The sequence below is a fragment of the Oncorhynchus kisutch genome, linkage group LG7 (genome assembly GCF_002021735.2).
Source record: "Oncorhynchus kisutch isolate 150728-3 linkage group LG7, Okis_V2, whole genome shotgun sequence".
NCBI classification, from domain to species: domain Eukaryota; kingdom Metazoa; phylum Chordata; class Actinopteri; order Salmoniformes; family Salmonidae; genus Oncorhynchus; species Oncorhynchus kisutch.
The window spans coordinates 27047286-27097768 of NC_034180.2; the positions used below are offsets into that span (position 1 = coordinate 27047286).

The 50483-nt window shown below is 41.5% G+C and overlaps 2 protein-coding genes, 1 long non-coding RNA gene and 2 pseudogenes across 3 annotated transcripts; all 5 read left to right on the top strand.

Moving 5' to 3' along the window:
• The first annotated feature begins 18864 nt into the window (after positions 1-18864).
• On the top strand, positions 18865-22096 carry LOC116374637 (uncharacterized). Its single transcript, XR_004210530.1, has 4 exons — positions 18865-19161; positions 20479-20661; positions 20853-20977; positions 21090-22096. It is a non-coding gene; the product is annotated as an uncharacterized LOC116374637 (long non-coding RNA).
• Positions 22097-23797: 1701 nt separating this feature from the next.
• LOC109893693 (B2 bradykinin receptor-like) lies at positions 23798-25771 on the top strand (annotated as a pseudogene).
• Positions 25772-27530: 1759 nt separating this feature from the next.
• On the top strand, positions 27531-29313 carry LOC109893692 (B2 bradykinin receptor-like). The gene has a single exon (XM_020486908.2). It carries the CDS (start codon positions 28122-28124, stop codon positions 29157-29159), a length of 1038 nt encoding a protein of 345 aa, XP_020342497.1. The 5' UTR covers positions 27531-28121; the 3' UTR covers positions 29160-29313.
• Positions 29314-33774: 4461 nt separating this feature from the next.
• LOC109893691 (B2 bradykinin receptor-like) lies at positions 33775-35441 on the top strand (annotated as a pseudogene).
• Positions 35442-47198: 11757 nt separating this feature from the next.
• Positions 47199-48158, top strand: LOC109893695 (psychosine receptor-like). The gene has a single exon (XM_020486911.1). The coding sequence runs from the start codon at positions 47199-47201 to the stop codon at positions 48156-48158; it is 960 nt and encodes a 319-aa protein (XP_020342500.1).
• Positions 48159-50483: the final 2325 nt, after the last annotated feature.

The window sequence follows — 50483 nt, forward strand, 5'->3', positions numbered from 1 at the left end:
ACTATGATCAGCGTCTTAAGAGGATTTCCAATCAACTCACTGCAGTTGCTGGCATAGAATGTGAGAGTTTGATTTTCAGGTTTCCATCAACTTTTGTGATGATCTAATTTTTGAAAGGAAAGGGCTGAGAAAAGTGGAGGAAATGGTTGACAGACCAGGAAGTCTTGCATGACACCAGTGGAATATTACATTTTTTGGATTATGGTTTGAAGCCTACTGTGGGCCCACCACATGTAGGACCTGTCATATGAGACAGGAGCAATGTTCCCTCTAAGCTGCACGAGTACACAGGGGACTGCCACCCAGAAGAAATATCAGCTTGCAGAAAAGCACAAGGTTGAACTTCACTCAACTTTCCAGAGTTTTCCCCTTTATTTATTAACACTATCAACGTATCGCTCTGCTGTGGGAATTGTGCTCGAATCAACGCAATATTAGCCCGTTTCAATGTAACTTACCGAAACACTATGCAAGACTTAGTATGCAAAACTCACTGTGCAAGAGATTTTCGTATAGGCAACTGCATTGGAGTAGGATTCTATTGCATTGACATGCAAGACTTGGTGCGCCATCAAATCAGAGCTGCAATAGGACTATATGCAAATAAACATTGCCATATATGGATCTGTGCCATTCACTTTGAACTGGACAGCATGAGAGGTTTGAGTAGATGTGCTTGTTTTGAGATCAAAGCGAGAACTGCATGTAGCCACCTGTGCAAATTTGTTCATTTTCTTTAGTAGTGAGTTATTAACCCAGTTATAGCTCATTTATTGTCAACAATGGGGGAGTGGTTGTTTTCTACAATAGCACAAAATGTGTGCATTTCTAGCCATCTTTGAAAAGCAAGTCAGGTGAAGAGTTTTTTTTCATGTCTTAAAAAGGACGTTTCCATGTTAAAATGTTAGGGATGCATTTTCTCCATTGTTTTTGATGGTAGGTCACTCTGGTAGGCCTACATTATGATCAAATAGCCACAGTAGCCTGCTTGGCCACTGTGAAAACTTAAACCGGGTACTCAGTGTTCATAGTAAACGAGCACCGGAAGTTGCACAGATTTTCCGATGTTCAAGTTTGCACGCAGCAGACCTGAAATTAGCTCAGTGCCAGAAAAAAATGGAGGAAGCATTGGCCAGGAGGAAGGGAAATAAGGTCCCACTGGGCACACCACGTCATTTCAATGTGGAAAATTGGGTCATTATTTGGTTGATATGTTGATCAATGCGATTCAATCAATCAAGCGTATTTATACAGCCCTTTACACATCAGCTGATGTCACAAAGTGCTGTACAGAAACCCAGCCTAAAACCCCAAACAGCAAGCAATGCAGAGTCCAAGCAAGGAGTAAAATCATTGATGTGTAATAATGTGATTGTGTATGTGATTGACTCTACATACAGTAATGAGAGAAAATTGATAACGGCACATGAGACGTGGCTTCAGTTAATGTAAGGAGAACGTTGACAATGGTAGTGGAGTGGAGTAGTCATCACCTCTTAAATCAGGGAACAGGAGGGGAGTTAGCTGAAAATACAAATACCAGATACATTCCATTACAGCTGTGCCATCGTAGGTTTGGACAACAAGTTTCTCTATGAAGTTAAACTCAGACATCTCAAAATTCATAAAGTCAAACACAGACTACGCATCTCGCCCACTTGACACATCAAAGTAGCCCAAGAAACATTCCTGAATAAAGCCATGATCATTCACATACCTGACGATAACTGACAACTGCAAGAAGACTAGTGGCACCATAGGTCCCAGAGCGGTGGGGCAATTGTTACACCATGGGCCCTGGAGATATTTCTTATATGTTAACCTAACTAGGAAAACACTGGATCCTATAAGGTATGACAGTGATTAATCAGTTATAAAAAGGATTTATAAGGGCTATGATGGGACCAGTGTTTCCTAATCAGGTCACATGGTTTTAAAAAACTCCTGAAAAAAACTCCTGGCCCTGGGGGTGGAATGAAAACCCTGTCAAACTGCAGCTACCTTACATTTGTTCATATACATTATATTTAGACTATATTAGGAGGGGGATTTCCTCTTACCAGACACAGACAACAACTGATAGGCAATATAACTCACAGGGCTAACTAAGCTTGCTTTATGCATGTTTGCATCATGCAGGCCTATGCAACTGTAGGCCTTGTAAAAATGTCATCACTATTATGTTGATTGATTAATTCCAGTTAATCATATTGGATCATTCCAGTTAATCATACTGGACGTATAGGCAGCCTAGCCAGCCCAATTGTGAATATAAACTAAATTGGATCACATTCACATTTTCTCCTGACACACAAATGGACTATAAATACATAACGTTACCAATTAGTTTATCCTGACCAGATAGACCCGGCGCATAGGCTGTATGCAGCTACTCTTATTAATAGCCTACAGTTGATCAGACTGAAAAATAGTAGTTTTCATCCCATACAGCATGTCAGATTTCTAATGTTTAGGTGTAGGCTAGGCTGCTGCAACATTTATGTCATGAGTTTTTGCTTGCGTCTGTCCGGAGTGATTGTGTGTTATCATCTTTGCTAAATAAATACCGGAGGAAGGTGGAAAGTCTATTTGAGCGCACACAAAAAAAAATGCGCTGCGTCAACCTCTCTCTTTAATCCAACTTTTATTGGATGATGCAATGGAAGCTATCAAATCATTCGGAATTGTTTTCAACATCCCAGAAAAGACAGTTGAAAGTTCCATATGTTCAGCAAGTAAAGCACAATTACCTCTGCAAGCTCCTTGTAGTTGCCCTTGTTGGCAGTGCTTTTCCTCTCGTCATGTCCTCTAAAAGCAAATTATTGCATGCCCAAAAACGCCGTGGTGTTGATAAACAGCTTGGTAGCAGTTTGAAAACGCAGACCGTCGTTATGATCGGTGCAGCTTTTTCCCAGAAACTTGAATCTGATGTGGGCATTTATAAGCTCCCTACATTTGTTTTGCAGTTTAGCTGAATGATCGATGTTCTTCAGGTCACTGTACCCACCTTTCGACCAAGGTGCAGACTTTCCAAAAAGCAATACAGGCGGCTTGGTTAACCAACTATACTTTTGATACCAGTTGGTATTGAACGCCCTCACGTTTTCATCCTTCCTCATTAAGCTGATATCGGGCAGAGGTCGACCCTAGCTTTTAATTTGCACATTTTCCATGTACCCTAGAGAATGAAAGGGCTTCTTCAACAAAAAGTATTGGGTGACACAATAGGTCATCCATCTATATAAATGGCATCTGACATTTTTATTTGTTTTAAACCCACCCATAAATCATTGTTTTCTTAGAGACCACTAACAGACAATCAGTGGTTACGTTAATTGATGGCTATATTTGCACTAAGTGCTGCAGCAGCATTGAGCCGGAGAAATACCAAGATCACTTTGCTTTGGGTCAATATCAAACCTATTTGGTCTTAGTCTGCTTGGTGCCCATGCATGGATAAAGAACAGCGCAAATTCCATGTGGAAAAGCACTTATGGCTCTATTCCAACCGCATCATAGAAGTTCAGCTGTACAGCCTGATTGAAATTTAAAGGCAATGTTCCCGCTTTAGCGGAGACTGCGTTCACGGTAAACGCTGCATGTCGGCTCAATCGGAAATCACTTTTACATTTCTATTGCGGAATCTGTAATACTTAAACATTACAGAATTAACTGAGCCCTTATTATTAGATTAATGGGAAGGGTTATGACAATTGAATTCTGCTGCTCTATCGATCGCTCCATACAGAGAAGCAACGTTAGTGGGCATGGGGTTTGGGAAATGAGTCCTGAGCTAACACAAGGAATTGTTTTATGATGGTCATACCAAAGATCATTTAACTATTTGATTTAGAATTTTAGGGCCCCTTTAGGTATCAAAAAAATACACAGTACCAGTAAAAAATTTGGACACGCCTACTCATTCAAGGGTTTCTCTTTATTTGGACTATTTTCTACATTATAGAATAATAGTGAAGATATCAAAACTATGAAATAACACATACGGAATCATTTAGCAAGCAAAAAGAGTTAAACAAATATATATTATATATTCTTCAAAGTAGCCACCCTTTGCCTTGATGACAGCTTGGCACTCTCTCAACTAGCTTCATGAGGTAGTCACCTGGAATGCATTTCTATTAACAGGTGTGCCTTGTAAAAAGTTGATTTGTGAAAAAAAATCCTTATTGAGCCAATCAGTTGTGTGGTGACAAGGTATCGGTGGTATAAAGAAGGTAACCGTATTTGGTAAAAGGCCAAGTCCAAGCCTTAGAAAGTTGGTTGCAATTTCAGTTTAATCCACCTGAGAAGACAGAACAAATAATACAAGAAATATTGTGGTTAAACTCAAATATACTAATTGATAAAAAAAATGTTTGATTACATTTTTAAAAAAGGTATAATTTTAGTTAATGATATCATAAATAGGACTGGTGGAGTTGTCACACATGCAGCTAACACGGACATATGGAAATGTCTGCTCTACCCAAAATGACAACCAACAGCAGTATTACCACAAAAATGGAAGAGGCAAGTAGAAGGGGAAAAAAGTGAGGAACTTGTCTGTCGGCCCTGCATCAAAGAACATATACCAATTTCATTTAAGGACCAAAAAATTGACAGCTGTGCCATAAAAATAGCAAAATAGTTGGGAAGAGATTTTTGATGTACACATTCCATGGCACATGGTTTATGAATTGACACGCAAAACAACGCTGGATTCAAAACATCACATTTTTCCATTTAAATTACTATACAAAATCCTTGCAACCAATAGAATGTTATATATATATGGGGGATACAATCTTCCCAGCTCTGCAGATTTTGCTGTGAGGAGGCAGAGTCATTAGATCGTTTATTTTGGTATTGTCCATATGTAGCTCGTTTTTGGTCAAAGGTCCAGGAATGGCTGAAGAATTGCAACATTTGCCTAGAACTAACGCTACAGATAGCAATACTGGGTGATTTGAAAAGCCATAGTCAATCAATCAATAATATAATAATTATTTTAGCAAAAATGTATCTTTAATTTATAATCTGTAGAAGCTATGAGAATAGAAAGGTTCAGTACTTTCGTGAAACATCACAGCACAGTTGAAAAATATATGGCAAATAGAAATCTAAAATGGATGGTGTTAAGAGATAGATGGGAGGGTTTAAATGGAGCTGAAGGGTGGGACTAATAACAAGATAACCAATGTAAAACATATGGGGTTTGTAAGATGTATGTAGGTTCAGAAATGTTGTGAAATGGCACAAGTTACAAATATAAATCAAACTGGATGGACATAAGAAATAGAGGATGGACTAAAAACAAACAAAATATAACTATTGTAAAATAGATTGTGTCTGTAAAATGTGTAAAATATGTATAAACTGAAGGTAGAAGCCTGTGGCATTGTTTATTGGTTTATTCCATTGGGGGTAGGTGGTAGGGATTGCGGGGAATAATAAAGGTATATTCTAAAAAAGTATGTATGTATGTATGTATGTATGTATGTATGTATGTATGTGGGGCAAAAAAGTATTTAGTCAGCCACCAATTGTGCAAGTTCTCCCACTTAAAAAGATGAGAGAGGCCTGTAATTTTCATCATAGGTACACTTCAACTATGACAGACAAAATGAGAACAAAAATCCAGAAAATCACATTGTAGGATTTTTTATGAATTTATTTGCAAATTATGGTGGAAAATAAGTATTTTCAGCTGGCCACTTACACAGTGTGTTCGTTTACGCTCATTCTTCAACATAAAGGCGTGAAACTACGTCTAAAGGCTGTAGACGCCTTAGGGAAGACGTAGAAAAAGGAATCTGGTTGATATCCCTTTCAATGGGCAATAGGGATGCATAGAAAGACAGGGGTTTCAAAATAAGGGTAACTTCCTGATTTAATTTTTCTCAGGATTTCGCCTGCAATATCAGTTCTGTTATACTCACAGACAATATTTTTACAGTTTTGGAAACTTTAGAGTGTTTTCTATCCTAAGCTGTCAATCATATGCATATTCTAGCATCTGGTCCTGAGAAATAGGCAGTTTACTTTGGGAACGTTATTTTCCAAAAATAAAAATAGTGCCCCCTAGTTTCAAGAGGTTAAGAGGAGACTATGTGAATCAGGCCTTCATGGTCGAATTGCAGCAAAGAAACCACTATTAAAGGACACCAATAAAAAGAAGACTTGCTTGGGCCAAGAAACACGAGCAATGGACATTAGACCGGTGGAAATCTGTCCTTTGGTCTGATGAGTAGGTGAATGATTGATTTCCGCATGTGCGGTTCCCACAGTGAAGCATGGAGGAGGTGTGATGGTGCTTTGAAGGTGACACTGTCAGTGATTTATTTAGAATTCAAGGCACACTTAACCAGCATGGCTACCACAGCATTCTGCAGTCATACGCCATCACATGTGGTTTGCACTTAGTCGGACAATCATTTGTTTTCAACAGGACAATGACTCAACACACCTCCAGGCTGTGTAAGGGCTATTTGACTAAGAAGGAGAGTGATGAAGTGCTGCATCAGATGACCTGGCCTCCACAATCACCCGACCTCACCCAATTGAAATGGTTTGTGATGAGTTGGACTGCAGAGCGAAGGAAAATCAGGCAACAAGTGCTCAGCGTATGTGGGAACTCCTTCAAGACTGCTGAAAAAGCATTGAAGGTGAAGCTGGTTGAGAGAATGTCAAGAGTGGGCAAAGCTGCCATCAAGGCAAAGGCTTGAAAGAATATATTGAAGAATCTACAATCTAAAATATATTTAGATTTGTTTAGCATTTTTATGGTTATTACATGATTCCATATGTGTTATTTTACAGTTTTGATGTCTTCACTATTGTCTTCATTATTCTTCAATGTAGAAAATAGTAAAAAAGAAAAGAAAAACCCTTGAATAAGTAATGTAGGTGCATCAAACATTTGACTGGTACTATATACACATATATACATTTATATGCACACAAAAAATATATATGGGAGATTGGAAATGATGCAGACCATTACATTGATGGAAGCCACAAACCATCTGCAATATTAAAGCTCATCTACACCCTAGAGTAAATTTTTATTAGAATTTATCCGCTCACTTTACCATCTTTGCTTTGCATAGACGCAAGAAAAAATTTACTTGCTTTCTAATTTGACGCACATGACGCCGTTGGCGGTTTTGACTCTCACGGCCGTCTGTTTTCTCTCTTTCAATACCGTGCATTCTAATTCCAGTGTGAACACTCATTCACGCGCATAAAAAAAGCATTGTTTGATTTCGGCTTTAAATTGTCGGCATAAACTATATATCGTCTCCAACGTTTATTGACAACATAAATACATTTGCACAATGAGCACTTATTTTCTCTCAAATACATCGTTACAGTTGTTGGTTAGCTAGCTAGCATATTTTAGCCACATGAAATACGTCAAAACACCTCAAAACAAGACAAGCTATCAAGAACGAGATGAAACTAGCAAAAACAAATCACTTACGATTCCCCACATAGCAGTTTCTGGTCATTGTTTGTATCTATCTGGGCATCCAGAATTTCAACAATTTATGGACGATCTAGGGGGGGGGGGTTATTTAGTTGAACCTGCTAGCTAGCTAAATGTTTGCTAGTGTTAATAAAGGCTTTATGAAGCCTTTATAAGCTGCACATCATTTAAAGCTCGACCGAAGTGGTCAACAAGACAAACCAGATAATTTCAAGTGTTTTCATATGTCACACTCACGTGATCTTGTTTGAATATAAGATGTAAAACAGAATGGGAGAAAATGCAGACAGATGCAGTGACATCACTTCCATTATGGACTCCTTCCTCCTTTAAGAGAGTGAGTTGGTGCCGACCACAGGGTAGAGGAACACTGTGGGGAAACATCTTGACTGGACTGACCAGACGCACGGCACTTCTGGATTTACACATAGTCTAGAGGACTCTCGCTCCAGCCGACAAGGTTTGTAAGATTAAGTACTGTAAATCTATATGTCAAACATAGGCTAGTGTTTTTCCCTAGTGTTAGAACATTCATAAATATTGATGAACTGCTTATATAAATCACAATAAATTGTTAGTTCATATTATATTTAGGGTAAACATCATTGAATTGCTGCCTCCTCTTATTTTAGAGCACATCTTACAAAAGAGAAGATGACTGTGTGAATGTTTATTTTGCCAGAATTTTCTTTTACTTTTGTCTGTTTTGTCATAGGTCACTGCTGATGAGGATACTGGTATGTGAAACAATGATAACAGGATCATGTATAAACCTATTAGCTTCTTGTATCATAATGCTTAGGAGAATTATTGAACAATCTTTTATCTCCCAAATGTTTCCATAACAAGATATATTGATAATCAAATCCAATTGTATTGTCACATGCCCCAAATACAACAGGTGTAGACTTTACCATGAAATGCTTCCCCATCAATGCAGTTCAAAAGTAAGAAAAGATTAGCAAATACATTTTTTAAAAGGAAATAGTAACACAATAAAATAACAATAATGATGCTATATACAAGGAGTACCTGTACCGAGTGAATGTTCAGGGGTACAAAATAGTTGAGGAAATTGAGGTAATATGTACATGTAGGTCGGGGTAAGAGTGACAAGACAATTAGGATAGATAATAAACAGAGTAGCAGCAGCGTATGTGAAGCGTGTGAAAGTGTGTGTGTGTGGCGTCAACATGCATGTGTGTTTTGTATGTGTGAGCATATGTTGTGTGTGTGTCAGTGTGCTACAGTGAATTCAGAAAGTATTCATACCCCTTGACCTATTCTACATTTCGTTGTGTTATTGCCTGAATTTAAAATTGATTACACAGATCACCCATCTACTGTACACACCAATACCTCATAATGACAAAGCGAAAACATATTTTTTGACATTTTTGCAAATGTATTAAATTAAACACAGAAATATCGAATTTAGATAAATATTCACACCCGTGAGTGCACCTTTGTCTTCTTGGTAAACACCTCCAGTTTAGATTTGGCCTTGTGTTTTAGGTTATTGTCCTGCTGAAAGGTGAATTCATCTCCCAGTGTGTAGGTGGAAAGCAGACTGAACCAGGATTTTCTCTAGGATTTTTCCTGTGCTTAGCTCCATTCCCCGATTACAGGCATACACATAACATGATGCAGCCACCAATTAGGTTGGTATTGTGGATTAACTACAATGTTGTTGATCCATCCTCAGTTTTCTCCTTTCACAGCCATTAAACTCTAACTGTTTTAAAGTCGCCATTGGCCTCATGGTGAAATCCCTGATCATTCCTTCCTCTCCGGCAACTGAGTTAAGAAGGACATCTGTATTTTTGTGGTGATTGGGTGTATTGATACATAGTTATTGACTTGACATTTCAGCTTTTAATTTGTATTAATTTGTAAAATGTAAAAATATAAAAAAACATTACATTATAGGGTATTGTGTGTAGGTCAGTGACTAAACATCTCAATTGAATCCCTTTTAAATTCAAGCTGGGTGTGAATTCTTTCTGAAGGAATTGTGTGAGTGTGTGTGGGTAGAGAGAGTCCAGTGACTGTGCACAGAGCCAGTGCAAAAAAAAGGGGGTCAATGCAAATAGTCTGGGTAGCCTTTTGATTAACACTTCAGCAGTCTTATGGTTTGGAGGTAGAAGCTGTTCAGGAGCCTTTTGGTCCCAGATTTGGAGCTCTGGTACCGCTTGCCGTGCGGTAGCAGAGAGAACAGTCTATGATGGCTGGAATCTTTGACAATTGTTAGGGCCTTCCTCTGTAAGGGATGGACATTTTCCAACCATTATGTCAAAATTATTTTGAATATAATAATAACATTTATCAATCTGACTCCATTATTATGCGAATAAATACAACAGGCCGTGCGTCTCCGGAGGTATCTAGTCAAGGTAGCGAGCCTTACATCAACTGGCAGTATGACTATAATGAACATGTGCCTAAATTGCACCGTTATGCAATTATTAAGAGACTAGATACAAATACCTAATCCTGGCGACCAATGTTCTAGCAATCATTTATTGAGGCAAGCAGATCAGGGATGTCAAGGTAGTTCCCAAGCATGTGCTATGTGTACAGTGTATATAACAACTTCCAATAGACCTACTAAATTATAAGTATATAGTCAATCAAATAATGACCCTGTAAAATGAGGAATGCATTTACCCAGTTCAACTAATATAGTTAGTCACAAAAGAAGTAACACTCAAACAATTACAGTGTACATGAGATACATTACAGAATAACACAAAGTAAATGACTGTCACCAATAGGCTTAGACTTAACGCGGTTACACGTTTTTAATGTTCAGAATAATCGCTAAGAGAAAAAACTGTGTGTGTGATACACACAGGAGCTTGGTAAGACGTTTTCAAAGTATTAAGAAATTCACTGTCCTTTTAACCAAATTCAATACATCCTGACAAAATAAACAGGCTTTTGAGCGGTTATTCAAATGACATAGGGTAGACTTTTCACTGCAGTTTATAGTCTAGACTAGAGTTTTGTACTCACTTGAAAACAATAACATTCTTCATTACATTATGTTGTTGTAGCCTAGGTAGGATGATTTCTTGTCCCTAAAAAACTTAAACAATAGGGTAGCTTTGGAGTGCACATAGTCTAGGCTACCTATGATTTTCTTTCGCTGTGTAAATTGACTGGATATATTCACTGCAGTATTAAGCCTAACATTGAGCTTATTAATTATGGGCATAATATGCATAAGCTTCTAACTTAGGCTATAGGCTACATCCAGGGTCGGTCCTTGCCGTTCTGCCGCCCTAGGTGAGGCCAAAAAATACAGCCCCTGCTAAATTAGAATAGTCCCAGTAATCAAACTGAAAAAGTTAGGTTCAATTTAGGTTAGGAATGAAAGGTGACAATGCCTATTTTCCGTACTGTACTTTTAAAATACATATTTTCCACAACGTTGAAAAGGCTTCTTTCCGGATTTTGAAAAATACTTATTTTCGGGAAGTTGAAATCAGGTTTCAATTACTCAGCTTCATTGTAACCTAAATTAGCAGGTGTATCCCATCTAGTAATATGATTGCAGTCGAGATGATCATATGATTAACAGAACTGGTTGCACAGGGTGTTTACCCGGTCATTCGGTTCTGAATGAAAGTTCAAAATACTTATTTTCCGGTTGTGAAAATATGTATTTTCCATAAATTGAAAATATGTATTTTCCGGATGTTGAATCAGGCACATTTTTGGTTCTGAATCCAAGTTGAAAAAACATAATTTATAGGTGTTTATGTTTGGGCCAAATCAAGGGTGACCCAGACCCAACAAAATCGGAACCAAACATAGACGTCTATATTTGTAACCTAAAAAAATCACATTTTAGCTGCACTACCTGAGCCACTTGTGTGGGTTGTAAGACTCCGTCTCATGCTACCACTAGAGTGAAAGCACCGCCAGCATTCAAAAGTGACCAAAACATCAGCCAGGAAGCATAGGAACTGAGAAGTGGTCTGTGGTCACCACCTGCAGAACCACTCTTTTATTGGGGGTGTCTTGCTAAATGCCTATAATTTCCACCTGTTGTCTATTCCATTTGCACAACAGCATGTGAAATTTATTGTCAATCAGTGTTGCTTCCCAAGTGGACAGTTTGATTTCACAGAAGTGAGATTGACTTGGAGTTACATTGTGTTGTTTAAGTGTTCCCTTTATTTTTTTGAGCAGTGTATATACAGTGGGGCAAAAAAGTATTTAGTCAGCCACCAATTGTGCAAGTTCTCCCACTTAAAAAAGACAGACAAAATGAGAAGAAAAGAAATCCTGAAAATCACATTGTAGGATTTTTTATGAATTTATTTGCAAATTATTGTGGAAAATAAGTATTTGGTCACCTACAAACAAGGAAGATTTCTGGCTGTCACAGACCTGTAACATATTCTTTAAGAGGCTCCTCTGTCCTCCACTCGTTACCTGTATTAATGGCACCTATTTGAACTTGTTATCAGTGTAAAAGACACCTGTCCACAACCTCAAACAGTCATACTCCAAACTACACTATGGCCAAGACCAAAGAGCTGTCAAAGGACACCAGAAACAAAATTGTAGACCTGCAACAGGCTGGGAAGACTGAATCTGCAATAGGTAAGCAGCTTGGTTTGAAGAAATCAACTGTGGGAGCAATTATTAGGAAATGGAAGACATACAAGACTACTGATAATCTCCCTCGATCTGGGGCTCCACGCAAGATCTCACCCCGTGGGGTCAAAAGGATCATAAGAACGGTGAGCAAAAATCCCAGAACCACACGGGGGGACCTAGTGAATGACCTGCAGAGAGCTGGGACCAAAGTAACAAAGCCTACCATCAGCAAGGGCATTGAAGATGAAACGTGGCTGGGTCTTTCAGCATGACAATGATCCCAAACACACCGCCCAGGCAACGAAGGAGTGGCTTCGTAAGAAGCATTTCAAGGTCCTGGAGTGGCCTAGCTAATCTCCAGATCTCAACCCCATAGACAATCTTTGGAGGGAGTTGAAAGTCTGTGTTGCCCAGCAACAGCCCCAAAACATCACTGCTCTAGAGGAGATCTGCATGGAGGAATGGGCCAAAATACCAGCAACAGTGTGTGAAAACCTTGTGAAGACTTAAAGAAAACGTTTGACCTCTGTCATTGCCGACAAAGTGTATATAACAAAGTATTGAGATAAACTTTTGTTATTGACCAAATACTTATTTTCCACCATAATTTGCAAATAAATTCATTAAAAATCCTACAATCTGATTTTCTGGAGGAAAAAAAATCTAATTTTGTCTGTCATAGTTTAAGTGTACCTATGATGAAAATTACAGGCTTCAATTGGTGGCTGACTACATCCTTTTTTTGCCCCACTGTACATACAGTTGAAGTCGGAAGTTTACATACACCTTAGCCAAATACATTTTTTAAACTCAGTTTTTCACAATTCCTGACATTTAATCCTAGTAAAAATTCCCTGTCTTAGGTCAGATAGGATTACCACTTGATTTTAAGAATGTGAAATGTCAGAATAATAGCAGAGAGAATGATTTCTCTCAGCTTTTATTTATTTCATCACATTCCAAGTGGGTCAGAAGTTTACATACACTCAAATAGTATTTGGTTGTATTGCCTTTAAATTGTTTAACTTGGGTCAAACGTTTCAGGTAGCCTTCCACAAGCTTCCCACAACAAATTGGGTGAGTTTTGGCCCATTCCTCCTGACAGAGCTGTTGTAACTGAGTCAGGTTTGCAGGCCTCCTTGCTCGCACACGCTTTTTCAGTTCTGCCCACAAATCTTCTATAGGATTGAGGTCAGGGCTTTGTGTTGGCCACTCCAATACCTTGACTTTGTTGTCCTTAAGCCATTTTGCCACAACTTTGGAAGTATGCTTGGGGTCATTGTCCATTTGGAAGACCCATTTGCGACCAAGCTTTACTTCCTGACTGATGTCTTGAGATGTTGCTTCAATATATTCACATCATTTTCCTACCTCATAATGCCATCAATTTTGAGAAGTGCACCAGTCCCTCCTGCAGCAAAGCACCCCCACAACATGATGCTGCCACACCCGTGCTTCACGGTTGGGATGGTGTTCTTCGGCTTGCAAGCGTCCCCCTCTTTCCTACAAACAGTTATATTTTTGTTTCATCAGACCAGAGGACAATTCTCAAAAAAGTATGATCTTTGTCCCCATGTGCAGTTGCAAACCGTAGTCTGACTTTTTTATGGTGGTTTTGGAACGGTGGCTTCTTCCTTGATGAGCAGCCTTTCAGGTTAAGTCGATATATGACTCGTTTTACTCTGGATATAGATACTTCTGTACCTGTTTCCTCCAGCATCTTCACAAGGTCCTTTGCTGTTGTTCTGGGATTGATTTGCACTTTCCGCACCAAAGTACGTTCATCTCTAGGAGACAGAACGCGTCTCTGTCCTGAGTGGTGTGACGGCTGCGTGGTCCCATGGTGTTTATACTTGCGTACTATTGTTTGTACACATGAACGTAGTACCTTCAGGCATTTGCAAATTGCTCCCAAGGATGAACCAGACTTGTTGAGGTCTACAAAAATGTTTCTGATCTCTTGGCTGATTTCTTTTGATTTTCCCATGAGGTCAAGCAAAGAGGCGCTGAGTTTGAAGGTAGGCTTTTAAATACATCCACAGGTACATCTACAATTGACTCAAATTATGTCAATTAGCCTATCAGAGGCTTCTAAAGCCATGACATAATTTTCTGGAATTTTCCAAGCTGTTTAAAGGCACAGTCAACATAGTGTATGTGAACTTCTGACCCACTGGAATTGTGGGTCAGAGTGGAGTGAACTAATAAACACTTAGGCTTCTATCTTCAGCTCATACATCTTATTCACATTTTACAGACACAATCTATTTTAATATAGTTATATTTATATTTGTTTTTAGTCCATCCTCAATTTCTGATGTCCATCCAGTTTGAGTTCTGTTTGTAACTGCGCTAATTCACAACATTTCTGAACCTATATACATTTTACAGACCCTGTATGTTTTACATTGGTTATCTTGTTATTAGTCACACCCTTCAGCTCCATTCAACCCCTCCCATCTATCTCTTAACACCATCCATTTTGGATTTCTATTTGCCATATATATTTGCCATATATTTTTCAATTGTGCTGTGATGCTTCACAAAAGTACTGAACCTTTCTATTCTCATCGTTTATACAGATTGTAAATTCAAAATGTACATTTTTGCTAAAATAATTATTCTATTATTGATTGATTGATTGACTATGGCTTTTCAAATCACTCAGTATTGCTATGTTGCAATTTTTCAGCCATGCCTGGATCTGTGACCAAAAACGAGCTACATATGGACAATACCAAAATAAATGATTTAATGACTCTGCCACCTCACAGCAAAATCTGCAGAGCTGGGAAGATTGTATCCCCATATATATAACATTCTATTGGTTGCAAGAATTTTGTATAGTAATTTAAATAGAACAATTTGAAGTTTAGAATCCGGCGTTGTTTTGCGTGTCAATTCATAAACCATGTGCCATGGAATAAGTTCATCGAAAATCTCTTCCCAACTATTTTGCAATTTATATGGCACAGCTGTCAGTTTTTTGGTCCTTAAATTTAATTGGTATATGTTTTTATTTATCACACTTTTCTTTAACCATTTGTTCTTTTAATGCTCTTTAACCCGGATGTTCTAGCCGTGTCTGAATCCTGGCTTAGGAAGACCACCAAAAATTCTGAAATCTCCATCCCTAACAACAACTTTTTCAGACAAAATAGAATGGCCAAAGGGGCGGTGTTGCAATCTACTGCAAAGATAGCCTGCAGAGTTCTGTCCTACTATCCAGGTCTGTACCCAAACAATTTGAACTTCTACTTTTAAAAATCCACCTCTCTAAAAACAAGTCTCTCACTGTTGCCGCCTGCTATAGACCACCCTCTGCCCCCCAGCTGTGCTCTGGACACCATATGTGAACTGATTGCCCCCCATCTATCTTCAGAGCTCGTGCTGCTAGGCGACCTAAACTGGAACATGCTTAACACCCCAGCCATCCTACAATCTAAGCTTGATGCCCTCAATCTCACACAAATTATCAATGAACCTACCAGGTACCACACCAAAGCCGTAAACACGGGCACCCTCATAGATATCATCCTAACCAACTTGCCCTCTAAATACACCTCTGCTCAACCAAAATCTCAGCGATCACTGCCTCATTGCCTGCATCCGTAATGGGTCAGTGGTCAAACGACCTCCAGTTATCACTGTCAAACGCTCCCTGAAACACTTCAGCGAGCAGGCCTTTCTAATCGACCTGGCCGGGGTATCCTGGAAGGATATTGATCTCATCCCGTCAGTAGAGGATGCCTGGTTATTTTTTTTAAATGCCTTCCTCACCATCTTAAATAAGCATGCCCCATTCAAGAAATTTAGAACCAGGAACAGATATAGCCCTTGGTTCTCTCCAGACCTGACTGCCCTTACACCAACACAAAAACATCCTATGGCGTTCTGCATTAGCATCGAACCGCCCCCGTGATATGCAACTTTGCAGGGGAGCTAGAAACCATTATACACAGGCAGTTAGAAAAGCCACGGCTAGCTTTTTCAAGCAGAAATTTACTTCCTGCAACACAAACTCAAAAAAGTTCTGGGACACTGTGAAGTCCATGGAGAATAAGAACACCTCCTCCCAGCTGCCCACTGCACTGAGGATAGGAAACAATGTCACCACCGATAAATCCACTATAATTGATAATTTCAATAAGCATTTTTCTACGGCTGGCCATGCTTTCCACCTGGCTACCCCTACCCCGGTCAACAGCACTGCACCCCCCACAGCAACTCGCCCAAGCCTTCCCCATTTCTCCTTCTCCCAAATCCAGTCAGCTGATGTTCTGAAAGAGCTGCAAAATCTGGACCCCTACAAATCAGCCGGGCGAGACAATCTGGACCCTTTCTAAAATAATCTGTTGCAACCCCTATTACTAGCCTGTTCAACCTATCTTTCGTGTCATCTGAGATTCACAAAGATTGGAAAGCAGCTGCAGTCATCCCCTGTTCAAAGGGGGGGGACACTCTTGACCCAAACTGCTACAGACCTATATCTATCCTACCCTGCCTTTCTAAGGTCTTCGAAAGCCAAACAGATTACCGACCATTTTGAATCCTACCATACCTTCTCCGCTATGCAATCTGGTTTCAGAGCTGGTCATGGGTGTACCTCAGCCACGCTCAAGGTCCTAAACGATATCTTAACCGCCATCGATAAGAAACAATACTGTGCAGCCATATTCGTTGACCTGGCCAAGGATTTCGACTCTGTCAATCACCACATCCTCATCGGCAGACTCAATAGCCTTGGTTTCTCAAATGATTGCCTGGTTCACCAACTACTTCTCTGATCTATTTCAGTGTGTCAAATCGGAGGGCCTGTTGTCCGGGCCTCTGGCAGTCTCTATAGGGGTGGCACAGGGTTCAATTCTTGGACCGACTCTTCTCTGTATACATCAATGATGTCGTTCTTGCTGCTGGTGAGTCTCTGATCCACCTCTACGCAGACGACACCATTCTGTATACTTCTGGCCCTTCTTTGGACACTGTGTTAACAACCCTCCAGACGAGCTTCAATGCTATACAACTCTCCTTCCATGGCCTTCAATTGCTCTTAAATACAAGTAAAACTAAATGCATGTTCTTCAACCGATCGCTGCCTGCACCTGCCTGTCCGTCCAACATCACTATGGATGGTTCTGACTTAGAATATGTGGACAACTACAAATACCTAGGTGTCTGGTTAGACTGTAAACTCTCACATAAAACATCTCCAATCCAAAGTTAAATCTAGAATTGGCTTCCTATTTCACAACAAAGCATCCTTCACTCATGCTGCCAAACATACCCTTGTAAAACTGGCCATCCTACCGATCCTCGACTTCAGCGATGTCATTTACAAAATAGCCTCCAATACCCTACTCAATCAATTGGATGCAGTCTATCAGTGTAATCTGTTTTGTCACCAAAGCCCCATATACTACCCACCACTGCGACCTTTACGCTCTTGTTGGCTGGCCCTCGCTTCATACTCGTCGCCAAACACACTGGCTCAAGGTCATCTACAAGACCCTACTAGGTAAAGTCCCCCCTTATCTCAGCTCGCTAGTCACCATAGCAGCACCCACCTGTAGCACGCGCTCCAGCAGGTATATCTCTCTGGTCACCCCAAAACCAATTCTTCCTTTGGCCGCCTCTCCTTCCAGTTCTCTGCTGCCAATGACTGTAACAAACTACAAAAATCTCTGAAACTGGAAACACTTACCTCCCTCACTAGCTTTAAACAGCAGCTGTCAGAGAAGCTCACAGATGACTGCACCTGTACATAACCCATCTATAATTTAGCCCAAACAACTACCTCTCCCTCTACTGTATTTATTTATTTTGCTCCTTTGCACCCCATTATTTCTCTCTACTTTGCACATTCTTCCATTCGTGTTTTACTTGCTATATTGTATTTACTTCGCCACCATGGCCTTTTTTTGCCTTTACCTCCCTTATCTCACATCATTTGCTCACATTGTATATAGACTTATTTTTCTATTGTATTATTGATTGTATATTTGTTTACTCCATGTGTAACTCTGTGTTGTTGTATGTGTCGAACTGCTTGGCTTTATCTTGGCCAGGTCGCAATTGTAAATGAGAACTTGTTCTCAACTTGCCTACCTGGTTAAATAAAGATGCGGGGCCGACATACAAGTTCCTTACTTTTCCCCCTTCTACTTGCCTCTTCCATTTTTGTGGTAATGCTGCAATTATTTGGTTGTAATTTTGGGTAGAGCAGACATTTGCATATGTCTGTGTTAGCTGCATGTGTGACATAACTTCACCAGTCTTGTTAATGTTATCATTCACTAAAATTATATCTTTTTTTTAAATGTCTTAAAAAAATATTTTTTTTATTTTTTAAATCAATTAGTATATTTAACCACAACATTTGCTGTATTATTTGTTCTGTCTTTTCAGGTGGATTAAACTGAAATGTTAACAAATTTTCTAAGGTTTGTTTAAAAAATAACAATATTTTGGAGATTATTTCCTTTTCAAACAACTGAAAGTGAGCAGGTGTAATCTGAATAAAGGATAAAAGGCCATTCCTACCAATTTACTAGAGAACCAGTTTGGATTTAAGTATAACTTTTGTATGACTGATGCCTTTAGTGAGAGGTCTAATGCTTTAATATTTAATCATTTCTGCCCTCCGAATTCATAGTCGTTATATAAATAGGACCTTTAAATTTTGTTTGGCTTGCCGTTCCAAATAAAATTGAATATTTTTTGTTCATATAATTTAAAAAGCAGGTCATTAGGTGTAGGAAAAACAATAACCAAATAGGTAAACTGTGATGTGACTAATCAAAATTATATGTGCCAAGTTCCATGTGTAAATAGCCCCTCCGCTTCCCTTCATTGAATGGGGCGCAGTTGTTTCATAATTCCCAATGCGTTCAAAAGAAAGCAGTCTGAAAAGCCCTATAAGGATTGACCATGACTCCACAGCCAAAGTTCTATGGTTTTCATTCTTTGCCGAAGGACCGGAGAATCCGGAATGGCTTGTAGGAGTTCGTCGGTCCCAATGTTTGCACCAGTAAGGCTAGCTTGGTGTGCAACGACCGGGGGTGGTGAGTATAACCAGAGATACTGGAATATAATGACCTCTGGTATAACTTACCTAATAACATTAGAAAACGTTATTGCTGGTTATGTAGGTAGACATCTTTTGATAAAGCAAGGCAGGCTAGCTAACGTTTTAGATAACTTTAGCATTACAATTTAGGTCATAGCGCATACAAGTTTGTGTATTGTCTAGATACTGCCGGTTATGTCACGTTATCATTTGATAATGCTAGTGAGGCAGGCTAGCTAGCTAGCTAATGTTAGCCTACAAGTTGGATTTGCAAGTTATTTCGTTGCTCATGCAAGTGTATTCTGTATGGTCTAGGCCAAAACTAAATAATGGATGCAGTTATGGTAGTAGCGAACTCATGTCTGAGTCTAAATAATACAGTAAACTAGGATCAACAAACCGTAGCGGCGTCACCGGCCTGAAACTAATCCAATCTGGATCACAGGAGGCTGCTGAGGGAAAAACGGCTAATAATAATAGTCGGAATGGAGCAAATGGGATGGCATCAAACACCTGGAAACCATGTTTTTGGATGTATTTGATACCATTCCACTTACTTCGCTCCTGTCATTATCATGAGCCCGTTCTCCCCAATTAAGGTGCCACCAACCTTCTGTGATCTGGAGCTACAATCAGTCTACATCTGTAAAGCATAGAATTAGGGGTTTCCACTAGTTACCACAGCCTCAAAGTCTTACATGGCCTCTATTGTAAAAATTCATGAAAACAAAAATGTACTTTTAAGGTTAGGCATAAGGTTAGCAGTGTGGTTAAGGTTAGGTTTAAAATCACATTTTAAGAAGATACATTTTAGAAATAGGTGTGGTTTATGGGGCGGCAGGTAGCCTAGTGGTTGGAGCGTTGGGCCTTTAACCCGAAAGGTTGCTGGATTGAATCCCTGAGCTGACAGGGTACAAATCTGTGCTTCTGCCCCTGAACAAGGCATTTAACCCACTGTTCCCTGGTAGACCATCATTGTAAATAAGAATTTGTTCTTAACTGACTTGCCTAGTTAAATATAGGTACAAAAAAAATCACTTTGTGGCTGTCGTAACTAGTGACGACCTAGAATTATCTTGACTCAAATTACTGCCCTGATGACACAGATGGCTACATCAACAATGTGTGTTATGTGAAAAGTTGTATTGAAAAAACACCTGGTTTGATAATCTAGTAGGTTAATTACCCAGCTAAGCAGATACAAGTAATATAGTCATTTTGGTTGTGAAGTGCATTATCAAAAAGCTATGTCCTTTCTTTTCAACAAAATGCCGTTTACCACTTGGCTGTCTATCGTATCACCCTGTCACAGCCCCTCCCAGTCAACACCACCTCATATGAGGAAGTGCATTGTTTATAAGGATTGCCTGCTGCAGTTGTTTGGGAGATATTCAGTTTGCAGCTGAACATGCAGCAAGGGGACCCTCAGCATCACGCAGACATGCCCTCACTTTGAGCATTGCTATGAATGGAACAGGAAGGACACTTGAATCAGGTTGGTGATGTTTGTCCCAATTCACCTTCTGATCGCTATGTTTACCATTCTCACTTCACATATCATGAGAACGGAAGTGAAATAGAAAGGTGAATGCAGCAATCGGATTGGTTCCAACATGTTAATCATAACCACCTTTGATAACGTAAGCAGTGCACTATGTGTGTGTGTGTTTGTGTGTGACAAACCAGTATCTTTGATGAGGGGCCAGGAGCTACTCTGCCATGCCCATCAAGGGGGCACTGGCAAATTCCTTACCTCCAGCCTCACCTCCTGCCTGCTCACCAACGGTCGTTGATGGGGAGACCAGAATTAAGTATGTTTAGGCTGACCTGTTCAAACTTCAACGTAGTACATGTTTGTTTGTCAGATATCACCTATCCTAACTGCCATTGGTAATAGAACAGGGCCTGTGTTTGTGTTTACAGATACATCTATGGAGACAGATCTTCAAGACTTGCAAGATGATGTGATGAAGTTGAGACCGACAGACTGGCTTGATATTGATGTCTCTGGATGGAGAGAGACCTGGCATGCAGCACATCCACAATATGGGACTGAAGGGGATTACTAATGATACAGTACAGTAGTAATGTCCAGCATTTGCAACACTCTTTTCGTTATGTGTCACTGATTAACTTTTCCTCAACTCTGCCTATTTATACAGATGGAGAGAACTACAGATGCTTTTGCCAAATGCCAGACCTGTTCAAACATCAACATAGTACCTGTTTGTGTGTCAGATATTACCCATCCTAACTGCCATTGGTAATAGAACAGTGACTATGTGTGTGTGTGTTCTCAGAAATATAAAAAGAGCCAGCACAGAGACTTGCAAGATGATGTCCAGACTGACAGGCGTTATACTGATGTCACTGAATTGAGAGAGACCTGGTACTCGGCATTAACATTTTACTAGACACAACTTTTACTTGAATTGTATTTTTTTAAGTTATTGAATTGAATGGTGTCAGTCAATATGGGGAGGGAGAAACCCTGTGTATTCTGCACCATGATCAGGGAACTGTTGTATACAGGACACCACACAGGAAGGTATGGCCACTGACATGTTTGCCAAGGTACTTACCACCTAACAAAATGCCGATAGGCACAGTATCTGTATCGGCTGGGAATGACAATGAAACGTGAAAGGTCACTTAGTTAAATTAGCAGAACACTGCGTCTATGGTATTATGTAAAGGGTTGTTTGTTCTACATGGACCTGCTACTACATTTGAAAGTTATTAAAACACTTTGTTTATAATACGTACATACATTCAGGAGGCTACTGACCTATTCAAAGCATCTCACCATACATCTGCCTGTAGTTATTGTATAACTCAACCTGCAGGAGGTTTCCCACTGGGCACAGACGCCAGTTCAACGTCTAGTTTTTATTTACATTTGGTTGAGTTGTCAACTAATGTGAATTCAACATTAAATCAACAAAACATTTCACCATGTCATTGGATTTAGGTAATGAAAATACAAAATGCCCTTATGTTGATGACTTTAAAAAAAAATCTCATCAGTTTTCCACATAGAATTTTTTTGTTGAAATGACATGGAAACAATGTTGATTCAACCAGTTTTTGCCCAGTGGGTTGTTTGTTGTGATTGGATGGGGGAAAACAGCTGCAGGCAAGGTTCTGACAGGTGTGTGTGTGTTGGTGGTGGTGGCAAGGACACACCCAAGAAACACCCACATCAAACCACACTCCCAATCCAACTCACGATTGGCTTCTGTCATGCCCGCCAGCATTTCTTGAGGAGGAAGACAAAAAAAAGAGGCCAAATTGGCGGGTGAAGTTCCCCTTTAAATCCATAAATAATTGTTATTTTACTGACAATGTTTTGTTTGTTTTCTAAATATTCTTGCTGCCTTTCTTTTTTAAATGATTGACCGCTGGAATATTCCCCATGTATCTAATCATATACCCTTGAAGTAAGAAGTTTACATACAAATTAGCCAAATACATTTAAACTCAGTTTTCCACAATTCCTAACATTTTATTCTAGTAAACATTCCCTGGTTTAGGTCAGTTAGGCTCACCACTTGATTTTAAGAATGTTAAATGTCAGAATAATATTAGAGAGAATTATTTATTTCAGCTTTGATTACTTTCATCACATTCCCAGTGGGTCAGAAATTTACATAGCATTGCCTTTAAATGGTTTAACTTGGGTCAAACATTTCGGGTAGCCTTCCATAAATAAGCTTCCCACAATAAGTTGGGTGTATTTTGGCCCATTCCTCCTGACAGAGCTGGTGTAACTGAGTCAGGTTTGTAGGCCTCCTTGCTCGCACACGCTTTTTCAGTTCTGCCCACAAATTTTCTATAGGTTTGAGGTCAGGGCTTTGTGATGGCCACTCCAATACCTTGACTTTTTGTTCTTAAGCCATTTTGCCAATACTTTGGAAGTATGCTTGGGGTCATTGTCCATTTGGAAGACTAATTTGCGACCAAGCTTTAACTTTCTGACTGATGTCTTGAGATGTTGCTTCAATATATCCACATAAATTTCCTCCCTCGTGATGCTATCTATTTTGTGAGGTGCACCAGTCCCTCCTGCAGCAAAGCACCCCCACAACATGATGCTGCCACACCCGTGCTTCACGGTTGGATGGTGTTCTTCAGCTTGCAAGCCTCCCCCTTTTCCCTCCAAACATAATGATGGTCATTATGGCCAAACAGTTCTATTTTTGTTTCATCAGACCAGAGGACATTTTTCAAAAAAGTACGATCTTTGTCCCCGTGTGCAGTTGCAAATCGTAGTCTGGCTTTTTTATGGCAGTGAGCAGCCTTTCAGGTTATGTCGATATAGGACTCATTTTACTGTGAATATAGATACCTTTGTTCCTGTTTCCTACAGCATCTTCACAAGGTAATTTGCTGTTCTGGGATTGATTTGCACTTTTCGCACCAAAGTACGTTCATCTCCAGGAGACAGAACGCGTCTCATTCCTGAGCAGTATGACGCAAAGAGGCACTGAGTTTGAAGGTAGGCCTTGAAATACATCCACGGGTACAACTCCAATTGACTCAAATGATGTCAATTAGCCTATCAGAAGCTTCTAAAGCCATGACATAATGTTCTGGAATTTTCCAAGCTGTTTAACTGCACAGTCAACTTAGTGTATGTGAACTTCTGACCCACTTGAATTCTGATACAGTGAATTATAAGTGAAATAATAATGAAAATATATATATTTTGGCTTCTCAGTGTTTTTGTCAATATGACATACCCAAAATGAAAACATATTTTTTCAATTTAGTGTATTTTCATTTAAATACCGTAAAACTTAAATTAATAGCCCTTGTGTTTCCTTAAATCACTGAACACAACAGGTGCTTATTTGAGCTAGGCGTCTATTTCCTTAATGCACACAACTTTTGCAAATTTGCATAGTTAATTGTTTAATTCCAGCATTCACTTCCAGCATTTTAATACATTTCTAGCACTAATGTGTTATCATTTACACGCTGTGTCACGTTTCTTTTGTCTTAGTATGCCTCCATTTCAAAACTTTTTTTTTTCTTTGACACAATAATTATTCTCCTCTTTGACTGTGCATTTTTGTCTGTTCTTTCTTTCACCACTAGAGGGTAATTGGCCTATTTTTACGGGTCTGTACTCCCAGAATAGTTTTTGTGCTTGCCAGTTAGCTAGCAGTTCTTAGCTGTTTGCCGCCAATGGCTAGCAGTTTCTTACTGGCGATAAAATGAATGAATGTCATTCTTTTTTCAGAGTGGTTACTGAATTATTTAATGTAATGAATCAAACATTAAACCTCAAACAATGAATGGTAATTCATTGTAACCCCCCAGCATTTATTTGAAGCAGGCGTTTATTTGCTGAAGTGTGTGTAGTTGCCAGGCTATTAAAAGGGACAAGTGGCTATTTTAGACTGTGTTTAATTGAAATTTTACGGTATCAGTTTCAAATCTGATTTTATTTTAAATTACACACATTTTTTTACTACTGAAGAGAGTGGTACAGTTAACCCAGTTATTCTCTGGGTTAATTGTCACATTTTGACTTCCGACACTTTCGGTTGAATTGTAAACGATTGGTATGTCCTAGAAACAGAGATACAGTGTATAATGGTAGCTGAGATATCTATGTTGTTTGTATAAAAATATTAATCTAAATCAAATAATATTTTCATAAATAAGCAAAAGACTGAAAGTGTAACATTGTGCCCCGGTCTCCCCTATCTGCCATATACCCATGTCCCCCTCCTTGAACAACCACAGTTACATTTACACAACATATTCTCTCCAGCTCCATAGACATGACTGGAAGCAACAGTACCAACACCAGCCACTGCCCTTACACTGAGGAGTGGGACTGGCTTCACACCACGCAACTGGCCTACATCCTGGCCACCAGCGTACTGGGGATTCTGGATAACGGGTTTGTCCTGTTGGTGTTCTGCCTGCATAAGAAGGCCTGCACCGTAGCAGAGATCTACCTGAGAAACCTGGCTGCCACTGATCTGCTCCTGGTCTCCTGCCTCCCCCTCTGGGCTGTCAATGTGGCCAATGGCTTCGACTGGCCCTTCGGCCCCCTGCTGTGTCGCCTGGTCAACGTGGGAATCAATATGAATGACTACAGCAGTATCTATTTCTTGTCTCTGGTCAGCGTGGACCGCTATGTGGCATTGGAGCATACGATGAGTCCCTGGAGTATGAGGAGTCCCTCCTATGCCAAGCTGGCCTGTTTGTTAGTGTGGGGCTATGGCCTGCTGCTGGGCACCCCTACCATGGTCTTCAGAGTGGTGAAGTGGTTCCCGGACTTCCAGGTGACTGCCTGCTTCTTGGACTGGTGTTCGACGTGCTGCTCATTGTGTTGGGGATTACCATCCCTGTGTCGATGATCTCCTACTGCACCTGTCAGCTCATCCACGCCCTGAAGAACAAGGCCATGAAGAGGTTCAAGGTGGAGGGCACGGAGATGAAGGCCACTCTGCTGGTGCTGGCTGTTCTCCTGACCTTCCTGCTTTGCTGGGTGCCCTTCCACCTGTTCATGACCCTGGATGTCCTCCGGGAGCAGGCATCATAGACCTTTGGCATTCTAGTTGTCAATTTATTGAGGTAATCTGAAGAGATTTCACCCCATGCTTCCTGAAGCTCCTTCCACAAGTTGGATTGGCTTGATGGGCACTTCTTACGTACCATACGGTCAAGCTGCTCCCACAAAAGTTCAATAGGGTTGAGATCGGGTGACTGCTGGCCACTCCATTATAGACCGAATACCAGCTGACTGCTTCTCCCCTAAATAGTTCTTGCATAGGTTGGAGCTGTGCTTTGGGTAATTGTCCTGTTGTAGGATATGGCTTTTTCTTTGCAACTCTGCCTAGAAGGCCAGCATCCCGGAGTCGCCTCTTCACTGTTGACTTTGAGATAGGTGTTTTGCGGGTACTATTTAATGAAGCTGCCAGTTGAGGACTTGTGAGGCATCTGTTTCTCAAACAAGACACTCTAATGTACTTGTCCTCTTGCTCAGTTGTGCACCGGGGCCTCCCACTCCTCTTTCTTTTCTGGTTGTACGAGATCTTCAGTTCTTGGCAATTTCTCAAATGGAATAGCCTTTATTTCTCAGAACAAGAATAGACTGACGAGTTTCAGAACAAAGGTCTTTGTTTCTGACCATTTTGAGCCTGTAATTGAAACCACAAATAGTCTAAAGAAGGCCAGTTTTATTGCCTCTTTAATCAGGACAACAGTTTTCAGCTGTGCTAACATAATTGCAAAAGGGTTTTCTAATGATCAATTAGCCTTTTAAAATGATCAACTTGGATAAGTTAACACAACGTGCCATTGGAACACAGGAGTGATGGTTGCTGATAATGGAAATCTGTACGCCTATGTAGAAGTAGGCACCCCCGGTTCCATCGGCAGCGACCCAGGACTGACGTCACCACAGAGTTTGGGAACAGACAGATATAGGGAATGTAATGACACAAGTAATTGAGTCCACGTGAGTCCAATGATTGCTGATGTGTGTGACGGGGGGGAAGGCAGGTGTGCGTACTGATGGTGTCTTGAGTGCGTAATGCCCCTCGAGCGCCAGGGGAGGAAGAGCAAGAGCAGGTGTGACTGCAACGACGAGTCAGCCTATAGGGAGGAGGAAAGTGAACTGGCATTTGTGGTGCCAGGACAACCTCCACCTCAACGTCAGCAAAACAAAGGAGTTGATTGTTGACTTCAGGAAGCATCGGAGGGATCAGTGCAGTAAAGAAAGACATTTTGAGAATTTTAATACCCCTTTGAAGTATCACATTTTTTAAAATATATAATTTGATGAAAAACATGTTTTGTCCTTACTGCTATTAGCCCATACAAACACACAGAATAACAGATTCAATACATGGAACAACAGATAGTCAGTCCCAAAATAAAATCAGTTTGTTCTGAAGTGTCTGTCCTATATCTGAGACAAGAAATATTAGTTTTTTTTTATACATGTACTTAAACACATCTTACATGTGTTAATATTGTACTTTAAAGTGTGCCTTCCTGTATTTTATGTTCAAATGTTTATTCTCTTCTACTGAGCCATTTACTTTATGTTCATATTCATATCTTTTATTATTTCTTGTTGTTGCATTGTCGAAAAGGAACCTGCAAGTAAGTATTTCATTGTACCACTGTATACATGTCTATCTTGTACATACGACTAATACAACTTGAAACTGAAATTGAAACCATTGTGTGGGTGAAGTAATTGATGAGAAGCAGAGAGGAATGTATTTTGCTGCCGGGTCAAACTAATTGTGGTACTCCTAGGTACCTCAGTCAAAAAGAGTGATACTGAGTAACCTACAATAATATTCTCCCCCATTCACTGTAAGGTACCCCATTCTTTTACTCGTGTCTTGATAGAATGAAAACACACTTTTGGGAATTCCACTGAGGCTGTGCTGACTTACAGTACAGTGAGGGAGGTGTAGACAGAGCGAGTACCCCATGCACTTTTACTTTTCTCTCGGGAGACTGAAAACATACTCTCCAGATTCCACTGAGTGAAGCTGTGCCGACTTACAGTACAGAGGGAGGGAGGTGTAGACAGTCAGTCCACAGAGAGTGTGCTCCATGTCATCCAGATAAGAGAGAAGGACCATCTGTTGCCTGCAGAGCCTTTTAGATGACTGTACATCACAGTGGTTTATGTAAAGAGCTGAGGTGTGCTTCACAAGGCAACAGCACGCAGAGCCTGTGTACTCTTACTAATATCAATATTAGCCCTTCCATTCTCTTCCTCCCCAGTCCATTAGCGCATTATTAATTGTATTTTGAACCAGAGGGTAGCAGTTTACTTTACTTTGAAATGAGAGAAGTCGTGGTACACATGTTCAGTAGCATTGACATAATTAAAAGCTTTTTTGATGTTTTATAATATAAAATTGTGCTCCAACATTGACACACACAATCTCTCTTCAGACAGCTCTCGAAATGGTCTCAAACTGGTCGGTGGACCCTTTAATGGAGTGTAACCACACAGCAGCCTGGAATTGGGTGTACTCCATCCAGCCAGTTTACATGTCCGTCATCTGCCTGCTGGGAATGGTGGGCAACACCTTCGTGCTGTGTGTGTTCTGCTTCCAGAAGAGACACAGCACAGTGGCAGACATCTACCTGGGGAACCTGGCTGCTGCAGACCTCCTCATGGTGTCCTGCCTGCCCTTCTGGGTGGTGGCGGTCATACAGGAGTTCCACTGGCCATTTGGTGAGCTTATGTGTCAGCTGGTGAACATTGTCATTGGGATGAACTACTACTGCAGTGTCCTGTTCCTTACGCTGGTGAGTGTGGACAGGTACCTGGTGCTGGCACGTCCCCTGTCGTCCCAGGGCAGGGGAAGAAAACCAGCCTGGGCCAGCGGGATCTGTCTGGTTGTCTGGGTGGTGGGCGCTCTTCTCAGCCTCCCAGCCCTGCTCTTCCGATCCGTCCAGTTCTTCCCCCAACTGGGGGTGGAGGCGTGCTACATGGCATACCCCCACGACGGCTGGAGGCTGCGCTACAACCTGACCGTCAACATAGTGGGCTTTCTGGTTCCTATACCCGTTGTGTCCTTCTGCAGCTACCACATCATCAGTGTCCTACGGGACAACCAGGCGAGCAGGATGAGGAGCACGACGGCAGCAGGCACGGAGAGGAAGGCTGCCCACCTGGTGCTTATCGTCCTGGCCATCTTCATCCTCTGCTGGCTGCCCTACCAGGTCGTCATCTTCCTGGATACCCTGTATCACTATGAGGTCATCTCTGGCTGTGGCTGGGTGGATGTGTTAGAAATCAGCACTCAACTGGCTACCTACCTGGGCTACAGCAACAGCTCACTGAACCCTTTTCTGTATGTGATTGTGGGGAAGCACTTTAAGCAGAGGGCAAGAGGGGTATGTAGACAGATGATGTGCTGTGGAAAGGGAAGGAAGTCCTATCATATTGTCAATCTCAACTCCACCATTAAGTACACAGACTCCACTAAGGTATGATTTATAAACCCCAAATAACCATGTCATTTTAAGGCACATATTTCTGCACTAGCATCACTGTTTTGTGTAACAGCAACTTGTGAATGTGTTTTGTGTTTACATTGTATTTAGCTTTTGTGTGTTTTCTTTAAATCAAATCAAACTTTATTTGTCACATGCGCCGAATACAAGTTTAAACCCGTGAAATGCTTACTTACAAGCCCTTAACCAACATCTCAGTTAACAAGAGGTTAAGAAAATATTTACCAAATAAACTAAAGTAAAAAATAATACAAAGTACCACAATAACATAACAATAACGAGGCTATATACGGGGTACCGGTACCGAGTCAGTGTGAGGGGGTACAGGTTAGTTGAGGTCATTTGTACATGTAGGTAGAGGAGAAGTGACTATGCATATATAATAAACAGCAAGTAGCAAAACAAATGGAGGGGGGGGGTGTCAACGTAAATAGTCCGGTGGCCATTTGATGGATTGTTCAGCAGTCTTATGGCTTGGGGGTAGAAGCTGTTAAGGAGCCTTTTGGTCCTAGACTTGGCGCTCCGGTACCGCTTGCCATGTGATAGCAGAGAAAACAGTCTATGACTTGTGAGTGGAGTCTCTGAAAATTTGATGGGCTTTCCTCTGACACCGCCTATCATATAGCTCCTGGATGGCAGGAAGTTTGGCCCCAGTGATGTACTGGGCCGTTCGCACTACCCTCTATAGCGCCATCCTGACCAGTGATGCAACTGGTCAGGATGCTCTCAATGGTGCAGCTGTAGAACCTTTTGAGGATCTGGGGACCCATGCCAAATCTTTTCAGTCTCCTGAGGGGGAAAGGTTTTGTCGTGCCCTCTTCACGACTGTCTTGGTGTGTTTGGACCATGATAGTTCGTTGGTGATGTGGACACCAAGGAACTTGAAACTCACAACCCACTCCACTACAGCAACGTCAATGTTAATGGGGGCCAGTTCGGCCCACCTTTTCCTGTAGTCCACAATCAGTTCCTTTGTCTTGCTCACATTGAGGGAGAGGTTGTTGTCCTGGCACCACACTGGCAGGTCTCTGACCTCCTCCCTATAGGCTGTCTCATCGTTGTCGGCCTACCCTTGTTGTGTTGTCAGCAAACTAATTGATGGTGTTGAAGTCGTGTTTGGCCACACTGTCGTGGGTGAACAGGGAGTATAGGAGGGGACTAAGTACACACCCCTGAGAGGCCCCAGAGTTGAGGATAAGCGTAGAAGACATCTTGTTGCCTACCCTTGCCACCAGGGGGTGGCCGTCAGGAAGTCCAGGATCCAGTTGCAGAGGGAGGTGTTTATTCCCAGGGTACTTAGCTTAGTGATGAGCTTCATGCGCACTATGGTGTTGAACACTGAGCTGTCGTCAATGAACAGATTTTCTCACATAGGTGTTTCTTTTGTCCAGGTGGAAAAGGGCAGTGTGGTGTGCGATTGAGATTGCGTCATCTGTGGATCTGTTGGGGCGTTATGCGAATTGGAGTGGGTCTAGGGTATCCTGTTGCTGTTGATGTGAGCCATGACTAGCCTTTCAAAGCACTTCATGACTACTGACGTGAGTGCTACGGGGCGGTAATCATTTAGGCAGGTTACCTTCGCTTCCTTGGGCACAGGGACTATGGTGGTCTGCTTGAAACATGTAGGTATTACAGACTCAGGGAGAGGTTGAACATGTCAGTGAAGACACTTGCCAGTTTGTCTGCGCATGCTTTGAGTACAAGTCCTGGAAATCCGTCTGCCCCCGCGGCTTTGTGAATGTTGACCTGTTTAAAGGTCTTGCTTACATCGGCTAATGCTGATTGCTTACATCGGCTACAGCTGATGCTCTTGTGCATGATTCAGTGTTGCTTGCCTCGAAGCGAGCATAAAAGGCATTTAGCTCATCTGGTAGGCTCGTGTTACTGGGCAGCTCGCGTCTGGGTTTCCCTTTGTAGTCCGTAATAGTTTTCAAGCCCTGCCACATCCGACGAGCGTCAGAGCCGGTGTAGTAGGATTCAATCTTAATCCTCTATTGACACTTTGCATGTTTGATGGTTCGTCTTAGGGCATAACGGGATTTCTTATAAATGCCCGGATTAGTGTCCCGTTCCTTGAAAGCGGCAGCTCTAGCCTTTAGCTCGATGCAGATGTTGCCTGTAATCCATGGCTTCTGGTTAGAATATGTACGTATGGTCACTGTGGCGAAGACGTCGTCAATGCACTTATTGATGAAGCTGATGACTGAGGTGGTATACTCCTCACTGCCATTGGATGAATCCCAGAACATATTCCAGTCTGTGCTAGCAAAACAGTCCTGTAGCGTAGCAGCCGCGTCATCTGACCACTTCCTTATTGAGCGAGTCACTGGTATACCTGTATCTCAAAAAGGTTTCTCAGTGATTTGATATTTTATACGGTTTAGAAATGTTTATACATTCATACAAATAAAACATCTGTAAAGTCCTTGATAATAATCTATTTTATATGATAAGTGAATGTTTTTCTGACCAATACTGGAATAGTTATTGAATAGCTAAACTGCACAAAGATTGCAATGACTTGTTTGGTACTTACCATGCACAATTCCATGTGAAATGATTGAATGTAGTTATTGACAGGTCAGAGTAACAATCCAAATACACCCTCACATTGTCATAATGTGTGAGAAAGGGATATAGAGTACATTCTTAATCAACTCTAAGATGATGTCTAGCCAGCAAACAGACATTGGTTGTCGTGATGAATTTCGGCCATACAGTATAACAGACCAGCCTTTAAGTTGAGAAGTTAAGTATGTTTACAGAGCCTATGACTGATGGTTGTTGGAGTGCCAAAGAAGGGAAAGATCAGAGGGGTGTAGTCTGTACTGTATATATCTGTTCTGTACACTAAAGTCTATGTTTTGGTCTATGTAGAAATGAACCAGAGTGAAATAAGACGGACACATATTAAGTGGACCTAAAGCATGGGCCTACACTGAGTGTACAGAAAATTAGCAACACCTTCCTAGTTGCACCCCTTTTGCCCTCAGAACAGTCTCAATTTGTGGGGTCATGGACTCTACAAGGTGTCGAAAGCGTACCACAGAGATGCTGGCCCATGTTGACTCCAATCCTTTCCACAGTTGTGTCAAGTTGGCTGGATGTCCTGGACCATTCTTTGGACCATTCTTGATACACACGGGAAACTGTTGAGTGTGAAAAACCCAACAATGTTGCAGTTATTGACACACTCAAACCGCCTGGCACTTACCACATTCAAAGGCACTTAATTATGTTGCCTTGCCAATTCCCTCTCTGAATGACACATGCACAATTCATGTCTCAACGCCAGCAGCATACCACCCTGCATACCACTGCTGGCTTGCTTCTGAAGCTAGTCCCTGAATGGGAGACCAGATGCTTCTGGAAGTGGTGTTGGAGCGCAAGTAGGAGGCACTCTTTCCTCTGCTCTAAAAAATATCCCAATTCCCCAGGGCAGTGATTGGCACTGCCCTGTGTAGGGTGCCGTCTTTCGGATAGGACGTTAAACAGGTGTCCTGACTCTCTGAGGTCGTTAAAGATCCCATGGCACTTATTGTATGAGTAGGGCTGTTAACCCTGGTGTCCTGGCTAAATTCCCAATCTGGTCACCTAATAATCCCTGGTTTATAATTGGCTCATTCATCCATGTCCCCTGTAGCTATTCCCCAGGTTGTTGCTGTAAATGAGAATGTGTTCTCAGTCAACTTACCTGGTAAAATAGTGGATAAAAAAAAATTACATTCTCAAAGCTTAAAAATACTTTTGAACCTGTCTCCTCCCCTTCATCTACACTGGTTGAAGTGGATTTAACAAGTGAGCTCAATAAGGGATCATAGCTGTCACCTGGTTTCAACTGGTCAGTCTGTCATGGAATGAGCAGGTGTTGCTAATGTTTTATACACTCAGTGTATAGTACCGATAGAACGTTTCTGTGAAAATATGTATTACCATTACACTCTATAATCCAGAAATATTATTTTATTGTGATGCTATTTTATTTTGATCTATTTGTTAATTTTCTTACTTTTTAACTGCATTGTTGGGAAAGGGCTCATAAGTAAGCATTTCACGGTAAAGTCTACACTTGTTGTAATCGGCGGATGGGACAAATAAAATGTTATTCACTTTGAAATGACTCATGATGAAATATAAACCGAGGCTGTACCTTGGCCCTCCGCCTACAGTTATGTATGTGTTTTCTTACACCTCTGCCAAAAAGCTCCAGACCACTTTATAGAGGTTATAATAATGTTCTAAAATAATTCTAAAAGGAAAGTGGGTTTGTACACTTAAATGGGTTTGTACACTTAAATGGGTTTGTACACTTGGCAAACAAGCTGTTCGCTTGACAAAAAACATGTTCTCTCTTGAGTATTCGTACATTCTGATCTAACCTTTGGCGCTTCATGAGGCAAACTGAAAATGGCTTATAAACAAGTTGACATACACGTTGGGACAAGGTTGTCAAAGAATGTTGTATACAGAACCAAACTTTCCTGCAGATCTCTCCCTAACTCAGTGAGTAGCTTAAAGATGAACAACACTACAAAATTCCTTTTAAAACTAAATTAACACTAGGTAAGCAATTTATTACATGACATTCAAAAAGATGGCTTTGTGAGCCAGGCATCTGTATAAAGTAATTATATGGAGACTAAAGTAATTTTGTACAAATGAATACTGATAGACCAAAACACTGACTGCCACTTTTTAGAGGTTAATCAACTTGACAAGAAGAAAGCATAGTTGTTTGATCAGCCATCTGTATTTTTAAGAATGTTCTACTCAGAGTCACACATGATAAATCTTTCATGAGTTACTAAATCACATTTTAGAACAAATAGTAATAAAAAAAATGTGTGATCAATTACTCCAAGGACTCCTGTCATGTCTTTATTAAAACATCATGCTTAAATCCCTCTTTTGTCAAACAACACCAGAAATACTAAACATGTATGTAGATTCTGCATACTTAAGCAGCCACAGTTTAACTGGAATACGGTAACCCTACAAGGGAGTTTTGAAGAGTTTGGACTTCAGCATACATTTTTGAAAGATATCTGGCTACAATGTTCAGGAGATTGATTACAGTGTTTTTCCCCTTGGCTTCTATTTCCATGCCAAATACAGTATCCAACTTCAGAGTCACAATATTTACATGAATATTGTTGTTTCTTAGTGAATAATAAGCACAGATAAAATATTTTCCTATGACCACAGAGCTGGTGGTCTCCATGGCAATGCTACTGTCAGAAAACATTAGCACAATACTTCCCACCATCTAGACTCCTCTCCACAACAGAATGGATCCTGGTCTACAGCATAGTCCCTCCCTACATCTTTACCCTGTGTATTGTGAAGCTGCTGGGTAATGGCTTCATCCTTCTGGTTTTCCTTCTCCAGAGGGGCCAGTGCCCCATATCAGAGATATAACTGGGAAACCTGGCCCTGACCTGCTCCTCCTGGCCTGCCTGCTCTTCTAGGTCATGAAGATCCTCAACGACCACAACTAGCCGTATGGAGACTTTCTGTGACACAGAGTCAGTCTATCCTGGTCAACTTCTATACCAGCATCTACCTGTTGGCAATGGTTAGTGTGGACCGCTACTTAGCGATGGTGAGGACCATAAGGGCCAGTTGGTTGAGGTCTGCCTCATCCTGTGTCTCTTTGGGCTGCTGATGGGGGTTCTGGCGACGATTCACGTAATTGTTGATGAACTTCAGACAATGGTGTGTATTCTGGAGTATCCTGACAACTCTGGGGAATCTTGGAAGCTGGCCCACAACCTCCTGATGGACATTGTGGACTTTATTCAACCTGTTGTGGTGATTATTTCCTGCACTTGTAGCATCATTAGAGCCCTGTGGAAGAGGAGGGAGAGTGTTGACATAGAGGATAGAAATTATAGGAAGGCCACAGTCCTCGTTTGCTCTGTGATGCTGCTGTTCCTTATGTGTTGGAGTGACTTCCAACTCTTCACCCTACTCGATATACTGTGTGAAGTAGAGGTCTTGGACAAGAAGTGGGATCATACCTTGGATATTGGAACCCACATTTCAATGTACCTAGCATTTCTGAACAGTAGCCTAAACCCTGTGCTGTGTGTAATTTCCAGGCAGTATGTTAGGAAGAAAGTTAGCGCCATCTACAGGAAAACTAAGAATCGCAGGGGCTGTACAACAACTGAAAGCTGAAATGCTATTGTATCAACCTATTGCCACAGGGTTGATCAAATCAAACCTGTGTAATACAGACATATCTTCCTGCATTTTCCTACACATTTGTGATTTGATATCAACTAAATGGCATTTTTAATCTAGAACCACATTATGTAGACCTATCAGATTTAGATTGCACGGAAATGATAGTCTCAAAAGTAAGATCATGGCGAAGTTTTCTGAAGCGTATATTGTGTTCTCACAATGTCAATTTTAATGCTGAATGTAACTTTTCCAGTCCTTGCTCTGAGACAAGCAAGAGAGATTGTAGATTATAGCAGGGAATATCATGGGGGTGATAGATTTGAAATGCTACATAGATGTGTGCGTGTTACACCATTCCAGATAGCCCCCGAAATCTTGTCTTTTGTTACAATAAATGGTGACCTTTAAATGTCAAACACCACTATGTGAAGGCCTAAACTATGTATGACATTTCTCTCACCAGTACCCACATTTGCCGGACCTTTACCATTCATATTTTCAATAAAGTTATTTAATATACTCTAAGCACATTTCCCCTGTGTGACATTGGAGAGAATACTACACTGAACAAAAATATAAATGCAACATGCAACAATTAAAAAAATAATAAAATCTGAGTTATAGTTCATATAAGGAAATCAGCCAATTGAAATAAATAAATGAGGCCCTAATCTGTTTAGATTTTTTATTTGATTTATTAGGATCCCCATTAGCCGACGCCAATGACAACAGCTAGTCTTACTGGGGTCTGACACATAACGGAAAATACATTATAGACAAAATACTTTACAATTTACATACGTTTAAAAACATGAACATGCAGTGTGTGTGTGTGTGTGTGTGTGTGTGTGTGTGTGTGTGTGTGTGTGTGTGTGTGCATCTATCAGTTACACATACATGTCAGTACATACACATAACAAGTAGGTCACATGTGGGAGAGGTGTTTTGATGTGAGGTGTTGCTTTATTTGTTTTTGAAACCAGGTTTGCTGTTCACTTGCGCTATATAAGATGGAAAGGAGTTCCATGCACTCATGACTCTGTATAATACTGTGCGTTTCCTTCAATTTGTTGAACCGACTGGGAATACAGATATGCATCTGTTGCTCACAGATGCCTTTACAAAAAAAGGTAGGGGCTTGGCTCAAAAAATCAGTCAGTATCTGGTGTGACCACCATTTGTCTCATGCAGTGTGACACATCTCCTTGGCATTGAGTTGATCAGGCTGTTGATTGTGGCCTGTGGAATGTTGTCTCACTCCTCTTCAATGGCTGTGCGAAGTTGCTGGGTATTGGACAGCGAACACGCTGTCGTACGTGTCGATCCAGAGCATCCCAAATATGCTCAATGGGTGACGTGTCTGGTGAGTATGCAGGTCATGGAAGAACTGGGATATTTGCAGCATCCAGGAATTGTGTACAGATCCTTGCGACATGGGGCTGTGCATTATCATGCTGAAACATGAGGTGAGGGCGGCTGATGAATGGCACGACAACGGGCCTCAGGATCTCGACACGGTATCTCTGTGCATTCAAATTTTCATCAATAATATGAAATTGTGTTAATTGTCCGTAGCTTATGCCTGCCCATACCATAACCCCACTGCCACCATGGGACACTCTGTTCACAACGGGGATTCATCTGTGAAGAGCACACTTCTCCAGCATGCCAGTGGCCATCGAAGGTGAGCATTTGGCCACTGAAGTTGGTTACGAAGTCGAACTGCAGTCAGGTCAAGAACCTGGTCAGGACTACGAGCACGCAAATGAGCTACCCTGAGACAGTTTCTGACAGTTTCTGCAGAAATTCTACAGTTGTGCAAACCCACAGTTTCATCAGCTGTCCGGGTGGCTGGTCTCAGGTGAAGAAGCCGGATGTGGAGGTCCTGGGCTGGTGTTGTTGAAAATTTTCTGCGATTGTGAGGCCGGTTAGATTCTCTAAAATTATGTTGGAGGCGGCTTATGGTATTCCTGACATTCCTGCAGCCAGCATGCCAATTGCATGGTCCCTCAAAACTTGAGACATCTACAGTGGGGAGAACAACTATTAGACACACTGCCGATTTTGCAGATTTTCCTACTTACAAAGCATGTAGAGGTCTGTAATTTTTACATAGGTACACTTCAACTGTGAGAGATGGAATCTAAAACAAAAATCCAGAAAATCACATTGTATGATTTTTAAGTTATTAATTTGCATTTTATTGCATGACATAAGTATTTGATACATCAGAAAAGCAGAACTTAATATTTGGTACAGAAACTTTTGCTTGCAATTACAGAGATCATACGTTTCCTGTAGTTCTTGACCAGGTTTGCACACACTCATCCATACAGACCTTCTCCAGATCCTTCAGGTTTCGGGGCTGTCGCTGGGCAATACGGACTTTCAGCTCCCTCCAAAGATTTTCTATTGGGTTCAGGTCTGGAGACTGGCTAGGCCACTCCAGGACCTTGAGATGCTTCTTACGGAGCCACTCCTTAGTTGCCCTGGCTGTGTGTTTCGGGTCGTTGTCATGCTGGAAGACCCAGCCAAGACCCAGCTTCAATGCTCTTACTGAGGGAAGGAGGTTGTTGGCCAAGATCTCACGATATATGGCCCATCCATCCTCCCCTCAATACGGTGCAGTTGTCTTTTCCTCTTTGCAGGAAAGCATCCCCAAAGAATGTTTCCACCTGCATGCTTCACGGTTGGGATGGTGTTCTTGGGGTTGTACTCATCCTTCTTCTTCCTCCAAACACGGCGAGTGGAGTTTAGACCAAAAAAGCTCTATTTTTGTCTCATCAGACCACATGACCTTCTCCCATTCCTCCTCTGGATCATCCAGATGGTCATTGGCAAACTTCAGACGGGCCTGGACATGCGCTGGCTTGAGCAGGGGGACCTTGCGTGCGCTGCAGGATTTTAATCCATGACGGCATAGTGTGTTACTAATGGTTTTCTTTGAGACTGTGGTCCCAGCTCTCTTCAGGTCATTGACCAGGTCCTGCCGTGTAGTTCTGGGCTGATCCCTCACCTTCCTCATGATCATTGATGCCCCACGAGGTGAGATCTTGCATGGAGCCACCGAGGGTGATTGACCGTCATCTTGAACTTCTTCCCTTTTTCTAATAATTGCGCCAACAGTTGTTGCCTTCTCACCAAGCTGCTTGCCTATTGTCTTGTAGCCCATCCCAGCCTTGTGCAGGTCTACAATTTTATCCCTGATGTCCGTACACAGCTCTCTGGTCTTGGCCATTGTGGAGAGGTTGGAGTCTGTTTGATTGAGTGTGTGGACAGGTGTCTTTTGGACAGGTGTCTTTTGGACAGGTGTCTTTTATACAGGTAAGGAGTTCAAACAGATGCAGTTAATACAGGTAATGAGTGGAGAACAGGAGGCCTTCTTAAAGAAAAACTAACAGGTCTGTGAGAGCCGGAATTCTTACTGGTTGGTAGGTGATCAAATACTTATGTCACGCAATAAAATGCAAATGAATTACTTAAAAATAATACAATGTGTTTTTCAGGATTTTTGTTTTAGATTCCGTCTCTCACAGTTGAAGTGTACCTAAGATAAAAAATGACAGACCTCTACATGCTTTGTAAGTAGGAAAACCTGCAAAATCAGCAGTGTATCAAATACCTGTTCTCCCCACTGTATGTGTTGTGTGACAAAACTGGACATTTTAGAGTGGCTTTTTATCGTCCCAAGCACAAGGTTCACCTGTGTAATGATCATGCTGTTTAATCAGCTTCTTGATTAAACAGCATGGTAATCTTGTCAGGCGGATGGATTATCTTGGCAAAGGAGAAATGCTCACTAACAAGGATGTAAACAAGGAAATAAGCATTTTATTCATTTTTGTATATTTCAGCTCATGAAACATGTGACCAACACTTTACATGTTGTGTTTACATTTCTGTTCAGTATATTTGTATCTTGACACAAATATTAATGATGCCCTATAAAAAAGACACCTCTGCAGACTGGTTCTGTTGGCCCATGTTTGTATACATAGCGTGTTAACTTGAGTGTATGACCATCCTCCAACTACATTCTTCAACTATTTGCATTCTGTAGGTGTAGGAGTCCATTTTTAGATGTCAAGTCATTGATCACACCCAGGGTAACCACAGTGGAGACGTTCCAAGCAATAAACTGCAGACGAGCCAACGTCTTGTCTGTTGCTTTTCCTAATAGCTGTGGTTTCTACACCACAGTGAAGTTTACATTATAGCCTATGGTGATGTAGTAACCAGATCAACTCAAATGTATGGCACAAATAAGAATGCAAAATAGTCACCATAATAACTGTACTTACATGTACTTACTACCTCAGCTAACTGGTGCCCCCGCACATTGACACTGTACTGGCACCTGTATCCCTGATGTCCCTGATGAGGGTAGCAAGTTTTAAGTTCCTCGGCATACACATCACAGACAAACTGAATTGGTCCACTCACACAGACAGCATCGTGAAGAAGGCGCAGCAGCGCCTCTTCAACCTCAGGAGGCTGAAGAAATTCGGCTTGTCACCAAAAGCACTCACAAACTTCTACAGATGCACAATCGAGAGCATCCTGGCGGGCTGTATCACCGCCTGGTATGGCAACTGCACCGCCCTCAACCGTAAGGCTCTCCAGAGGGGAGTGAGGTCTGCACAACGCATCACCGGGGGCAAACTACCTGCCCTCCAGGACACCTACACCACCCGATGCTACAGGAAAGCCATAAAGATCATCAAGGACATCAACCACCCGAGCCACTGCCTGTTCACCCCGCTGTCATCCAGAAGGCGAGGTCAGTACAGGTGCATCAAAGCTGGGACTGAGAGACTGAAAAACAGCTTCTATCTCAAGGCCATCAGACTGTTAAACAGCCACCACTAACATTGAGTGGCTGCTGCCAACACACTGTCAATGACACTGACTCAACTCCAGCCACTTTAATAATGGGAATTGATGGGAAATTATGTAAATATATCACTAGCCACTTTAAACAATGCTACCTTATATAATGTTACTTACCCTACATTATTCATCTCATATGCATACGTATATACTGTACTCTATATCATCGACTGCATCCTTATGTAATACATGTATCACTAGCCACTTTAACTATGCCACTTTGTTTACATACTCATCTCATATGTTATACTGTACTCGATATCATCTACTGTATCTTGCCTATGCTGCTCTGTACCATCACTCATTCATATATCCTTATGTACATATTCTTTATCCCCTTACACTGTGTATAAGACAGTAGTTTTTTGGAATTGATAGTTAGATTACTTGTTCGTTATTACTGCATTGTCGGAACTAGAAGCACAAGCATTTCGCTACACTCGCATTAACATCTGCTAACCATGTGTATGTGACAAATAAAATTTGATTTGATTTGATTTTTATATACTGTTATTTTTTACTGCTGCTCTTTAATTACTTGTTACTTTTACTCTTATTCTTATCCGTATTTCTTTGAAACTGCACTGTTGGTTAGGGGCTCGTAAGTAAGTATTTCACTGTAAGGTCTACACCTGTTGTATTCGGCGAATGTGACTAATACAATTTGATTTGATTTGAAAATAGTCTCTGTCCTTCAATGAAAGTCAATACAGTTCAGTTTCAAGTCCAGGTAAGATATCCCAAAAATGTAATCCAGGAGGGAGAAAATGAAAATAAAGCTTGATCTTACCAGTTCAAGCTGCACAGTTCATAAAAAATTGTCCAAAGTAAATGCACAAAGTAAAAATCACAAATGCTAAAATAACAATAGTTATGCTGAGGGGCCAAAATACAGTTTACATTTTTGAACATGATACACATCACTGTTGTTAGGCTTGCTATGGAGAGCTACAGAGTAGTTGATCGAGCCTCTTAAGTATCTTGGCTGGGCCTTTCCACTTAGGAGCTAGTTTAGCCATGAAAGCAGCATCAGCTTTGGACAGTGGGTCAGATCTGATTCACTCAAGATCATCGTACTCAAAAGCAATTTATTGGCATTCGGAATTGTAGCGACACCCCTGTTTTACTTGAGTTTTGGAGACGTTGGGTCTAACCTGCTCCAGCATGTGCTGTTGCCTTTCAAGCAGTGAGTAGGCATTCTGCTCAGGATCAAGTGACTTGCTGATGAGCCTCTTCAAGCGGACCCTTTAGCTTCCGTCTGAGGGCGATTTCTGCAGGTGTGAAACCTGCTTATTCCTGCCAGGCAGAGTTGAAGGAGGCAACAAGCTGTCCCAAGTGTTGTGCTTGTCCTTCACGAAGTATGTGATCATGGTCTTCAGCATGCGATTTCTGTCAGATTTGTTTGTGGATGGTATGTTGTAGTGAGCTTTTGGACTACACCCCATATCTGGCAAACCTGTTTGAGAAGGAGGGAGGTAAACTGAGCTCCTCTGTCCGAGGCGTTCCCCATCTGTTACATATTTCATCAGTGAGAATGGAGGCAATCTTTGGGGTTTTTCACCTCTCTTATGGGGAACAATTCATCCCACTTGCTACGGTAGTAAACGACCACTAGGAGGTACTGATGTTTCCTTCTGCTTTTGGTAAAAGGCCCATTTATATCCACTCCCAGCTTGTATTCTGGCTCTTTGATTGCAGTAGACTGTAGATGACACGACAGCTTAGTCAGTTGAGACTTGTACTTCTGGCAAGTAATGCACCTCTTTGTGTATTCCAATACATGCCCTTCACATCTGGCCAGTAGACCACTCCGGAACAAGTTTCACTTCTTCAGGTTCACCATGAGTCCAACTTTATGCAACCTGCTGAACACAGCTCTCAGGTCTTCCAGGTGTTGTTGCTCTGAGCGGGAGTACACCATGATGTCATCAATGTATGCAAAGCAACACTTCCCCTTCACATCTTCAAGGGCTATTTCCATGAGCCTTTGGAGCGATGCTCCAGCATTTTTCAAACTAAAGGGAAGAGCGAGAATCTCAAATAAGCCCCCCGGAGTAACAAATGCCATCTTCTGGATGCTGTCACAGTCCATGGCCAACTGCCAGTATCCGCTCTTGAGGTCGATAGTGCTGAATACTGTTGCTCCATGTAAGGACTCCAGTATTTCCTGAATTTGAGGCATGGGGTAGGCGTCAGAAGGGTTCTTCACATTGATGCTTCTGTAATCAACACAAAACCTTGTTCCTCCATCCTTTTTCCTCACAAGCACTACAAGTGAGGCCCAGGGGGATGTAGAATGTCTGACCTTGCCGCTGCTCACCATGTCCCTGATCTATCTGTCTATGAACCCCTGCTTCTGCAAAGACACTAGGTAGGCCTTCTTTATGGGGACCTCATCAGCTCTTATGATGCAGTGAGAGACAAGAGTAGTGAGTACAACAGAATTTGTGAAAACAGTGGGCCACTCATGCAACAGGCAGTCAAGTTGTGCACAAATCTGTGGGCTGGTGTCCACCACACTAACTAGCTGCTGTATTAGAGCTTCAGATTTCTCACAAGGTGACGTGGAGACATTGGCCCACAGATTCGTGCTCAGCTTAAAAACCTGTTGCATGAGTGGCCCACTGTTTGCACAAATTCTGTTGTACTCACTACTCTTGTCTCTCACTACATCATAACAACTGATGAGGTCCCAAGTCACCTTTGAAAAACAACTCTCCTTTTTTTGTGTGCTTTATGCACATAAATATGATGTACGAACTGCAAACCAGCCTTGTTTAATTGTTGAGTTCACCATTCACTCTCTCAGCACACAGTTCTCTCTCGCCTGCAGTGCTGATTTCGTGTTACATTTAAGACAAAGAAATGATAGAGACTAATAATGTTTGACATTCACTTCAGGATGCTAAGTTAAACAGTCACATCCCTGGTGCTTGAGAGAATAATGGTTCTAGAGCAAAAGCCATGAAATTCCTGATAAAATCTTGACTTTTAAAACCATTTAGGCAAATGGGTTTTTTCTTGCATTTTGGGGGGAGCAGTTGTTCTATTTGTCATTGTGCACAGGTAATATATATGCATGATGGTAATTAATATGTAAATACAGTGCCTTGCGAAAGTATTCGGCCCCCTTGAACTTTGCGACCTTTTGCCACATTTCAGGCTTCAAACATAGAGATAAAAAACTGTATTTTTTTGTGAAGAATCAACAACAAGTGGGACACAATCATGAAGTGGAACGACATTTATTGGATATTTCAAACTTTTTAACAAATCAAAAACTGAAAAATTGGGCGTGCAAAATTATTCAGCCCCCTTAAGTTAATACTTTGTAGCGCCACCTTTTGCTGCGATTACAGCTGTAAGTCGCTTCGGGTATGTCTCTATCAGTTTTGCACATCGAGAGACTGAAATTTTTTCTTGCAAAACAGCTCGAACTCAGTGAGGTTGGATGGAGAGCATTTGTGAACAGCAGTTTTCAGTTCTTTCCACAGATTCTCGATTGGATTCAGGTCTGGACTTTGACTTGGCCATTCTAACACCTGGATATGTTTATTTTTGAACCATTCCATTGTAGATTTTGCTTTATGTTTTGGATCATTGTCTTGTTGGAAGACAAATCTCTGTCCCAGTCTCAGGTCTTTTGCAGACTCCATCAGGTTTTCTTCCAGAATGGTCCTGTATTTGGCTCCATCCATCTTCCCATCAATTTTAACCATCTTCCCTGTCCCTGCTGAAGAAAAGCAGGCCCAAACCATGATGCTGCCACCACCATGTTTGACAGTGGGGATGGTGTGTTCAGGTTGATGAGCTGTGTTGCTTTTACGCCAAACATAACGTTTTGCATTGTTGCCAAAAAGGTCAATTTTGGTTTCATCTGACCAGAGCACCTTCTTCCACATGTTTGGTGTGTCTCCCAGGTGGCTTGTGGCAAACTTTAAACAACACTTTTTATGGATATCTTTAAGAAATGGCTTTCTTCTTGCCGCTCTTCCATAAAGGCCAGATTTGTGCAATATACGACTGATTGTTGTCCTATGGACAGAGTCTCCCACCTCAGCTGTAGATCTCTGCAGTTCATCCAGAGTGATCATGGGCCTCTTGGCTGCATCTCTGATCAGTCTTCTCCTTGTATGAGCTGAAAGTTTAGAGGGACGGCCAGGTCTTGGTAGATTTGCAGTGGTCTGATACTCCTTCCATTTCAATATTATCGCTTGCACAGTGCTCCTTGGGATGTTTAAAGCTTGGGAAATCTTTTTGTATCCAAATCCGGCTTTAAACTTCTTCACAACAGTATCTCGGACCTGCCTGGTGTGTTTCTTGTTCTTCATGATGCTCTCTGCGCTTTTAACGGACCTCTGAGACTATCACAGTGCAGGTGCATTTATACGGAGACTGGATTACACACAGGTGGATTGTATTTATCATCATTAGTAATTTAGGTCAACATTGGATCATTCAGAGATCCTCACTGAACTTCTGGAGAGAGTTTGCTGCACTGAAAGTGAAGGGGCTGAATAATTTTGCACGCCCAATTTTTCAGTTTTTGATTTGTTAAAAAAGTTTGAAATATCCAATAAATGTCGTTCAACTTCATGATTGTGTCCCACTTGTTGTTGATTCTTCACAAAAAAATACAGTTTTATATCTTTATGTTTGAAGCCTGAAATGTGGCAAAAGGTCGCAAAGTTCAAGGGGGGCGAATACTTTCGCAAGGCACTGTACATAAATAGAGTTAAGGACTAATCAAAACATTATTCACAAGAGTACCTCCGTTGAACTTTCACCATTTGAATGAGGGCATTTCTGAGGAATACCCTTGTGCAAATATTTTCCTTGATGGAGACAGAAATTTGGCACCGAAAGAAATATTGTGTGAGAGCAAAAAATACCTAGAAGAACAATATGTTACCAATGTTTTATTTCCATACAGCAGACATAAGAGTGCCAAATATTACATCCTATAAAAATCACGCAGTCTCTGTCTCTGAAAAATAATTTGCATGCATAGAATTCACATGGAATAGAGTGGATCCTAACATCCCTTTTCTTATTGAACCATACAAGTACAGTAGTTGACTACAGCCTGCATGCAGAGTCATCCAACTCAGAGAAGGCAAAGACGGACCCAACAGTAGCACCACACAATCAGACCAATTCTAACCTTTCTGACTCTTGCATTAAAGACAAAATGGGTGGACCGCCACATACTGTATACCCAGCGGCGTACTCCCTCTTCTTCCTCGTAGGCTTCCCCGGCTAACTGCCTGTCTCTGTAGGTGGCCTGGCTGCTAATGAGGAAAGGCAACAAGTTGGCTGTGTACCTGTAAATCTCAGACACTCCTCTACACTATCTCTGTGCTGGTGTGGATGGGGCTGGCCCTGGGTCGGCCCATACGGGACACCCTCTGTAGCCTAGTGTCTGTGGTGATGTACCATAGTTTCTACATTGGGTCTGATCTCCCCTGCTGCATCTCAGTCGATCGCTAACTGACCTTGGTCTACCTTCTTTACTGGGTATCGCAGGTGCGTACTACAGTGGCAGTGAGCGCTGTGTTGTGTAGAACTGTCTATCCACATCTACCTTCTTCACCACATGGGAGCGCTGCAGGGCTTCTCCTCCTTTTATTAGGATCCCCATTAGCTGTTGCAAAAGCAGCAGCTACTCTTCCTGGGGTCCACACAAAACACTAAACATAATACAGAATGACATAATACAGAACATCACTAGACAAGAACAGCTCAAGGGCAGAACTACATAAAGGCACCCGTAGCCTACATATCAATGCATACACACACACTGTCTAGGTCAAATAGGGGAGAGGAGTTGTGCCGCGATGTGTTGCTTTATCAGTTTTTTTTTTTAATAAAACTGTAAAAATGGCTTTATGCTAGCATGCTTGTTTGAAATTATTTTTCAGAATTGGGACCTGTAAGTAGCATTTCTTGTATACGTGTGTTACCTCATATTGTAGACAGTAGCCTCCATGATAGAGTAATTAAGTAACCGTATTTGCCACAATATATTCAACTGATGCCTTGTGAGGCTATAATAGTACTGTACGCGTGTTGTTTAAGCATCCACTACTCTATAAAAATGTTGTTCAAATGTTTTCTATGCAAACGTATAGCTATTCAAACCCTAACCCATATTCCTGTAAAGGTGCAATGCCTAAATAGTATCTGTTAATATGAAGATATAGTATCCTATTTTCCACAACTATTTAATATGGAAAACCTAAGTATCTCTATGTACACACGCTGGATCATTAACCATTGTTTGACTTTTATATGGAAATATAAATATCATGAGGAAGTTCCCAATATGGCTTGTTCATAATCCTTTATCACACTGCAAACAATTATGTCAAGACAAGCTAAACTAATATAACCAGTCTATACTGTGAAACCAATACTGTAGGGAGAGAGCATGTAGTTAATGGCTCAACATAGAGATTAGAACTATAGGTACAGTGTGGTCCACTAGACCTCTCTCTGTCTGTCATGTTATGGATTGAACTCAATATACATGTATATCTATACGGTAGTAAAGGTCTCAGGAAGCAATGGTTTCTTTTTCCTGTTTGTCTGAGCTCGTTGAGCAATCCTCTGAATTATAGTACGTGTTGTGGGGACTGTGTCTGTGTGGAGGGTTATCGTTTGGGAGATACATCAGATAATGGTATGACTTTAATCTACATTAGAAGTACGGTCCAATCGGCTGCTCTCCTGTATAAACCGTGAGTATGGCTTTTTCTATGAAAAAAATCGGACTGATTCTTAATGGCTTTAGAGATGTCCTTGCTATGTTCCATATGCAAACTTTTAGGGGGATGTTTACTTTCTTGGGTAAATAATGCACAGTCTCGAAATGATTGTTGCTACACTTTAGAAATAGAAAGTAATGTTGTGTTGTATTGCCTTGTTTTCCTAAAGGTAATGAATTTCACTGCTGGAATGGAGAATTTCAGCCTCACCACCACAAATGACTCAGACAAACTGTGTTATCCAGCTGACTACCCCGAGGAGAGGAAACCCTTTTTCTTTCTGTACCTGGTCATCATTATCATTGGGATTCCATCCAACTCCTTCTCCCTCTATGTGTCCTGGCAGCACATCAGACAGAGGAACGAGCTGGGTGTTTATCTGTTTAACCTGGCCCTGTCTGACCTCCTATTCACCATAGGTCTGTCTCTGTGGGTGGACTTGCATTGGCGCGGTGTCTGGCTTCGCGGGGAGGCTGTGTGCGTCATCTCTGTCATCCTCCTCTTTACAAACTTCTACACCAGCGATGGGCTGCTTTGCTGTATCGCCCTGGACCGTTACCTAGCTGTGGTCCACCCGCTGAAATACCCAGTCCTGAGAAGGCTGAACACGGCCATTGTGATCAGCGTGGCTATCTGGGTGCTGGTGATCTCCTTCAACGCGGCCACAATCACCTGGATAGACTTGTACGACTTGGAGATCTTCGACATGTACCCTCTGAGGGACAGGCTGGTGCAGGTCAACTTGACTCGCTTTGTCCTGGGTTTCCTGTTTCCTGTCCTGCTGGTGTCGTTCTGCTGCCGGGGAATCTGTGTAGCGGTCCGCTCCAACCGGGCCACAGAGGATCAGGAGAGGAGACGGGTGTCAAGACTCCTGGGGGTGGTGCTGCTCACCCTGGGGCTCTGCTACGGACCCATCCACGTTATTATGCTCCTGTGGGATCTTCTGGAGCACTGTCGGAGACCCTCCTGGCTTTTCCTGCCTTATAAGATCAGCATGGCCATGTCAGCCCTAAACAGCCTGGCTGACCCCTTCCTCTACTGTTTCATCACCAGACTGGGCAAGGCCAACGTCACACAGGTGGTACACTTCCTCCAGGGGAGGAGAGAGGGGATCGGTCAGGAGGTGGTGTAGTGTAGTGATACTCAACCACAAACCAGAACATTGGAGGAGTTAAGAGAGAGACTCATAATGTTTTGTGAGTGACAAATATTGACTCATGCTTTGTCAAGACTCCATTCCAAAATGTATTATGTGAAGGACTGTTAGATTATACCAACGTGGATACATGCTGTGGTTTGGATCATCGTGCCAGGCTATCACTACTAAGACGTGTTTTTCTGAAAGGAACCTTTCAAGGCTAATGTGACTGCGTTCATCCCTCCTCGTGACACTACAGAAGGATGAACTTCATTCCACTTTCACTTCAGGTTTTGTCTTGCTGTTAATACATTTACAGACTAGTGTTTCAGAGGAGACCAAGTGTACTAATAGCACCAAAAATAGAACTTGACCACATTACTCGGTCAGTTTCTTATTTGACCAAATCCTTGTCATAACTGTCAACCTTCATGATGTGCCAGTGTTTTTGCTTATTCATGTCAAATGTAACACTGGCAGTAGAGCAGCATGTAAACTGTGCTATCGGAAGCCATCAAGTAGCAGCATTGGGAAAGCAGTGGGATCTCTATTTGTATGTATTTGGCACCCTCTTCTTGTCTATATGTGCAGCCACTACACACTGGAGGCAAAGACTCTAAAACAAGGTAAGCTGCCAGACAGCTGCTATCAACCAGAATCATGTAATTTAGTCTGGATGATATACTGTCCCACAGGTTATAAATTGGCATTTTATTTGCCCCGAGGATATCCTCATACATTGTAGTGGCCGTGACCCCACTCTCCGAGGGTGTCTCAGGGGGAGTTGGGATATGCAAAAAACACATTTCCATTTCAGACATGAGTATAATACACACTTGAAGCACCCACCAAATTATTATTATAGTGGCATTGTGGTCCACTATAAGGCCATTATCATCTTGGTATACACTGAGTGTACAAATCATTAAGGACACCTCCTCTTTCCATGACATAAACTGTCCAGGTGAATGCAGGTGAAAGCTATGATCCCTTATTAATGTCACTTATTAAATCCACTTCAATCAGTGTGGATGAAGAGGAGGAGACAGGTTAAATAAGTATTTTTATCCCTTGAAACAACTGAGACATGGATTGTGTTCAGTGGCAAGAAAAGTATGTGAACCCTTTGAAATTACCTGGATTTCTGCATAAATTAGTCATAAAATTTGATCTATTCTTCCTCTTAGTCACAACCATAGACGAACAGTGTGCTTAAACTAATAACCCACACATTATTGTATTTTTCTTGTCTTTATTGAGTACATTATTTAAACATTCACAGTGTAGGTTGGAAAAAGTATGTGAACCCCTAGGCTAATGACTTTTCCAAAGGAGTCAGCTAACCTGAAGTCCAATTAATGAGACGAGATTGGAGATGTTGGTTAGGGCTGCCTAGCCCGATATAACACCTTCTATTTTTCGGCCAAGATTTGCTCTGTTTAAAAAAAGAAGAGGAATCCTATTTCATGTACAAACGGTTAAATCAGAAATACTTAAGTGTACCATGTTAATCACGTTTGTACTATTATGTAGCTATTCCTTGTTTTTGTATTACTCACAAGGGCAGGCACTGATTTGCTAGTATTATCAGAACCCATTGACAGCTAGCTAGCTAACAAATACATGCTCTGTTTTTAAAGATACTTGTAGAAAGATAATCATCAAGACATAATTTTTATTACACAGAGTTGAACTCTCACTTACCCATGAAGAAGTGTTTCCAGCGCAAATTCCCAGCAGGGCTGTTTAAATATTTGTAAACAATGATGTCAACAATAGACCAACGTGTGCGGTAGTTGCGCGCCTAGTGTGGTTTGACACGCTCAAATTTCCGCGCGCAATAATGTCGCCGTTGACGCACGTCTTCCGTTTGATTTGGGTTTAAGAGAAACCTGTAGACCTTCCTGCTCCTGGTACAGACCACTGAAGCCACGGGACCCTGTTGATAAGATCAGGTTCCACACCTTCAGGAGCTGCCTCTCTTTCTCTCCCTCTCATATAGACACACACACGCACACACACTACATGATTGTTGTGATAAAGTGATTTATCTTGTCTCGTTCGATCACCTTCGGACACTGCGATAAAAGACAGGCTCTATAGGATGATGGATGAAAAGACTGTAATCTTCGCAGGTGATTTTACTAAAACTGCTCTGGATTTCAACAGAGCTGAAAGCTGAGAGGATTTTAAAGAAGCTGTTAGATAATGGTTAAAATACAAGACGGAATATGTGAACTAACGTTCTATAAACAATTAATCATCACTTCTTTATAAGGCAGCGAACTGCCACTACTGCTGACATACTCGGATAGCCTA

What these genes read in the sequence shown, in the direction of transcription:
- LOC109893692 (XM_020486908.2), top strand. Translation starts at nt 28,122, where the DNA reads ATGGTCTCAAACTGGTCGGTGGACCCTTTAATGGAGTGTAACCACACA.
- LOC109893695 (XM_020486911.1), top strand. Translation starts at nt 47,199, where the DNA reads ATGAATTTCACTGCTGGAATGGAGAATTTCAGCCTCACCACCACAAAT.